The sequence below is a fragment of the Streptopelia decaocto genome (genome assembly GCF_964273445.1).
Source record: "Streptopelia decaocto genome assembly, chromosome: 1".
Classification (NCBI taxonomy): Eukaryota; Metazoa; Chordata; class Aves; order Columbiformes; family Columbidae; genus Streptopelia; species Streptopelia decaocto.
Genome location: NC_138663.1, coordinates 92,412,831 through 92,484,919, shown reverse-complemented (window position 1 = coordinate 92,484,919; position 72,089 = coordinate 92,412,831). Strand labels below are relative to the sequence as shown.

General features: G+C 41.9%; 1 protein-coding gene and 1 long non-coding RNA gene across 10 annotated transcripts; one reads left to right on the top strand and one right to left on the bottom strand.

The window, feature by feature from the left end:
* Nucleotides 1-21,630: 21,630 nt before the first annotated feature.
* LOC309442896 (SH2 domain-containing protein 1B-like) lies at nt 21,631-56,378 on the bottom strand. 8 transcript variants are annotated; one of them, XM_082059222.1, is made up of 10 exons: nt 56,368-56,378; nt 56,042-56,152; nt 52,368-52,484; nt 38,419-38,816; nt 32,919-32,982; nt 30,835-31,003; nt 27,004-27,125; nt 23,921-24,068; nt 22,584-22,659; nt 21,631-21,825 (listed from the first exon to the last, which is right to left on the bottom strand). In XM_082059222.1, the coding sequence occupies exons 4-10, from the start codon at nt 38,550-38,552 to the stop codon at nt 21,780-21,782; spliced, it is 759 nt and encodes a 252-aa protein (XP_081915348.1). In that variant the 5' UTR covers nt 38,553-38,816; nt 52,368-52,484; nt 56,042-56,152; nt 56,368-56,378; the 3' UTR covers nt 21,631-21,779. The 8 variants fall into 8 exon arrangements, with proteins under 8 accessions (XP_081915348.1, XP_081915354.1, XP_081915351.1 ...); XM_082059228.1 differs by having other exon boundaries at nt 22,584-22,671; nt 23,994-24,068; XM_082059225.1 differs by lacking the exon at nt 22,584-22,659.
* Nucleotides 38,851-52,340, top strand: LOC309442942. 2 transcript variants are annotated; one of them, XR_014184706.1, is made up of 5 exons: nt 38,851-38,909; nt 39,254-39,429; nt 40,408-40,543; nt 41,873-41,972; nt 52,204-52,340. It is a non-coding gene; the product is annotated as an uncharacterized lncRNA (long non-coding RNA). The 2 variants fall into 2 exon arrangements; XR_014184707.1 differs by lacking the exon at nt 52,204-52,340 and adding an exon at nt 46,401-47,363.
* Nucleotides 56,379-72,089: the final 15,711 nt, after the last annotated feature.

Sequence of the window (72,089 nt, the reverse complement as noted above, 5' to 3'; positions counted from 1 at the left end):
TACGCAAACCCTGAAGCAGCAGATAAAAGATTATTACAAATACAGCTACTTTTAATAATCTTATTTCCTTATTCTCCCACCCCCTGCCACAGAGTTCATTTTATTTCATTTGTGAGTCTGGCAGCTCTCTGCACATGGTCCACTTCTCTGGCTCATTCATGGTGCAGGTTGTCCCTGGGCTTCACTAGAGGCAAGAAACAGTGACATCAAGAAGAAAAGGAGAGAGAAGAAAGGTCATGGCAATAAAGCCTCAACACACTCGAAAAGCCATCTGAACATCAAAACAGGAGCAGAAAAGCTCCTTCCTCTTTTTAAATACACCTTTTGTTTCCATGCGATACTATGCTCAGAGTATTTTTTTAAATAGTGTGTTCTAAAATAATTTGGGCATGGTCTTGCCACTAAATATTTTATGATTTGATAATCCTACAGCAGAGCAAACTACTTTCTTAATCTGGTATACATTCTTAAATTCTACACTGCCTTTAAGAAAATGGGGCTTAAGTACATTTTATTTCTCCAATGACATATAAGCCCAGGGAAAAGTCATTTTTTCACTGTTTTAGTTGGTTTTGAACATTGTATGTAAACAGTTTACACCTTCACTTTTAGAGCTACACGAAATCAGCATTGATTTATGCAGCACACAATATCTTTATTTCTTGATTATCTTTCCTTCAGGATTTCACTGGAAGCCAGTGATTTTTTTTAAGAAATAACAATGTGTTTGTATTAATTTCTTTCATCATATTCAGTTTCTTGTCACTTTGGCAGGTGGTATAACTTTTAGGTCCTGTGAGTGTGAGAGCAAAAGGATGAATAGCTTGTGACTGAAGTTAACCCCACATACCAGAGGCAGGTTCCAGCTGCACAATGAACCTTGGTTCTGACAATTCAAGTTTGTGCTTTGACTCAGCAAAGTAAATAACGCTCTTTTCAAGCAGTCTGCACAAAGCTGTCAGGGCGTTCTCGTTTAACACACGGCACGTTATCAGACATTACGCATCCAACACAATTAATTAAAACATTTAAAAACTGAAGTGTTTTCCCCTGGTATTTGACAATCTGCTTTTCCTGAGCAAAGTGGCTGATAGTGTAATATGAAATGCCAGGAAGAGTAGTTAAAATTTGAAGTTCATTTTTATTAAGAAGCTTTTCATGTAAGTAATCCACCTGCATTCACCTGTCGCAGCAGCTCTCTCTCACCTACACTAGGCAAATGGCTTTTGTTTCCTTACCCTAACCTGTTACAGCAGATATTGTCTCCAGATCAATGTACAGATCTGTTGTGGAATACAATATTGTAATGAAACTGCAGCTAACTCTTGGGCTGAGCTAAGACGAGCTCTCAGCTTTAGTCCAAATTTGATAACAAAGTAAACAGTGTTAGGATGATGCTGAGTGCTACTGTAAATTCCAGCCTAAAGGCTTTATATTATGAAGATACAACTGACAAAACGTAGTGTGGTACGAAAAACAATGAAACACTTTTTAGTGGAATTTGCAAGTTTGTTTTGTGGAGATGGAGCCAGGAAGCCCCTGCTGGAGGCTCCTACCATCATCATTCATCATTCACAGATCCAGAGTCCCCATGAGTCCAACAGGAATGTTCATACTGAGATGTACCTATTTGCACACATGAGCCTCTTTTATAACCCAAACTATTGTTGTGATTGAGCTACAGCTTGTGGCTTTCATTCAGAATAAGACTGTGAAGCAGCTGCGCTGGTTATTAAACCAGATAGTTGAAGTAATGTGAATAAAAATTACAGAATTAGACTTAAAGGTTAGAGTCTAATTTCCAGTAAACCCATTGATTTATTTTGCTTTAACTAAGAAACTTGCTACATCAGATTCACTGCAAGAGTTGCTGAGAAAATTTTTGCAAAGTTTCAGGAAAGCCAACTGAAAATCTTTTGTGTACATGACAAACAATTTACAGTGCTCTCTGCTCACAGAGTCATTTGGCATCAGATTCACAGGGCCAGCTTTTACTGGAAAATCCTCTCACCATGAGAAAGATTGTGGCAACAATCTCTTTACTCTAGAGCAGATAGCATTTTCTTAAAGCTCTCCACCGGAGTCCAAATATAAACCCTGATATGCTTGTGCTAACAGTGCCGAGTTACACAAGAGATGGTAATCAGCTGAAAGAGCATAATTTTGTCAAAACAGCAGGTCAGACAGCATTATCCTTCCATATACTGCAGACTTACTGCAAATGTCACAGAGGAGCCAGACCGTTTACTTGGTTCAGATATCTCTGAAATGGACCAACCCTCAGTCCCATAAATACTTTGAACTTTGCCTGTTCAAGGGTTGAAGCCCACTTGGGGATCCTGGAATATCAGATATACAATATTAAATTATTATGCATCCATTATTTCAACTTGTTTCTATGAAAGAATTATCTTCCACCATTAAATTTCAGAGTAAAAAACAACTGGGGAAATAAATAACCCAAGTTATCGTTCTGATTTAAGCATTACTGAAGCAATGGCTGTAATTCAGAGTAAGTGTAAAATGCAACAGAGCTTCTTTATTCAAGAAGATCATGAAAACCACAGAACCATCATCTATAGATGCATGGCAAGTCCAAAGAAGCAACTGATACTATGGGCCGAAGGAGATGTCCCTTAAGATTGCTATCACAAATGCAGATGTTTGTATGGCAGAGATATTTCTGTAGGAAAGAAAGAAAAGAAGAAGAAACTCTGTAGAAAAAACAATACAAGAAAGGCAGCAGAAAGCCTAAGAGAGAGACAGAATAGTCATTGGGAAACCTTCCCTGAAAAGGCCTAATAACAGAGCAACACTGGTGCAACAAAGTCAGGAGCAATGCTCCAAAAAGTCTCTCTCCTTTTGGTTGAATTCTAATTCATCCATGGAATCAAAGTTGGTTGTTTTTTGTTTTTATCAGGATTAGATGTGGCTTCATCACCAGAAATTAACATTAGCTAAAGCTTATTAAAAATTGCCTGCTTTTGACCTAAGCTTTGACAGCCTGAACTCAAATGAATCCAAGGTCTCAGCCCCAATTCTAACTTTGCAGCTGTTCCACATTCTGCCCTGCCCAAGTATTTGTACACGCTACTCTGTGTTCTCAAACACCTGCACAAAAGTGGAAGAAGCAGCAGATCCACTCTCAGGTGAGTTTTGTTGATTTCTTTCGCAGCTGTGGTCAGAATTATTAATGGAAAACCTGTCAGGAGAAGCTGCTGAGCCTGTTCAACCAAGAGGCCACAGAGAGGAGGACAACTATTGCACCCCACGGACCAGTGGGACCCAACACTCGCAGAAGCTGTGCTAGAAGGTTCCCTCTCCCATGCTGAGCTCCGTCAGCCTTTCACAGGAGCCAGTAACACTCCTCACTATATTCTGCAGCCCAGCTTACCTGACGTTACCTTCACACCATCACAGCACTCCTTTGGACACGTGGACACGGTGTGCACCTGTGAAATTTTGCCCAGCAGATAGAAAAGCAGATTTCCTGAAGTCCCTTAGGCTTCTCAGCTGATTGCAGTACGTGCCACAGCTTCCCAAAACTAATGAGTTGTTTCGGAGAAACATGAAACTTATGAGGAGAACGTGTCAATTCATTCACAATATATGCTCCTTTACAAATGCCTAACACAGATTGGAACTGACATTTAAGATGACCCACACCCTATATAAGTCTCGCAAAAACTGCCTAGTTATTCACTTTTCCAGCTTGGCAAACTAAGCCTCCATACTCAGTGTCATGCTAAAACATTTGTTAAAATAATTTTTGGCTTCCTTCCACTCCAAACGAATTCATCAGGCAGATATTTCAACTCATTTTTGACTTAAGCAAGCAGAAGTAGGGAGGTAGAAAAGTAAAGGTATAAAAGCCTTCATTAGTTAGAATATTATTTATTTTTTTTTACATTTTTTTCTTCCACATAAGGATAGTGGAAGGTTTCGGCTATTTTTGAGGTCACTGTCTCCAATTAAGAGTAATGCATGAGCTTTAAACAAATCAGACAACCGTGGAACAATTTTAATCCCTGAATGAATAAATCCCTTGAGGGACCTGGCTGCAGAGAAATCAATGGGCAATTCTATTAAGCCTTAACGGCAAATAAGGCACAATCTGGCTTCTACAATAAACCTCAAAGCCACAGATTCTGTCATAAGAATTCGTCAGATTTGTGTGATCAGTCATCAGTGTGCAGAGCCCGATTATACGCAGAATGTCTTCTGCTTACAGCAGCTGTTGGAACAGCGTTGCACTGGATCATCTTTGGGTTAGGGGCTACAGTTTTACATGAAAAAATAAGACAGTAATAAGCCTTAACTGAGTGAATATTCATTTGTTCCGGGGAACTCCCACCCTTATCAACACCCTGCTGCTCCCTGACCTTACCTCCAGCTCAGAAGTGTTAACAGAACTGTCAGCTGTGACTGCAAGCAGCTCAGCGTTTGCTCCCACAGCCTTTCACAGCAACATCTAAATGACCTCTCCTGACCTACAGACTGGAAGTGCTCTCTCTAACTGTAGGATCAAACACAAATCATTCATACCAAGTTATAAAAATACACCACGGGCTGGCACAGAAAATAGAACTGTGCTTAAAAAAAATCAAAACAGAAGAGGCAACTTCCCCTCCCCTTCAATATACCTAAACCCTTACCTACTGACATCTCTCAGGGTAAGGACACAATCACATCGCTTGGTATGGTTGACACAGCCTAGCCCATATCTGGGGGTCTCTGCAGCGTGCCTCAGGCTGCGTCTGTCTGGTAAACAAGATGCTCCCAGAACAGTTTTGTTGCACCAGAGCCAATGGCTTGAAACCACACTGCTGAACTTGGTTGGTCCTCAGAAGAGGCCAACTACATCCATGCTGCTTTTTGAAAACCATCAGCAGCCCATCTAAGCATGGCCATGAGCGAGGCTGTTCTGACAACCCCAGGGATCAGAGAGGTGATCAGTGACAGCCTGACCCAGGAAGATTCCCTGCACTGTTCAGTGGTACAAGTGCATCTTCTCTGCCCGGCTACCCAAACTGTTCAGATCTGGGGCACGTCCAAGGTGTGTGACAGCTGCCTCCTGGCTTACAGAACCCAATTGCCTTTCCTTGAAACCAAGACATGTGAACAAGAGGAGAGGGTAAAATAAGACACACAGAGCTACCACCCAGACAGAGCTATGATATGGACATGGCACACACGGTGCTCAGAAGTTCGGAAGTACTTGCTCCGAGCATCCACTCTTTAGATGTATAGTTCTAGAGGGCCAAGTTTTGAGAACAATTAAATGCATAAAAATAGAGATGGGAGCCATCACCTCTTGCAATGAATAGGAATCATGAGCTGGTAAGATGTACAGCGGGATTTTCAGGTTAGGTGCCTCAATCCTATTGCAGTTGACTGGAATTATATCCCTGAAGGTGGTAAAAGCCTCTGTGTAAGAGAGATGCCATTGTTATCCCTTGGCACCCAAGCACAATGTCTCTAATCCATTTAGCTGGCTTATGAAAGTAAGAAATATGGAAGCAATACTACAAGCAAGTGTTTTCTTCCTTCTCCAGGGTAAATAAAAAAATATCACCTGCATATTTCAGTTTTGAGATCTTGCTTCAAGTCTATCTCTGAGCAAATAAATGGAAGTCCCATGGAAGCTTCTGAGGTAAATTCCAACACTGTCTGGTAGCATGAGACACAACACAGGCAGAAAAAGTTAAGTAGTTCAATTCACGCTGGTTTGGCATTCTGTTAAAGGGGTTTTGTGCAAGTAATTAAAAAGGGGAACCTGAAGTCATTAGAAAGAACAAATAATTTTCAAAGTGACATGTTACTTTTCCCCAGCATCCTTTTACTGATACATGCTACCCAGAACTCTGCAGTTTGCACAATCAATTTAAAACATCAATATAGAGCTATCACAACACTTTAAAAAACTAAACTTGTAAAGAACCACGGAACTCTCCATCAGTCTGTTCAGCAGCAATTAGATAAGCTGGCTTTACAGTCTGTACCATACTTTCTTCCTGCTTTGATCACACTTATAGAAAGATGTGGAAAAGAACTAGGCTGTAAGATTTAAAAAAAAAAAGAAAAAAAAATCACACAAAATCACACACATTGTCTACCATAGCTCCCATTATTTTGAATCAAATAACCTTTGAATTAAGTACATATTCGAATGAACCAGACAGTATCTTCTTATGAAGCAGGTTGATGAGGAACAAGAAACCCATGGACCAGATACAGTCTATGACTTTACCTTGATAATTTGGGGCTGAGTGATTTGGTGGGGATGCATCTGGACAAGGAAGAAAGTGAATCTGTGCCCTGTCAAATGGGTCTGACAGTTCTCCCTGGGCTGTGGAAAAAAATATTCTCACTTCTGCTCTAAAGCAATTAGCACACTAGGAGAAAATGAAGGCACACTGACACAAGGTAATACACCACATTAACTATCGCCATAAACATTAACAGTAAGTAGGAGGGACAGAAATAAAAAATGTTACACTCCTTACTGTAACAAGGGCTGTCTTTTTCAAAAATAAGTTGGATGCATTCATGCTCAGAAGCTAAATTTAAGATATCTGAAATAGGCTCAATTTTCATAAACTGTTGAGCACTCCTCTCTGAGAAAAAAAAATAAAAAACATCAGAGCCCATCTACCTTCAGTCTCCCAAAGACACCAGTCCCTTGGGATAATTCAGAATACTTAACACACTACCTTGTCTTTCTTTAAAATCTCCCTTTCAAAATCCTGGGAAAACACTGATGACGAGGATGGCATTTACTTTTTCATGCTTGGATTACATGCCAGTGTAGCAAAATGCAGCTACCACTGCTGGCCTGAATGGACCACGCAAGACACCAATCAGGAGGATCTGTCTCTGCATGTCTGCATGTTCATTAATGCTTACAAAACTGAGGACACACAGATCTAAGAGACTGACCTATTTTAACTGCTTGCTTAACCGGTGACCAACCCAAACAAGTTTCTCACCTGCTCTTTTTGATTCATGCTCTCTTGTATACTTGTTCAGGGCATGCTGTTGAAGGAACTAAGGACTAATCTCTGGTTAAAGACATCAAGTAAACTCTATTTTATTATGATGCTGCCACCTATAGACTTTCTGAATAACACACCACCCCTGCACAGTTTTGATTTTTATTTACATTTCTAAACATTACATTGTTTATCCTTGGATAAAACCCTCAACACCCCCCCCCCCCAAAGATAAATGTAAATAAAAGGTTTGGGTGAACATTGTTTTTCTCACCTTTCCACCGCGATTCCCCTCCCATTTTTTTCCTGGTTTTGCCTGTTCTGATGTGCCCTGATGAAGACTTTGCCGTCAACAGCTCGAGAGGAGCAGACAATTCCAAGGTGAACGCTTACCCAATTAGCACCAGCGGTTCCTTCCGAACAACAGAGAGCATGCTGGAGCACACCACACAACCTGCCTGCAGGGCAGAAGACAGGGATGGAAACCAAATCTAAAGTTCCTCTGAGGCCAAACAGAGAATTCTCACATGCTATTCCTATGTATACTTCATTCGTGCTCTACGCAAAGTTGTGTAAATTTGGAATTGCCCTGTTTTGGAGCTTTAAGAGCAGAGACCTGAGCCATGTGGATATTTTGCACAGCATTCTAAGCCACGAAACTGTCAACTAAGTGGTGATGATGCCACATGATACAGCTTGTAGCTACAGAAATGAGCAGTTCATTCTTCTTCCAGGAGTGGAAGTGGTTAGAAGGACAGACAACATGTTTGTCCATCCTTAACCTCTAATTTGTCCAGGCACCTTTGTCTCTCTAGCACATTTCCATGGTCAGCTGAAGCAGTGCAGCCCTTGCTTCTGCTCAGACCCCTCATACCTTGCAAAAACCTTAGCGATGCTGATTCCAGTATTAAGGAAAGAATGTCACAACTGTAAGATTTCAGGAGTTACTAATTTTGATGGCACACAGTGCCCTTTTATCTACACATCTGAGTTTTCTTTAAGCTCCATGTTACACTGTATTTATAGGTTCTATCTTTAGTTCTGCAATATTTTCCATTTTAGGAAGGAAAGACATTTAACCAAGTGTAGAACCAAACAAATCCCATAATTCTAAAATACAGGCAGCTGATAGCATTGTATTAGACAATGAGCTAGAAGATGAAGCTGTTCCTTTGTTATTCTATTTTTCTTTAAATAGCAGAGTTGCCAAAGCTGATGTGACAAAAGAAGAATGACATGGAGAAAGAGAAACTGAATAATCTTCTCATCTCACTTATCACTTTCAGATACAAGGAGGTAAAACTGCAACTTGTCTCTCCTGCCCAGTATCTTCATGTGCTACAGACAAAGAAACATAGTACACTGAGTTTTTAGCTTTTCTGGGATGCAACATGAAACAATGCCATCCAAAATAAATTGACTTAAAAAAGTAAATAAAAAGAAAACAAAAAAAACCAAACAAACACTTCTGCTGTTTAAAAAATCAGAGGTATTGTGTCTTTTTATCCACAGAATATAATAAACCATTTATGGAGACTGAAGCTTAGCAGTGTGAACTGAAGTATTTTTTGTAACTCTGTGTACTCTCAAGAGTGTCTCCCTTGTAAATTCAGGCTTGCACTTCATACCTAAAATCATAAGTTTATCCATAAAAGAAAAAGCTGAACTTCAGTATAGTCAAGATATTGTCCTTGCAGGATTCTTTTTAAAGCTGCTTCTGTCTTAGCTTAGCAACAGACTTTGTCAGAAAACCAGCTGGTAGAGGGCGCCCCCAAAACTACGTACCACCTTGTACGCACGTGGGTTTCCCATATGCCTGGCACTGACTGACGAAATCTGCTCTGAAGCAGCTGAGAGCACAGAGAGACATGGGCCTAAGAATTCTGAGAAACGAAACGTACTGGAAGAAATGCCAAAGAAATCAGTGTCCTGTTTTATCTCATTCTCTTTGAACATCAACACACAGGTTAAAAACTGGTTGCTCGAAGTACTCTGGTAATTACACTTCACTCGACTCTTTCAAGGTCATGGAAAGTCAATGGTGACAAACTGCTAAAAATTCCCACTTTCTCTCTTATGCCTGTTTTGATGCTTATTTCTTTGAGTCATCAAGTTAATTTTCCTCTTGAATTATTACAAAATTTGTCAGAATTTAAGGAACCACCAATGCATATGGTGAAACTTGCTCCCATTTCAAACATGCTCGTTCTACAAAGGCAGATACACCATCTGCTGTTTAAAGGGCTCTAACACAGTTTTCTGCTAGCTAAATTCCCACAAACACTACCCGATAAGCTACTACTGCCAAGAGGAACTTTGTTGGCTTCAGCTTAGGCTACACAGAGTATGGCCACCAGGAGCACTGGGACTTGCAAGAGGTATGAACACAATAAAACGTTACCCTTGAAATACAGACAATGATTATTTAAGTCTCAGCTTCATTGAAAACATCACTGCTGATTGTTTTTGCAGAAACCTTACTGACATATTTATGCCATACACCCAGACTGCTGTCAGCATTTTCTCGAGCGCTGACAGACCCAATTGCTTCCTTTTGAACTGCCAAAATTTTTAGTTTCACCTTGTTAAAACGCATAAAACAGATGTAGGTATTTTACACTCAAAATTCTACAACACAAAATGTTTCAGACTTTATAGACATCAAAAATTAAAGTACTCCAGAATTACCATACTGATTCCATCATTCATTTTTATATTTAATGTTAAAACCTTTTATTTTAAATGTATTTCACAGCAGCCAAAGGCCCCCTTGCCTCTTACATTGCACTTTGGGAAGAATCCACATCATCTACCTGTAAAATGTTAACCTGACACTGAATTACAAAGATCTTTCCATTAACAGCTTGATGAGATCACACGCATTTCACGAGCATACCTTAGCTTAGCTGTCTTCACATGGGGTAATGGAGTGAGCAAGATTGCAGCACTACCCTGAGAAGGCTCTGGGGAGTACAAGGAGGGACTTGTGCCAGTATTGGCTGACTCAAAACCATAAACTTAGACGACCTGACCTTATCAAACTTGCAGCTGAAGGATGAAGAAACACAATTTTGAGGGAGTTCTGCGGACTTTGGGATGAATAGTAGTCCACTTAAATGCTTCGGTACAGATAAAGCCATCTTCCTTAAGGGACAATTTTGTCCATTAATGGATATTTCATTATAAAAAAATGGGTAACTAAATGGTGTCCTACCTTGACCTTTTTGCATAGTCTCTTTTTTCACTTTTACAATACAGAACCATAAATCTCTCAGTAAGAGAAGACTGCATATTTAATACCTTGGACATATTACATTTTAGTGGTATATGACTGAATTTCCATCTCTCCTGTGGTTCTTAACTCTCAGAGTACGCAAAGCTGGGAAACGAAGTAGATTTTCTACATGAGTGTTAAATGTTACAATCCTGGTATGTACAGCCTTAGTTCTGCTGTCTCCCAACAAAGACTTCCATGTCAAATGGATGCCCTTTAGTATTTTGGACTGATACAAACCAGACACATTCAGTTCATCAACACCCACAGTCCCAGAAAGGCACTTCTAGGTATCTGAAATCATAAAGATAAATGAATTGTGCATAGCTGTATATATACTACATTTAATGAGCCAAAGCCAGTGCTTGCTATTAAGAAGCGAGACTTCAGAGGACGAGATAACTGATGCGCTCCAGTTGTTCAGGGCACTGGACAAGAGATTTGTGACACTAGTAAAAACAGACTTAGGAGACACCCTCACTTTGTGCACAGCAAGTGCTGCAGAGGGTCCCTCTCCACAGCATGGTTTGGTTACAGTGTCCCAGTCAGAGACTGGTTGTGTTGGCAACATGCACCTGAAACCAGGTGTGAATGGCTGGATGCTCTACGAGGTGATGGCTATTTATCAAATCTTCACACAAACACAGGGAGAACTTGTCTCTGTGTCATTAGACATCAGTGATTTCACTTCAGTCCTGCTGAACCTGAAATGTAGCTTTGCCACTGCAATAAATATTTGTCAGAGACATTTCCATAATTTAATCATATTTTCAGGTCCTCGGTAACAGTCCAGTGCCAGTCCCTGCTATTAATATTACAGAGATCTTTCTTTTCTCCTCTTTGGTACTCTTCCATCATGATTATAAATACTGAATCTGCCAGCCAGGTGACTTACAGCTGCAAATGTCCTGCACAAAGGGACAGCAGAGGATGTCAGTACCGCTCCAGGCCACATGTGAGCAGAGCCCTTTTCTCCGCAGAGCTCAGCGGCAGGCAGAAGGCACTCCTGTTCCTACCCACTACCTTAGAAGCAACACCGCCGCAGCCACTACTGCACAGGTTACATTTGTTTTTTTTCAAGAAAAGAATCAGACTTTACATATCCATGAGTATACTTGACGCTAAAGAAAACATTTTTAATTAAAACCACATTAGAAGTAAAGTTCACAAGGTCATGGTGAAAGCAAAGAAACAAGATCATCTGCTGTCTGTAAACTCTGACATCTGTAAATAAACAAATTAATTACCTGTCACTACAACCACAGAAGTCCCCACTTCATCACTGGATCAAGCTAAATGCACCTGCTCCCTTTCCTTTAATGACAAGCCAACTCCTACCATGAAACTGCCTTCTTTCAATGATTAAAGAGCTACAAGGCAAGCACCAGTAATAATGTTACATTTTTCCCTTCTGTAATCTAATCTTTGCCCTGTAGAAACTGCTGATGAGAGCTCACTTCCACTTAAAATTTACATAAAAACAACCCATATCATGTTACATGGAAAAGGACTGGTGCCTCGGTGTTTATTGGCACAGTGATAGGAGGAATGAGAAATTATTCCGATGCAAAAATTATATACAGCCTGTACTGGTATCAAACAGGCTTTGATGCACCGTTACTATTTTGGGTGGCTAATGATATGTGAGTGATAAAGCAAATGAACTTTTTAATGATGATAAATACAGGAGAATATACAGCACTCAGTAGAGAACATCACGTCCAACTGAAGAAAGATTTATGGGAGCTAATTACGGTATGTTAGATTTACAATGGAAAAAATAGGAGAAGAAGAAAAACTGCTAGAAGATCTTATGTGTGTCAACCCAGAATAACAATTTACTTTCAGGCAAAGGATGTAATGTATAGTCCACTGCACACTTCTAGCTGATATTTATATTGCTTTAGTATATATATGTATAGAAAGCCAAAGACATGTGTGATTATATGCAAATTAAACACAATTAAACTACATATAGAAAAAAAGTAGGTTTTTAACTAGCATGAAAATATGCAAATAGTTAGTGCTTGTATTGATATTAAATATATGGGGGGTTCAGTTAATTGTATTGCAAAACTGATAGGATGATGTCTTCACAACTAAAATAAATTTCATTGCACCCTTAAAGCTTTCTCAGTTGAAGAGATTCCCACACAGTGACCTCAGACCTATCAGTGGCAATTAAAATTCAATACACTATCTATACAATGGACAGTAAAGTTTGTCAATAGAAGTTAATATAATAAAGAGAAAAACTGACTTGTGATATTTCATGTCTTGTGTCCAAAAATATATGAAAGAGGGGAAGAAGTCACAGCGCTTAAGTACAGTTTCAGGCCATGGGATCAGTCATTGTTTTAGGAGATGTTTGAGGAACCAGGGAGAGAAGCAGGGAGTGGAGCACCTCCCTTATGAAGAAAGGCTGAGGGAGCTGGGTCTCTTTAGCTTGGAGAAGAGGAGACTAAGGGGGGACGTTATTAATGTTTATAAATATATAAAGGGTGAGTGCCATGAGGATGGAGCCAGGCTCTTCTCGGTGGCAAACAATGATAGGACAAGGGGTAATGGGATCAAGCTGGAACACAAGAGGTTCCACTTAAATTTGAGAAAAAACTTCTTCTCAGTGAGGGTGACAGAGCACTGGAACAGGCTGCCCAGGGGGGTTGTGGAGTCTCCTTCTCTGGAGACATTCAAAACCCGCCTGGACATGTTCCTGTGCGACCTCACCTAGGCGTTCCTGCTCCAGCAGGGGGATTGGACTAGATGATCTTTTGAGGTCCCTTCCAATCCCAAACATACTGTGATACTGTGAATGGCACGGCCTTTCGAGGCAAGAAAACACACCCGCGAGCTGCACTCGGCCTTCCTGAGGGGCACTGAGCTGGTGGGAGCACAACCCTGTTCACCTCCAGCGGAGGTGTACATAGAAACCAGCGCCGGTGTCTTCCCTCTCTGTGCCTTCGACCCCTCAACGAAACGCCTCTTTTGACTCAGATTAAGTGCCTCCCTTCACTACACCCTTTGAAACACAGGTTCGGGAGCACACAACGGGAAACATAGCATTTCCCCGCCGGCTTGGCAGGCGGGCACGGTGCCGGGGGCCGCCTTCCCGTCCCCGACGGCTGCGCCCCGACGTCGCCGATCGGCAAGAAGGGGTCGGCGTGCGGGGCTGCCCTCGCCCCTCTGCGCCGCCCCCGGCGGGCTGAGGAGGGCCGCGAAACCCCGGTGGATGCGGCTGAGGGGAAGGGGGCTCCCGGCGGCCGGGCTGCGGCGGGGAGCAGGCTGAAGGGCGAGCCCCGCGGCTCTGCCTCCTCACGCTTCCACCAGCGACCCAGCCGGCAGCAAGGCTGCCCCCGCAGCGTCCATCTTTGGGCACCTGCCGCCGCTTCCTGGCAGGTTTCCTCGCCCGCTGCCGGTAGGACGGGGAGTGTTAACTCCGCGGAGAGTTACTTACAGGCTGCCGGCGGCGGGCCTCCGCGCTGCCGTCACTCACCTGGGGCCCGTAGGAGCAGCAAGGCGGCAGCCCTCCGGTGAGCCCTCCCTGCCGGCGGCACCCGGGAGGCGACGGGGAGTGAGTCAAGCGGGCACCGGCCCATCCGAGCGCACGGCACCAGAGCCGCTGACCTGCAGGCACCTGCCCGCGGCTCTGCCTCACTCCTCCCCGCCCGGCCCGGCAGCCACCTGCGGCGTAAGACCCGCCCGCAGCCTCGGGGCCAAGGGCGAGGCGAGGCCGCAGCGCTGCCCGCGGGGTGCGGAGCTGAGGGAAAGGGCAGGACGGGCAGGGCAGCCCAGGCTGCCACCTCGGGTCCGCCTTGGAAGGATGTTCGACTGCAGCTGGTCCCTGAGGGACATGGGGCTGAGGAGAAGAGAGCAGACCAGATATTATAAAACAGCTGTTTCCCTGCTAGCGGCGTCTGCCTTTGGCTTTTCTTTGCACTTTGTGTACTCTTAGTGGTTTAAGGCAGCAACCGGCCTTCTCCGGGTTTTGTCTCAAGCGAGTTAGACTGTTGGAGTTGGTGGGGCAATTGTAGTGTGTAGCTACAGCCAGTAGGTACACCTGCTAAAAGCAGACCAGACCCAGATTACAAATCAGTCAAGATCCTTACAGTGGTATCAGAGTGAAAGGCTCTAGTTGAAGTTGCTTGCAGCTGTGAATAGTAGTACATTTGGATATTCAAATACTATATTTGAAGCTTAGTTTTCAAGCAAGAGGAGAGAAAGGAAGGCTAGAAGAATTGCCTGGAAGAGCTTACAAAAATAGAATCAATGGAGTAGTTCCCCACTTCTTCATCTATTTCAATAAATCTGTCTCAAGCTTGTGAGTTCTAGTTTCAGCATTAGCCAATTTTTGTCTCTACAGAGTCTCTGTGGTGGAGGATAGCAGTTTTGCACAGAAAATACAGGTGTTGCCTGAAAAAAAAGAACAGGCACCACGCTACATTGCCTCACAGTCCCAGTTAAAACTGTTAGAATGAAAAATGCTGTGGAGCTTGCTTGTTTCATAGGAAAGCAGTAAGGGGAACAGAAATGAAAACAGAAAACTAGTGCACACTCATTCAGTCTTTAAATGAGAAATCATTTCAATATAACTTCTAGAGTAGCCACTATGAGTAAAAAAAAAGAAACAAAACAAAAAAACAAAACCAAACAAACAGGTTTTATTTCTGTTAAGTATTATTGTTGTTCAAATGTATATGCTATTCTGGCAACAGTAATTTTATAAAATATTACTGTGTACAGGAAAGACATACTCTGTGTAAAGCAAATTTGAGAAGCACATTGTTCACCTGGCAGGTTGCACTGCAGCTCTGACAACAAAAAAATTTTCTGCTTTGTGTACTCTGTATAATTGCTTGGGTGTAGGCTGCATTAAAGATAAAAAAAATGTTTGTTCTTCTCCCACCTCAGGAAATAAAACAACTGAAAATACAATGTAGATGCGAAACACAAGATAGGAAACTCAAAACTAAGCTTAGACACTTGCATCTGCTGAAATAAATGGTTAAACTGCTTAGTGTATTTTAATAAAAGTAAAATGTAGGACATCCTAGAGAAAAATCGAATTGCAATATATTAGGGGGTCAGGTCAAACAAATCCATTGGGTGAAAACATCATTTCAGGCCATGTCTTATACATAATGTTTTCATTATTAGCAAACCCTGTTTTTTCAAAGTTTGTTAATAAAAAATCTGATCCTTGTAATGAAATACGGATATATGTTCTGATATTGGCAATCCAAGTCAAGTCACAAGAAAATTTTATCCATGTTATCAAGCTATTTTTCTTCTGTGTGGAAAGTGTTCAAAACATAAAGCTAACTGTGAAATATCTTTCCACATGTTCAGATAACTGTTAATACGACAAAGCTATGTATGATTCACTCATTTCACATACTCCCTCTGCTGGAAATTAATGTGAAGGTTCAGTAGACCAAAGATCATTAAGAGTACAAGACACATTTAAAAACCATCTTGCTTCTTTTATTAAAAGATCACATTTCATTACAGACACTCCAGTCTGTATCAGTAAAACCACTGTATTCCTGGTTGCAAGGCTATTCATATTGAAATCACCAAGATGAGGAAGGAGGAGCTAATGCAAATTAACTAGTTAAATATTTCATGTATACTAACCTTATATGGATTCTGTTATATCATTTAAGATCTGCTAATACTGAAGTCAGATTAAATACATATACAAAAGCAAGCGAGAAACAACTGCTAAAGTATGAATATATCTGACGCTGACAGCCACATGGCTCTCTAATACTTGGCAGTCTGCATGATGCCAATGAGATTAGTTGCCCTCAGAAGAAAGAAGGGGGTAAAAAATAGCTCTAGTACTACAAAGGGTACCTTGCACCATGAGTGTTCATCCTGGTCAAAGAGTAAAACCACTTGCTTTAACACTGACAGCAGAATCTTAACTCTGATGACACATTGCTAAAGTTCAAGCTTTATTAGCAACTGAAATGAAAAAAAAAAAAGCACGTTTTCTTTGAGTGGAAACAGCAGGATAAATCACACAGATTCATGGTTCCAAATGCTGCTGAAAGGTTGCTTGCATAGATTTTACAAAAAGCAGTGAAATACTTTTAGCCAGCAACACACAATGAAGTCTTCCTCCTTGGTGGGACTATTATACAGGTAATGGAGATACTGTTCCATATACATAGTAGCTCCTGTTTCTTCTAGTGTGAAGAAAGAGAGACTGAATAGAGAGGATACCAGAGGCACTGAATTATTTCTTCTACAAATCCTTTAAACCAGTTATGCTTGAGTAAAATACCTTCTACTGATTAAAAGTGACAGTTTCCATTGCCATAGGTAAGCAAACTCAGTTGGAGACAACTCCATAACCAGTGGCTAGAAATTAGAAAAATGTTGCTCCAGGAGAGCATGGATACTTTTTCAAATACTATAGGATTCTTTGTTATGAAGATAATTTTAGATTATCACAAAGTAGCTGAGTGCAAGTTTAGCATGCTCTTATTTCATATAAACCCACAAACTGTATTTTCAGGTTTGCCTATATAAAAATATTGTGGTAAAAGGCAATTTTAAAAATGTATAAAAATCAAGTATAGCATTGTTCACAGTTGCAAAGAAGTGTCACAAATGCAAACAAATGATAAACAGATTTTTGGTGCATGTTTCTTTCCAACCAAAACAATATAATAAAGCAACACCAAGAAAATCACTCTGAGTGCCATGAGTAACCCACATTATGAGGAAATAGATCCTGTCACAAAATGTGTAACACATTTCTGTTTGTGCATGTTCAATAGTGCTTCCTGTTTTTTGAAAAAATCAAGGTGTTAAAGATTAGAGAGGTTGCGACAGTAAAGAACTGTAAATACCCTGTTTGAGCTTATTTCTATCTTTACTTAAGGATGAAGTAAAGTTTCATATTCAGCAATGGTCTGAAGGTTTTTATAATGTACTATTGGAGCAGTACATACAATTCCCAAACAACAAACACTGTTCAAGTTCTCTTGGGCTATTACTGCAGACAGTGACAACAAGCAGCTTTTTTGTTAAACTGAACAAGGCCAGAAAGGCATGGTGGTGGAGTTGCTTTTTACGTGAGGGAGCAACTACAACGTATTGAGTACTGTTCAGGGCGGATGAGGGGCGAGTTGAGAGTCTGTGGTTGAGAATTAAGGGGCAGGCTGGCAAGGGTGATACTGTTGTGGGTGTCTATTATAGACCACCAGATCAGGGTGAGGAAATTGATGAGGCCTTCTACAGGCAGCTGAGAGCAGCCTCACAGTCACAGGCCCTGGCTGTAGTGGGGGATTTTAACTACCCTGATGTTTGCTAGAAGGGCTAGTCAGCCAGCCACCCACAGTCCAGGAGGTTCCTCCAGTGCATTGAAAATAACTTTCTGATGCAAATGGTGGAGGAGCCAACTAGGAGAGGAGCACTGCTGGATCTCATCCTCACTAACAAGGAGGGTCTGGTTGAAGCGATAAAGGCTGAGGGCTGCCTTGGCTGCAGTGACCATGAGATGGTGGAGGTCAGGATCTTGTGTGGCAGGAACAGAATAGCAAGCAGAATCGCAACCCTGGACTTCAGTAGGGCCAAATTTGGCCTTTTCAAGCAATTGGTAGGGGAAGTCCTATGGGAAAGAGTACTTGAAGGTAACAGGGCCCAAGACAGTTGGTTAGCATTCAGGGTCTGCTTCTTCCCAGCTCAAGATCAGAGCATCCCGACACGTAGGAAGTCAAGGAAGGGAGCCAGGAGACCTGCGTGGTTAAACAGGGAACTGCTGGGTAAGCTCAAGTGGAAGAGGAGAGTTTACAGATCACAGAAGGAGGGGCTGGCCACTTGGGAAGAATATAAGGATGTTGTCAGAGGGTGTAGGGAGACAACCAATAAAGCTAAGGCCTCCTTAGAATTAAACCTTGCAAGAGGGAACAAGGACAACAGAAAGTGCTTTTTCAAATACGTGGCAGATAAAACTAGCACCAGAGGAAATGCAGGCCCACTGATGAATGAGGTAGGTGCCCTGGTGACAGAAGATACAGAGAAGACAGAGTTACTGAATGCCTTCTTTGTCTCTGTCTACTCTGCCAGAAGCTGTCCTGAGGAGCCCCGTACCGCTGAGGCCCCAGAGGAAGGCAGGACAATGGAGGAGTTTTCCTTGGTCAAGGATGACTGGGTTAGGGAGCAATTAAGCAATCTAGATACCCATAAATCCATGGATCCAGATGGGATGCACCCACGGGTGCTGAGGGAGCTGCCTGAGGTCATTGCTGGACCACTCTCCATCATCTTTGCCAAGTCTTGGGACATGGGAGAGGTGCCTGAGGACTGGAGGAAAACAAATGTCACTCCAGTGTTCAAAAAGGGCAAGAAGAAGGACCCAGGTAACTATAGACCGGTCAGCCTCACCTCCATCCCTGGAAAGGTGATGGAACAACTTATCCTTGGTGCCATCTCAAGGCATATCAAGGATAAGAGGGTCATTAGGGGTAGTCAACATGGCTTCACCAAGGGTAAGTCATGCTTGACCAACCTCATAGCCTTTTATGAGGACATAACCAGGTGGAGAGATGATAGCAAAACAGTGGATGTGGTCTCCCTTGACTTCAGTATAGCATTTGACACAGTCTCCCACAGCACCCTCACAGCTAAACTGAGAAAGTGTGGTCTGGACAATGAGGTAGTGAGGTGGACTGTGAGCTGGCTGAGGAAAGAAGCCAGAGACTTGTGGTCAATGGGATAGAGTCTAGTTGAAGGCCTGTATCTAGTGGAGTGCCTCAAGAGTCAGTACTGGGACCAGTACTATTCAATATATTCATCAACAACTTGGAGGAGGGAAGAGAGTGCACTGTCAGCAAGTTTGCTGATGACACCAAACTAGGAGGAGTGGCTCACAAGCCAGAAGGCTGTGCTGCCATCCAGTGAGACCTGGACAGGCTGGAGAATTAGGCGGGGAAAAATTTAATGAAATATAACAAGGGCAAGTGTAGAGTCTTGCATCTGGGCAGGAACAACCCCAGGTTCCAGTATAAGTTTGGGAATGACCTGTTAGAGAGCAGCGTAGGGGAAAGGGACCTGGGGGTCCTGGTGGACAGCAAGATGACCATGAGCCAGCACTGTGCCCTTGTGGTCAGGAAGGCCAATGGCATCCTGGGGTGTATTAGAAGGGGGGTGGTTAGTAGATCAAGAGAGGTTCTCCTCCCCCTCTACTCTGCCCTGGTGAGACCATATCTGGAATATTGTGTCCAGTTCTGGGCCCCTCAGTTCCAGAAGGACAGGGAACTGCTGGAGAGAGTCCAGCGCAGGGCAACAAAGTCGGTTAAGGGAGTGGAGCATCTCCCTTATGAGGAAAGGCTGAGGGAGCTGGGTCTCTTTAGCTTGGAGGAGACTGAGGGGTGACCTCATTAATGTTTACAAATATATAAAGGGTGAGTGTCAGGAGGATGGAGCCAGGCTCTTCTCAGTGACAACCAATGATAAGACAAAGGGCAATGGGTGCAAACTGGAATACAAGAGGTTCCACTTAAATTTGAGAAGAAAATTCTTCACAGTGAGGGTGCCAGAGCACTGGAAGAGGCTGCCCAGGGGATTGTGGAGTCTCCTTCTCTGGGGACATTCAAAGCCCACCTGGACACATTCCTGTGTAGGTGTTCCTGCTCCGTCAGGGGGATTGGACTAGATGATCCTTCGAGGTCCCTTCCAATCCCTAAGATCCTGTGATTCATAACGTGATGTCACCCCACGCTGGGCTCAGGTGCCAAATCAGTTGCAAAAACAACATTCCTCTTTCAGTGATTCGTTACTGGGCTCAGGGGAAGGCAAGCGAGCAAGACAAGTGCATGGGGCGGGCTTTGGCGGTGGGAGAACCGGGGACCGAACCCGGTACGTTCCGGACCCCCCTCCGGCAACCTGGCCGCTCCTCCAGCGAGAGCCTACGGCCGGAGAACGCACGGCGCCCCCTACAGGCCTCGCACCGCCCTGCGCGCCCGCCCGGCTCGGGGGGTACCCACCGACTCGCTGCCTCCCACCACCACACCACGCCGACACCGCCCGCCTCACAGCCCCAAACGCTCTTCCCACACACACACAACAGCCTTAAGCCCCCCTTTTTCTTCCCTTGCTCCCCCTATAGACACCACCTTCAGCCCCGCTACAACCCCACCTGCCCCACCCCGGCAAAACACACACACAGACACACACCCCCACGACCCCGAGCCTTCCTCCCTGCTCCTCTGCCCGATGCTCCCCCTCCCTCCCTCCCTGTGCCCAACTCTACCCCCCCCTGCCAGAGCTCAAGACCTCGGGCTAGCACTCTGAGGTTGTTCCAGCACCTCAGTGTCTTGTAGTGCAGGTCCTTGATTCCTCAAGTGCTCTGTACACTACTAACACATGAATCCTTTAGTTTTAGGTACAGCAGTTGTAATCAACTAGTTACATTCAAAAAGCATCTAGAGAATTTTTTCCAGTGTTTGGTTCACAATACAAACAGCATGCAGTGAAGGAACTGAACAAGAGCTTACGAAAAATACTCTGCACTTTAAGAAAGTAAAGCCATACCTAGTAAGATAATCTGCAACTTTGGGGTTCTTCAGAAGGTCCATGTGTAGATCAACAGAGTATTTTCTTGTTAGAGTACCATCTCCATTTACAACAATATTGAATATTAACTGAAATGTCTGATGGATATTTCGAGCATGAAAGAGCTAAAAGGGAGAGGAAAGTTACATACAGGCACATACTTACTTTGCTGGGTCTCCTGCTTATTAAAACTACCTGGCATTAGAATTTCATTTTGCCTGTGTGACCACTAGTTTTATCTACAACTTAAAAATAGAACAGACTTCAAAATATCACTTTTTCTCCTACTTCATTTAAAGTGAGGCTTGATAAAACTGAAAGTGCAAACATGACCATATTCAAACTACTATGGGCCAGGAAACTTATTAAGGTGCGATAGAAACTCCTCACATTATTCTAAAGCAAAAAGGAGAAACATAGGCATTACAATTTTTATACTGTTCTATAAAACACAAACCTTACAGATTTTACATATGTATAAATAAGCCATACAGCTCATGAATAACAAGATTAGAAATATATTTGAACTATAACTGTTCTCTAGGAAATTTATTTGGATCTATTTGGTTATTGGTCCCACAAAAACAAGCATAAGAAATACTAAGGTAATTCCCCAGAGTCCAGTAACTCTCTTTTGCCCTCAAGCCAGAGAATCGTGCCACAAAAAAAACCCTCTTACCAAAGATTTTATCTTAATTTGAAGAGGAAAGTTGTGACAACAGAGATTTGCCAGGAGTCCTAAACATGGTATCGTCACCTCATCCTCTGTGAATTGACTTAAAAGAATAATCCAGAAAGTCAAACAAAGACTTTTTATTAAAGCATCCAGAAATTAGTTACAAGAAATTGCAGGCTGAGGTGGTTGGGGGACATTTTGTTTTGTTTTGGTGTGTGGGTGTTTTGTTTTTTTTTTTAACTAGACACCATTCTGCCAAGCCAAGCAAAATTCAGATTGCAATCCCCATAGTGTGGGCAGTTTCTAACTGAGCACATCTGTAAAAAAAAAAAAACAAAACAAAAAACAGTATCAGAAACCAGTAACTATCCAATGTCCTTTATTGCAGGTGCTTTTAATAGTCACTAGATCTCTTACAAGGACCCTTGCACAAAAGTAATTTTAAGCTAACATAAGCCTGTTCCTAATGACAAGCATGAATTTTCCCCTGGTTCTTCTCTTTGACAGCTCCCTGGGGCATGGGGGTGGGCTAGGAGGCCACTTAATATCCAGCCACTGAAAGTCCCACAACCACTGCATTTGACAGGCTGTAACAACATGGTTTTCAAAGAAAAACCACTCTTTACTTCAGAGCAAAAATGCGACAGCTCACTCTGGAGACCAGGTTAGTGGTTTAGAAACTCAGCCAGGTATTTCCTATAAGACAAGACAACTGAGTACACACACATGATGCACTAGAGATGAAATTAATTCATCGATGTTAGCACCAGCACAAAACACGGGAACATTGTAGGTTAGCCTCTGCAGCAACTGAATGCTCTGAGGAAATAAAAAGCTGTTCACATGTATCTTTCCTACAGCATCTCACTGAAGAATGTTACAAATTACAAAAGCTGGAACTGAAAGGACAAATAACAAGACACCACAACTGAATTCATTTTCAGACCCTGTGATGTTAACCTAACAATTACACAAGCTGCTGTGAGCCCACTGGGTCATGTCCTGCCACAATGATGTACTTATTAAAAGCCCAAACAAACAGATGCATAAGGTTCTATTTTGACAGAGCCATTACCTTTTTAGACCATCCAATTTTCCACTTTGCCTCGTCAACAAGGTCTCCACTCTGTCAGGGACAAAGGGGCTTTGTCCTGTTGAAAGATCTACGAGTTTCACCAAAATGCAAAAAGAGCTTTGCAACCTCACGCAGAAATTATGCTTAGAGGAAAACAAGTTTGCTGTGAAGACTGCCAGCAGATCTAACGGTAGTCAAGTCCTTCATACAGCATCCTTTCAGTACATAATTGAATTAATACGAAATTAATATACGTAAGTATGACAAAAATCACAGCGTAGCGTATCAGCTGAAACCAAATATCTCATAAATACCTGATATAAGAACTTAAAGGTCTTGCTTCACACTAGGGTGGGCAAGTAGATTAAAACTGATTCCTTGATAGAGTTATCTAGCAAGAGCTAAATTAAAGAAGCCAGTTCTGCTTAGGCAGTCCTGGAAAAGATGTAGCAAACAAGGATGACAGGCAAAGCAACAGATCAGTTGGAGAGGGACTAATTCTTAAAATTTTCCAGACCCAGCAGGTTGGAGAAGGTAGTTAAAAACCCCAGCAACCCATATAATCTTACAGTAACTGTTTCAAAAATCTAAAAGGAAGCTCAAAGAGGCTAAAAAATAGAGGAAGCAGAGGAGATAAACAAGACATCATTATAAAGAACTCACATCTTCAATAACTACTCATACATGCTGACAAACTAAGCAGGGAAGGGATTTGGGTTTTTTCTCTGTACAGGTAACCTACATATGTAGGTTATGGTGGGCACAGAGCTCCCTGAACAATGAAGTCCCAATTCTGTGAAAAGGGGAAATAATACATCTCAAGAAACAAGTTAGAGGCAGGAGAACCTGTTTTGTAATTGGGAAACTTGATGCACACAGGCCCAGCCCACTGGAGAGCCCAAACTGCTGCTCAGCGAACACTCCAATGGCAGAGGTAACTGAGTGACGACAGTTGCTGATGTAATGTGGATTATCCCAATCTTTGCATCTCCTAGGCATGTTTATCCACTTCATTAAAAAGGTAGTCCCTTCAAGCTCCAAAAATCAAGGAAAAGAGAATAATTTCTCATCCTACCCAGCGAGGAAGCAAATTCTGACAAGCATGATCATTGCCATTTCACAGAGGTGACTTCAGATCTGCTTCTCAGGGTGACTCAACATCTTACCTGGCCTAGTACACGCTGTCAGTTGGCTCAGCCACGCACTGCACTACAAACACTTCATCTGTCTCACCTTATGCTTTTTCCAAGAGGTTCATCACCCATGACACAGAATCAGCACCTGTCTTGTCTGCCCTTTCCCAGACCCAAGAAAAAAAGTTCAGATGCAAACTTTACCCAGCTGTGATAGCAAAGTAACCACAGACAAGGTGAGAGGTGGGTTTGTATTGGCATCCTCAAGGAGTTCTACCAGGCAACTGAGACATTCATTTGGTAGAATCTGGTTTGAAGCAAATAAACATGTAAGCTTCTGTCCAGAGATAACCTGGAGATTAAGGGAGAAAAACAACCTTAATTACTCAACTGCAACAAAGCATTTAACAAAAACATCAAAGCTCAGAGTCGTATTAAATAGATTTTGCCCTGTTTGACAAACTGAGGATGTTAAGGACCACTCTAAAAGGACATTCACTAAAAAAAAAAAAAAAAAAAAAAAAAATCTGGCTTTCATTCCCATGGATGTATTTCCCTTTCTCTTGGAAAGTACCAAGTTTACATTGTGATCATTTATAACATATTGGAGCTGCCTTTGCTTGCTTGCTGACAGCATCCGTAGTAAAAGCATTCTTCTTGATCTCATAGTTCTAGCAGAGGCACACTTTGTATTTCTTCACACACTGAACAGAATATCAGGTGACTCTTCCTACATGAAGTATAGTTAGGGGATAGGATTTGTTTATTTTGAAAGAACAACCAAATAGATTTCTCAACACAAACATTTCATAATCAGCCTTCAGCTCCACCCAACAGCCTGCTTTCCACAGGCATGGACAGGAACCCAAAGGTGCAGGAAGGACAGGCTGTAACAGGAGTTTTTGGAGCACTCTGTGCTTGAGACAAGAAAATACAACCCAAGTTCAGGGAAGCTTCTATAAGAAGATGCTGAAAATGATACACCTGCCCGTCAGTACAGGCAGAGCACGAGTTCCACTTGCATAACAAAGCAACATAACGTTGGTTTTCAATTTCCCTGTTTATCTCTTCACAATGGACACAGGAGAAAGCTCAAGTGAACACTAACTCTTATACTGATGTTTGAGCAATTAAAAAGTAAATCTGTATTTGAACAAGGTACCTGCCAGATTAAGCAATTCAGTCAACATGTCCATCTCTCACCACACCATGGTACCCAGGCCAAGTAACAGACAAGGCTCTACCTGGAGCTCAGACACCCCTCAGCAGCAAACACCTTTTGTTACATGTTGCATGAAACTGGTGAACACCCCACACAAGACCAGCTCATCAGTCAAGCTCCATTTTTAAAGATGTGAAAGGAAATTACCCTTATAGCTCAGAATTTCCAGGAATATGAAGAAAGTCCCCAAAAGGGCACACTATGTGCTTCACCTACATCCATGTAAACATGTTGTACACCTCCGTGTGCACAAACACCGTAAGCCACTATAATATAGTACACAGTGATTCTTCGGGGATGTGGCTGAACACCGACAGGCCCACCAGCTCTCCTGCCGGCCGGCACCGGGCGAGTGTCCCCATCTCCAGGCGCTGAGCCCCAGAAGAGGCCGCGGGCCAGGCCAGGCTCGCACCTCCGGGCGCCTGCAGCCAGCGGCGGGGCGGAGAGAAGCCAGCCGAGGCCGGGGCCCGAACAAAACCACCCGTGCCCACAGGCCCGAGGGGACACCACGGCCACCCGCACAGGCCCGGCCGCGCCGCCCCGCTGCGGCCCGGGAACCCCGACACGGCGCCGCTCGCACCTCCAGGCCGTGCTGCAGCAGCGCCGCGTTGGGCGAGTCGTGGCCGCCCGGGGCTGTGTGGCAGCGAGCAGCAGGGACTTCATGCAGCCCGGGACAGCCATAGCGCCTCAGCTCCGCTCTCAGACCGCGCAGCCACAAACTCCGCCCAGATTCCCCGCCTCCGCCCTTTTGACGGGAGCAGCCACTGAGAGGCAGCGGCCGGAACCCGCGGGGCCTGACGGGAGAGGCCGCGGCGCTGCAGGGGGCGGAGCCCGGCGGGTGTCGCTCGGCAACCGGTAACGCGCGTCGGGGCTGCGGAGCAGGAGGAGCTGCTGCTTTACCACGTAAAAAATCCAGGATTTGCATCCACTTGCGTGGTGACTGCGGCTAAAGGGCTCAGGTGGGGCCGAGGCAATGCTGGAAATTCGGTTGTGAAATCTTCTTCCAGCCCCATCTATGGCAATAACTTGAGGAGTGAAGATGGTTTGGGATTCCACCTGCTCCCCCAGGCGTGGTGTTCCTTGCTGCTGCCTTTGTGGTGCAGGTTAGCCTTTGCTAGTGATACCTTTGGGGGGCGGGGGGGAGGTGAGGGCGATGGGAAAACCGGAGATCGAACCAGGCACCCTCCAGACCGGGGGTCCGGCGACCCGGCCGCTCCTCCAGCGAGATCCCACGGCCGGAGAACGCACGGCGCCCCCTACAAAGCTCCGTGATTCTGTGATTCATAGTCTGATGTCTCTCAGTCGTTCCCCCGCGCTGGGCTCAGGTGCCAAATCAGTTGCAAAAACAGCATTCCTCCTTCAGTGATTCCTTACAGGGCTCAGGCGACGGCGAGAGAGCGAGGCAGGTGTGGGGGGTGCTGAGAAAACCGTGGATCGAGCCAGGTACGTTCCGGACCACTCTCCGGCGACCTGGCCGCTCCTCCAGCGAGATCCCACGGCCGTGGGACGCACGGCGCCCCCTACAGGCCTCACAGCGCCCTGCGCGCCCGCCTGCCCGGCCCGGGCTGCTGTGCTGGGGCTGGGGGTGTGCAAGAGGTTGGGAGTTGGACAGCAGGACAGGCGGGCGGTGGGTGGGCACGAAAAGGCCGAGGTGGGAATGGAACTGGGTCCCCTGCGGACCAGCGTCCTGCGACCCCGCCGCTCCTCTACCGCGATCCCCACCGCCGGGGGACGCCACAGCGCCCCCTACAAACCTCGCACCGCTCGCTAAACCCGGCCCGGGGGGCACCCACCGACTCGCTGCCTCCCACCGCCACGTCGACACCGCCCGCTTCACAGCCTCAGATGCTCCTCTCACACACAAACAGCAGCCTCGAGCCCCCCTTTTCCCTCCCTTGCTCCCCTTCTGCACAGAACTTCCAGCCTCGCTACAACCCCACCTGCCCCCCCCACCAAAACACACACCCCGCGACCCGCCACCACCAGGGCCCTGAGCCTTCCTCCCCGCTCCCCTGCCCGCTGCTCCTTCTCCATCCCTCCCTCCCTGCACCAAACTCTGCCTCGCCTGCCAGAGCCCCAGACCTTCCGCTGCACAACTGAGGTTGTTCCAGCACCTCGGTGTCTTGTAATGCGGGTCCTCGATTCCTCGAGTGCTCTCTGCTTCTGCTGACTCCCTCGGGGTAACGCCTGAAAAGTGGCACAAATCTGGCCATGGATGCACGCTTGTTCCCAGATTCAGAATCCGAAGCTGCAGCCTCTGCTGGGCTGTAAATCCCAGTGGAAAGCATGTCTGCCTGCTGTGTAGCACATCCACCAGAATCTCTGCCAGCTAAAAAGCACCACAGCCCAGCCCCTGGTCCTGGCCTTTCCTAAGACTGAACATCAGTCTGAGTGGCTGAGCATGTGGGGACTGCTGAGACTCTATTCAGAAAACCCATAGCATTCTGTGCTGTTACAGACCAGGCTGCTGGAGCTGGGATGTCTCAGCACAGCAGCTGCTCAGGGTGACATGTGTAACAACGAAGTACCAGGCAAGCTTCTGAATTTGTGGGTCAAGAGACACATCAGTGTATGCGCTTCTACGGAGCAAGAGAGGCTTTTTGTTGTGGTTGAGACGGACAAACGACATAGACCAAATTCTTACAGGATGAAAGTAGTAGATGCCATTTATTGCCACAAGTGCATTTTTATACAGTTTTACCAATTAATGTGTCTCTTCATTATTGGTTACAAGTTACAGCAGTAACATCTCATTGGCTAATTCTGCTATCATCAATGTTACTCTTCTACTCCCTTCTCTCTCATGGGTACATCCTTAACATCTCCAGATATTCCTTTACTCCCATCTTCCTCACGGGTAAGCCTTCATATCTTCAAGGCTAATTTCTGTTCCCATGCCCTCCGTAAGGGAATCCACGGACCCACCGTAGTCCCCCACAGCTTTTTTCTCTCCAATAGTACCATTTTTTGTGGAGAAATAATTTGTTTTCAATGCATTATTTTTGACACACATGCTGGTATTTCTGGCAATGCCAGAATTAATTTATACTCTTATGTTTTACCTCCTTCATGCTACAAGTACCAGTTCAGCCTGGCACCAAAAACTGTTAGTGCTGTTAAACTTATAATGAAGTCCAAAGCACTAAAAAAACCCCTTTTACAAATAGTGGTGTGAAAGATACATAATAAGAAAGAAATCAAACTAGTATTACCCATAAAAATACATAAATGTGTGAAAGATCACACAACCGAGACAAATGTCTTCCTCAAGATCACAAACTGGGAGGGAGTTGGCACTAGTGACTGGGAGAATCAGGACATATGTTTCAGTTCTGGCTCAGGCTGCTAGTTGCAGGCACCTTCGGAACAAAAGTGTATATTAAATACTTAAATTTAGAGGTAAGAATAAAGTAAATTCTTACATTAGGAAAAATCCCCCAACATGCACATTACAATACAGAGCTAATGGCCATGGCAAATGAAATATAGTAAGCAGTCTCATTTGTACCGTATCTATTAAAAAAAAAGGATGTGTTAATACCAACATGCATCTAGAACTTGCACTCCTCTTGTAATCTGCCAGAACCATTTATCAATATTAAAAGTATTTCAAACCATTTTCATGTTGTTGATTAATTCTTTATGACGAGGATCAAACACAGCCTTTTTGTTTTAATTCCAAACTACAGTATAATCCTAGTATTCCTTGACAAAACTGAAATACTATCCACTATCCAACAATGAGCTAATATGAATTGTGCACAAAGTAACAGAGCTGAGAGGCTTAACAGAGCTTAGAGGTTTTTAAGCATCATATGATTCCAGGAGAATTTTTGTCTTCTATGTTTTTTATCAACATCTATTGGTTCTGCCATAAACTACTGCTTTATGCACATTCATTTATCATATTTATACTGCTTCCTTCTAACAGATTATTCGTTTTAGGAGTAGACTTCCTGGACAGTTTGCTGACTGAAAAAACAAAATACACATACATGCACACTGATACCCTTCCCCCACCCATATATATGTACAGAGATGTGCATGTATGCATGCATCTATTATAAAAATTATTTTCTTGCTGAACAGAAATACACAGTAGCTGGTCCTGGAGCCACTGGGAGAAAATAGAGCTGCTCTCACAGTCTGCAAAAGGCACTAATGCCAGTGGTCCAGATCCAGAGTGGAGAACACTCAGTGCACAGCTCTCCCCAGCCCATCTGCTGTGTGGTGGCACAGCCTGAAACAGCAGCTTCCTAAGTCCTCACGTTGTCGATCATTCAGGGCAAGACAGTGACATAATCACTATCGTCAATATCTGTAAAGAAATCAATTAAAAACAATGATGTTGCAATGCAAGTGGCAAAGCCTATGTTGCCTTTTCTGAGCCATCAATTGCTGCTATTAAACATTTGCATTCAGGTGAGACCCCTCCTCCTGAGGAATAACCACATGTTGGAAATAATCCATACTTAATTATTGCAGCTATTTATCTGATTTACTATGACTATAGTATAACACACCCTTTCTTCTCTAGATAAATACCCAACAGGAAAGCTCTCCTCCCAACTAAGGGAGGAGAGCCTGGAAAAAAACACTGTGGAAACTGACTGTCTCTTCAAGCAACCACCCTCAGATGCACTGTTCCTGGGCTAGAAAACAATGCTCAAAATGTGTCCAACCACCAGTATCGTGACCCCAGTCCTGGGCTTTGTTGCACTGGAGCATGGGGTCCTGCACGTGCCACAGAGCCAGCTGCTGGTGGGTGCCACAGGAGGGATGGGGCCAGAAAAGCGTGGTGTGCACTTTAGGAAGCACTGGGGTGTTTTACATGGTGCCCGCATTTCAGAGAGACATCCACCCTGGCATTAACCCAAACTCCCCCTGTGAGCAAAAGCAGTCTGAGGGGCAACTTGGGATTGTCATATAAGTGAAATTTAAATTAAAATTCAACAGCCACAATTCCAAACTCATTTGATTATTTCTCAAAGCCTCCGTTTTTATGACAACCACAAACATTTTGATAGTGAAATGAAAGGTTTCGTTTTCCTCCCTGTGAGCCCAGACCAAACCATTGTGCATCCTCTGGAAAAGTCCATGTTGCAGGACAAGACAAGAAAATGTGTATGACACCTGATTTCTACTAAAAATATACCCAGGCTACTGCAGTATTTTCATCTCCCTGGAGCAGCCATGACAAGTTACCATAAAAACCTTTTTTTAGAGCAAATGTGGCACATGTGCCTTAGTGATACAAATGATAATGTGATGTTGTGGACACTGGATACGCCTCTGCTGCTGTTTCCCTCAGCAAGGGTATTGCTGCACCAGCCCTTGAAAATGCAGCTCAGTGCGTGAAGTGGTGGGGAGAGCTCCCCGCTTTCTGTCCTGTCTGCTTGACACAGGAGCTGTTGCACTGCTGTTATGTGCAAAAAACCAGCATCTGTCACACAGACAGGAGGTGTGACGGCAGCACAGAGCAGCTGGCCCTCCTGACCCCATTGATCCAGCATTTCTCATGAGGTATAAATCACACAGAAGACTAGATACACCTAGAATCTTTTTCCTGTATGATAACTGCACTTATAGAAAGGTTTTCTCTTGCTCATTACCCTTGGTCTTCTAGTCAAAGGACCCAGAAAAGTTTCCAGGTTATTTTGCTGCCTCTGACCTGGTGGATACTGAAGCTGAGCATTGTACAGCACTGATATGAAAAGTGGCTTGAAAAGTGTGTGAGGGATGCTGGCAAGTTATCAACAGTATCTCTGTTCATCCTCCCCAAAGCAAGGACGTAAGGATGACAGGGGACTATAAAACATACTCTACCACACCTGTCAATGCAGTCATTTTAAAAAAGAAACCACCAAAACCACTAAGGCAGAACTGTATTTCTCACCATCATAGATGGCATCTTTTTCTGACTTGAACCTCTGGTTTCTTTGTGGGGCCTTCGGTTTCATTACTGGATAGCGGAGGTTTGTTATCAGTCCTTGATTTGGCTTTTCGTAACTATATATTAGATCCTTCAGTGTTCTGAAGACTCTTGCTGGAATACCTTCAGAGGTCTGCAATGAAAGGAAAAAAAGTTTATTTGGAACTACTCTTCAGATAGATTCCCCTAAAAGAAAGGAATTATAGGTTGCTTCTTGTTTCCCAAGGAGCTGTTCTGGAACCAGACTGGGTGACAGAGTCTGGTACTAGACTTTGGCCACTGGGGACACCTGCTTGGTGATGTGCTCTACATCCTAAGTGTCACCTCCCTCACTCAATTTTTTTTTTTTTTTATTTTTTTTAAAGGAGTGGTTTAAAATATGAGCTCAGGTGTGTTGCAGAGGGACAGCATTACAGACTTCCCCCTGGTGACAGAGCACAAGCTTAGGGCCAATGTGTTTTGTTCTCACTTAAAAGGTTTTATTTTAATGCTTGGGTGACAAACAGAAGCCAAATGTGTTGTCCAATGTCTGCATTGTCAAGCAAAGGACATCTGCAGATGCAGCAGACATGTCTGAGGATCCGCAGGGAAGTCCCTGCCCCCAACTTTCTCTTTTAGGTGAGAATGTATTATTTGTCTCAGGTTTGTGACTTTCACCAGATAATCCTGAGCCAAGCAGGGGTCAGGGCAGGACAGCAGACCTGAACTGACCAAAGGGCTGTCCTCTGCCATAGGAAACTGTGCTCAGCAATAAAAGGTCAGGGAAAGTGGGGATGTGTGTGGTTATGGCATTTGTCTTCTCAAGTAACCATTACACGTGCTGAGGTCATGCTTTCCAGAAGGTGGCTAAACATTTGCCTCCCAATGGAAAGTAGTGACTAAACCTCTTATTTGCTTTGCTATGCTTGTGTGTACAACTTTGCTTCACCTGTTAGGCTGTCTTTTAGCTTGATCCAGGAGTTTCCTCACTTTTGCTCTTCATGTTCCCTTCCCACACCCCATCCTGCTAAGGTGGGGAGGGAACAAGCAGCTGTGTGGGTGCTTAGCTGCTGGTTGGGGTCAACCTACCATACTCTAGAAAGTTCATGGTGGAGTCTGGCCCTTAAAAAAACCCAATCTCCCCTCCATCATGAATATATTATTTAAGTCAATTATTTTAGTGAGCCAAACCAATCTGACTTAAAAATGTGAAGAACAGAACTCTTCTTTCACATTCTTGGCAAAATCTTGTAAGGAAAACTGGGTTTGAAACAACTAAGTGCTTGAGTTATTATCTGCTGATAGGCATGACAGCAAACCCCACTAGAGTGGCTGTAGCCCAAAATAGATTACTTTTTGTCAACAAACCATTGTTCTTAATGGGAAATGATGTCTTTTGTACTCAGTCCAAACCACTAATAAGCAAGATATTACCTGCATATGAGAGCTTGGTGTGCCCTTTATGGACCAAGTTCCTTATTCCACTGAAATGCTACTTAATTGTCAGCTGTCCTACTACAAGCAGAGAAGCAAGCCGTCTTTTAAAGTGTCCTTTCACCCTGGCTAGGGATTTGATTGATGCAGTCTGCTCTTATGCTTATGTAAGCAGCATTATCTGAGGCCATCACTTCAGGTACCTCAGGATTGCACAGAATTATAGATAGGCCACTTTAAACTGAAAAGATCATTGCAGTATTCCAAAGCCCTACAAGGTGCTGGGTTCAATGGCAGAGCTTTCAAGTAGAAAAAGATAATTAGGAACAGGAGCAAGTAATGGAAGCGATAGATTTTTCTTCAATGCTATCAAAAATAAATTATCAAATCAGAAAGCAGCTGGTCAACAAATAACAGATCCACTTAGGTTATAAGGGAATTCTACAAAGATAATAGCTACTTCTGATATCATATGCAATAATAAGTATAACATTAAAAAGTCAAGAACTGAGTAGAGAAGAAAGCAAATTTGGAAATATTTTCTAAGGTAATGTGTTCATTTATATATATATTTTTTTTTAATCAAGACAAGGATCTTTAGTGTGATCTTTACAGATGAAATGAGAGTTACTCACCTCTACTCTAAAATATCCTTGGTGTTCTCTGAAGATACGGTAAGTGTAGACGAATTCTTCAAAGCTGTGAAAAACATTATTGTATAATAATATATGCTTTTTATCAACAGTCAGACCACTGCAACTTATTTAGAGTGCTACAGCTGATCTTGACAGTCAGCTTTTGCTTTTGTTTGCTTTCTTGTATCTTAAACTGCAATACGATGAAAGACTAAAAAGAAAGAAACAAATATAAAGGGATGCCTGATGCTAAATAGCATCAATTATATGTATATGTGTATATATATATGTGCATTTACTTTTCCATTTGATTAATATACCGGAGCTTTCAAAATACTTGAAATTCTCTAAGTAATATGTTTAATAGACCATTACCCAAAATTAGTTATGCATGTTGTTTTCCTAAGCTTCAGAAACCCAAATATTGCTTTATCATGCCTTGCCAATTCATATCTAACCCCCATACATCACTATGTAGATTTGTTTGATTTTGGACCAAATTTATGGCACTCTTTTTGCCTGACCGAGTTAGGCCACGTATGGTAAACATAACTAAGAGTGCTGTGTTCAATCTGCGGTCACCGCACTTTGCTTAGAAAAGATCCTGATCAAGCATGTCTAACTAGCTCATCTCCACATCAGCTGACTGCCTGAGCTTTCCTCCAGCTTCTTAAGAATGGATCCTATTCTGTGGTTTGTACTACTACAGCTCCAATAAAATAGACCTGATAGGTGAAAGCAATGAAAATGCTTCAGGTTTATACATTCAGAAAGGGCTGGCTGCCACTGAGAATTTGTATTACTTGTTCCAAGGCAGTAAAATGCAAAATAGAGCCTGGAACTCTGCTGCAGGTGCCATGCAAGAGAAGAGCCTTTTCTTCCATAGGACGCCATAGGACACCATAGGACTTCCATAGTCCTTGCTGCTCACCAGCAGAATCGCTTCACAGCACTGGAAACTAGTTTGGGCAAATGTCAACATACAAAAAAAAACTGCAGGCAAAGGGCTGTCATGGGTGTCACTGAGAACTACAGTGAGGAGAAGGGAAGTCGTGACCCACTTGACTCTCAGACTTTACACCATCTTGGACAACCTTTTCACAATGGAAATACAGTGCTAACATGTACCTCTCCTTCAAAAATGGAGCTGTAAGGAAGACCTAAATAGCTACAAAGACAAAAGTGAAGTGTCTGTCTTTCCCTGAAGCCATACTCTAGGGGAAAAATGGGCTGGCTTCCAACTAATTGCTACATCCATAAGAGAAGCAGTCACCTTTCAAAAGACTGATCTACAGCTGAGAACAAGGATGAGAAATTCACATGGGATATGACACAAGACTGCAGTGCTGCATGGAAACAAGCACATTGACATGGAGTGATGCTCTGAAAGATGGTCTTTGTAAAGGTCTAACATACTGGTAGAAGTTCGGAAGGATGTGAGGGGAGAGAGAAAGAAAATCATATTAATCTAAGCAGTGGTAAAGAGTGATTCTGTATTAAACTTGCAGTTCACCTTTCACGTGAGATCTACCGGCATTCCTCTGAAGAAGAGAACAGGTGAGGAGGTTGCTATGGCATACACAGGAGTGTGAAGTTGCAGAATGTTTTTCATGTAATCTACTTTCCATGTGGGAGCTCTCAAGTAATTGCAGCATCACAAATCCATATTCATATTCCTCCCACACTGCCCCACACAGTGACCTCTTGAGCTGTCTGTACCTTCATATATTCCACATGTGATCATGTACCAGGCTACTTCAACCTGGAATATGTTTGATTTGACCAGAATATAGCTGGAGATACATATGATAAGAGCATCTGTGATATTAGGGACATAACAGTGGGCTGAGTCTCTGATCCCACTGACAAGAGTGGTGGAAGTTACACCATATTTTTAACAAAGTGTGAGCCTGAAAATGTCTGCAAACAGCAGGTAGTATTGAAGACATAAGAGGTTGTGAGGTAAAATTGAATGAGACAGAGATAGAAAAGCAAAACAAAAGGGAGCCTAGAGTTCGCAAAATGAGATGTTTAATATCTTGAAGTACACGGTTATTCTAAAAAGTGTTTTCAAAGAACTTATTAACTAAATCTAACACAGGCCTTTATATAAGAGTAACTTGTTTCCACAGGCATCCCATCCTGTCAACTGTCTTCTTATCCTCCTCATGTGTGATACCTCCCTAATCTTCATTTTGCAGTTACACTAAAAGAAGGCTGTTGAATTCTTGGAGAGATGTTAGCAGAAAATGGCCTCCACTCACCAGCACTCAAAAAATGACTGCACAGGTCCTACTTCTAAGAAAATTATTATTCCTTTGCATTTCTCAGGGTTGTTGTTGTTATTATTATTATTATTATTATTATTAATAATAATAATAATAATAATAATAATAATATGCAGGTATTTGAACATTTGGGCTACTGATGGCATTGGATATATTTTGTCAACAGAAATAAAAGCTTTATTAAATTCTGAAACGACAGTTATTCAGAAGATGCACTGGAGATCATGACCATGGTCAAAAAAGGCAGTAAAGCTGCAAAGATATGTAAACCACAAACAGCGGTGGGAGGGTGTGGGTGAGGAAGCAGTATTTGAAAACAAGGCTTTTTAACTGGTACTCATGTTCATTGGAAGGATTTCAGCTGTAGCTACGTGAATTGAGCTGTCATGAGATGGAGAATCTTAAGGTGAAAACCCATCTCCGGGGACTTGCAAGTAAACGAATAGTTACTCTGGAAATAAGCTACTTTGTTCTGCAAAAAAGATACTTTGGACTGCAATAAGAATAAGACTTCCAGTCAGAATCAGTTTGATTCAGCGTCGCATCACATGGATACAACTGGTTTCTTCCTCCTTGATATACCCATGGAAATTCACATGTTCCTGGCTTAAGACTATATTATAAATGTGAGTGTTTATTCTTCAAACATAGACATAGAAGTGAAAAAAAGCCTACCAGAAACTGGTTATTTTTGAAACTTGTTGTTTACCTAGCATCTAAATTTTGAAAGGTTAGTGCCTGGATATTATTTGGCTACTGTAATTTTTATTGAATAAACATGATACTACCATTAAAATGAAAACTTCTATTTCTACATTAACTACTAAATGCATACCGGCAGCTGCATATGGTACAAATTAATAAAGTGCCTGGTCTGGGCACAGGGATATCCAGTGGCAGAAAAGCAGGGTGAGAGGAACTTTCTTTGGTAGAATGGCGTGTTGAGCCATAAGGAGAACAGTAGCAAGTAGGTCTGATCTGAGGCATTGTCAGAGACCCGGGACAGCTTTGGATGAAAGCGGCAGTGGGAGGTGGAGGAAGATGTATCAGCAGAGCTGTGCACCATGTCTAATTAGAGAAGAGATGCTTTTGAAGTGGTCTCACCATTCTGACCCCTAGATCCTCCATGGGAGTGCTTGCTCCCATGTCCCAACCAGTAGAAGACAAAGAAAAGTTGGTTGTTTTCTGTAGCAAGTGGGTCAGTATCTCTGCCCATGGATCAGCTAATTTGAGAAGTGTGCGTCAGTTTGTGCATCAACCATGTTAGGTGCTAAGCAATGTTTTAATATCCAATTCTAATCCAAAAGTTGTCTTGAAGCAGTATGGAGAGTTTCAGTGTTGATTGCCTCCAGTTTTAGGACAGCTCTCCCCTGCCTAGTCAACTACTGACAGACAGTCCAGATTGTGAGGCAATTCTGAGCCAGCACACTATTACCATCCCATTCGCTATCTGAAGACAATCTTTGTTTTCACCTCTGCAAGCCAGTATCTGTTATACCATTGCTGTGACCTCTACAGATTAACCATTACGATTGTTAATGCATGAGTTTTTAACACTAAAAACCCACAGAGGATATCTGGAAGTCACATGCTTTGCCCAGAAGACTGTTGCCAGACAAAAGCAGGTGTGCAAGCTATCACAAGGCAGACCTGCTTTGCCCTTAGGAAAAACAATAATTACAAAACAAACAAAAAAAACCCCAACAACAACAACAACAACAACAACAACAAAAAAAAAACAAAAAAAAAAAAAAAAAGAAGAAAGGGAAAGAAACTGTGTTAGTGTGGCAGCAAGTTTAACCTTTATGTCAGCTTGCATCTGCCCACGATGTACTCTGGAGACATGCCTTCTGTTATATCCAGGAGTTCAAACTCACTGCACACACCTAACTAGCCCTTCACTTTCTCATCTACCTCTACTGCATGAGATCTCAATGGCCATCTTATGTCAGGGACTAACATTGTCATTCTTCCTGTGCCAGAATCTCCATTTGTCCCTTCTTACAGGGTATGTGTGCTCTTTCCCTCCCACGCTCCCTGCCCTCCTGCACCCGCTACATTCATAGCATCATAGAATAACAGGTTGGAAGGGACCACAAAGATCATCTAGTACAATCTTTCTTGGCAAAAGCACAGTCTAGACAAGATGGCCCAGCACCCTGTCCAGCTGAATCTTAAATGTTGTCTCCTTCCACACCCTACTGAAGGCAGGTTACTGCAGCTCCCTCCCCGAGGGCTCAGTTTGTCCCCCACTTGCCATTTCTCTTCTCCTTGCCCTGTCATTTCACGGACCTCCATTTTCTACCCACCAGTCCCATAGCACTCCATTTCCCTCTCCCTTTTTCTCCTTTCTCCTTGATTTATTTCAAAAGAAATATATTTTTGATTATTGATTAAGTTTTTTTGATATTTTGTAATGAATTAGATGAAGTGGTAAAATTTTTTCATGTCACACTCAAACACAGTTCTCAAAGAGAACATAAAACACAGGGTCAAACAAAGGCTCAGAGTTACTAATTTATAAACTTTGAACACATTAGGAACAGATCAATTATATACGAAAAACGTAAACTAGGCTTCTTGAAAGGAAAATAAACATGCTATTCCCTATAGGAAAAGAAAATTTTAGTTGTGGTAATTAAAGTTAAGGACTAGAAGTAGCAATTTTCTATGTCCATCTTGTTCATGGACTTGTCATATGAATTCGAACTGGGCATTGTAGCTTTTGTCTCAGCTTATGTTATTACATCAAATAAAATTCCTTTGAAGCACCAGGTTAAGCTTTCATCAGATAGAAAGCATGTGAAGACGAAAATGTTTTGTAACCTACTATGAGACTTTTCAGTGTCTCAACAGTGCTAAAATGCTATTTACTCATCATTACAGAGTCAGTAACTTTGAGTAAGGTTCTTGCTATGTTTTGGCAGGCAAAGCTATTTTATCTGGGTTCCTTGTCTGCAGAGAGACCAGCATCAGCAGGTTACAGTTCAGCTATCCTCTGTTGAATAAAATGTTGCAAAAATGTTGCAAATGCCACCCTCTCACCACTCCCTGTACAGGAAGCCTAAGGCAACCAGCATTGCTTTAATACATATACACACTCCCTTGGAGTCTGTTAATATTAGGGAAGAACTATTAATATTAGAGACGATGAACATTTGTCTTGGGATATATTTGAAAACGCATAAAAAGTTTAGTACGGCAATACTTACAGAACACAGAGACATAAAGCTCCTTCCACATTTTCACTCTCTCGTATTAGGTAGCTACCATTCTTTCCATTCTTGCTCAGCAATTCTTCACAGGTTCTTCTGGTTATCTTCCCATGAAAAAATGGCAACTCCATGGATAAAAGGAAACAGTGTCTCTCACCTTTCAAGCCAGTTCCAGAAAAACTCGGAAGTCTGGCATTAAAAGAAGACTTATTCCAAATGCAGCTGTCTGCAGACAACTGAAACCAGAGGTGCTAAGTATGTTCACGCGTTCATAGGTGTTGTCATTGCTGATCTGTCCGTAGCAAAGCCGGCTGTCAGCCTGTGCTTACAGCCCATGAATGCAGTGAATGCAGGAAATGGGAAATGGTTTGTCTACACCGTTACACAGTCCACATCTGAAGGGAAGAACATTTCGTCACATTAAATGGACAGACATTTGAGTTGTGTATCACACTTCTAAGCTATGCAATAGCTGAGCTGACATGCAAGTATAGTTATATTTTTAAGTTAACTCTTAGGTTTAAAGTTGTTCAAAGCCCTGCAAATACAGTTCTTGCTCATAGTTTTGAAAACTTCTGCTTGGCTTGATTCCTTCCATTTCCAGACTTGCTTTCTAACACAGTTGTTTGGTTTTTGCTGTCCTTTTGTTTGTTTGTTTGTTTACTTGAACTGTCAAGTTTACTGAAAGTTGGTCAGCAATATTTGAGAATGAGATTTTTCAAAATAGATCACTCTTCCTCCCTTGCCCCCCCCCCCCCAACTTCCCCACTTGTTCCTTCTAAAGTATAGCTATTTTATCAAGAAGTTCTGCTGTCTCTGTGCCATGATTTAGGAAACATGGCAGAAAGGAGGAGATCAGTCATCCCTTCATGCAGAGGTTTAAACAGAATCCAGCAAAATAAGCTGTAGAACTACACAAGGATTTTAATAGAGAAACAAAGTGTGAGATACAGTGACCACTGGCATCTTGACTGCAGAGTTGGAAAAACATCCTGCATTAAAAACAAGGTAAATACTGACTGAACACCCGTAAACAGGGACAGCTATGTTGCACACGCAGGTGTTACTTTCATGTTCCTTACTCTGATAACTTTATACACACAAAGATTTTATATAAAAATTAGTGATTTTAACTACAAGTTAATAATGCATGACACTAAAAGCATTTCCAGATGGCATCTTAGTTAATTCAATACTCCAAATAGGAAAAGCTTTTAGAGAAAATTAAACAAGGACAGCAAAAGGGTTAGAAATGGGAGAAGGACTTGGCCTAAGTAAAAGGGGTTGGGATAGATAGCAAAGATTTGGTAATAAAGAACTGAAAGTAATGAAAGATACTATCAGCCGTGATCACTGAGAAGTGTAACCTCCTTCCTTATTTCAAGGTCCGGGCAATTACTGAGCTCATATAGTATCAGAGCAAAGGTGCTAATGCTGGTGAAAATGACAAATTTTGAGCTTGGTACTCAACTCTGGTTACTACTGTTAACGATATTTGCCTCAGTCTTCTCAGTTTCTACATATGAAAACCACTGAACTGAATAATCTCTAAAATTCTCTGAGAGACTGGTTTTGGGCTCCTAAAAGAGTGCCTAGTGGCATAGTAGACGTCCTAAGACATCTGAGAATAGGGCTGGCAGGTGTGACACTGGACTGGTGTGGGCAGACCCATGACCTTTTGGAGGGGCAGATGGAGGTCAGTCAGAATAACTACAGCAACTCAAGCAGCACTAGATGGTGATTAATTTCTCCTGTTGTGTCTAAGGAAGCCAACTCCTTTACCTGTTCCTTAAAGAATTTGTTTCTTCTCTGGGCAGAGAAAAAATGAAGGTGAAACAACTAACTTCTTTTCAATAGAAAGCACGATGGGCTCCATAGCTTTCTTTTCTGAGGAAGGTTTGCTTTCCTCACTATATTTGTGTGCCTACTACAGAAATAAGTATTGTCTCAATTCCTCTTAACAAATACTTCTATTGTGCTTTCCAGGAGAAAACCCCTCCTCAAGGTGCTTCTGCTTCTGTCCCATGAACCACAGGAATGAGTCAGAACGTGTTTGTTTTATGCAGCCATGTGGCCAGCTTTGTTAAACTTCAGCAACAACTCAAATTCTCCAGCCATCATGGTAAGTTCCTGTTAGCAAGGGAAGAAATTTACTGTGTCACTAGTCAGGAGGTCTTCTTTGTGCCACACACTCCATTTGTTCACAAGCATGGTTACACACTCAATATATTTCTGTTGGCTGGAGGCAGGGCCAACAATATGTTCGATTTGGCAAGATTAGAGTTTTGCTCTGGTTAATCTAAAGTAATTGTTTTAGAAATCTCTTCCCTTGAAAAACATCATGAGATGAAGAGGAAGAAGTTGTGCAAAGGTGGATTTCTAGTTCCTTTTAGGGTTTCCTGTTCTTTATTCAAACAAAGAAGTAATATTCCCAGGCAGAAGTTCCAAATGTTAAATAGAAACCTCAGACACAGAAAACCTTCCTGTAGTTTGCCTTGCACTGTGCACAATCCAAGCACACCTCTGGCAGAGTTGAGAATTTAAAGTGTATGTCAAAGCAGTACAGTTTCCACAGCTTCATGACAGTGTTCAATAGAAGAGGACACTCAGGAATTAATGTGATCCTTTTACCTTACCTATCTGTAGTATTTAAGTGGAGCTGAGAATGGGAGCTTGGTTTAAAAGCAGAAATCATAGAAATATACTGAAAAAAGAGGTCTAGGAGGGAGACAGAAGAAAGAGACCGTAAATACAGTCTGGTCTGTCACTAAACCACAAAAATTATACAGTGGCCAGGTGCAGGAATTCCTCATTGGCTCTTGTATGCACACATATACATGTTTGCTGTGCTCTGGCACCGGTGGCTAGTTCAGAGCAAAAAGGCAAGGCTTTGGCAAAGACAAAACAGGGCTTGCAGATCACAGCCTGGGATACCTGTTGATGGATGCCGTATAAACAACTGGAAAGTGGTGGGAGATGTCCTTGTCAGCCACCACAGAGCTGTGCCATGAGCCCCACCATGACTTGTACTGCACAGCAAGGAATCTTTACCAGATATTTTGGGATCATTTAACCATATATCCCTGTGGGCCCAACTTAGCTTTAAACTTTGAACAAGCGTTTCCTAACAAGTATTTTTGGCTTAACAAATTTAGCAAGTATTTTTGGCTTAAACAAACCTGCATACCCAGGCTGTGGTCTCAGCTGAGTATAAGCTGTGGTCAGAAATATGAGCTGATGGAATTAACTGTGATGAAGTCTATGTATATTTTAGTTTATGGGCTAGGGGGATGCAAAGAGAGAGCAACACCTGCGTTTTTTCACCACTGTTCACTGATAGAAAATTCTAGACTGCTTGATGCATGAGAAACCTTGGCTCAAATAGATGAGGAAGGAGGGTGTTGCCTACGTGACAGAAGCGGAGTCTTTCTCAGTGAATTCAATATCGCAGAACAATTTTCTTGCATCCAGAGTGAAACTGGGGCTTCCGGTCAGTGCAGAGGAGATTTCCTGCAAGTTGCTGTGACCCTGCCTGGTGAAAACCACAGCGGGTGAGCCTGGTTTCATTTCTCACCTGCAGTTTGTTCTCAGGTTGTCTGTGCTTGTAGAAATGACAGGATTTGAAGCCATTCTAATTCATGCTGTGGACAGTTTGTGGCAGTAGAGGCTATTCATTTCAGAGGAGAAAAAGACCAAAAACTGCTCCAAGTTCTGTGTAGTTTGTGATGAGAGGCCTGGGAAGGTGAAATGGCAGTGATGCCTCAAAGCAACAGGGCTTGTGTGGTTGAGGCAGTCACATCAGGTTGAGCCTCTGGGAATTATCACTCAAATCCTACCTACACCAAAACAAGCTGCAGTTGTTGTGAATCATCTCTTAAAATAATTTTATTGAACTCCAGAACAGGATTAGAGTGTTTTTGAAGCCTCATCCCCTGAAGGAGATTTCACAGTTCCTAGGATATCAGCCTGAAACTAGTATTTCAGATGTTACAGAAAGCTGAAAAAAGCAAAACTCTTTTTTTCCCAAGAGACAACCTCTTGGCCTGCTTCTACCCCTACCTGAAAAAAAATAATCTAGATTATCACTTCTTAAAAATCATCTATACATAGAATCATAGAATCATTGTGGTTGGAAGAGACCCTCAAGATCATCAAATTAAACCATTAACTTAGCTCAGGGACTAAAACATGTCACTAAGAACCTCATCTATGTATCTTTTAAATACCTCCAGGCATGGTGACTCAACTACCTTCCTGAGCAGGCTTCACAACCCTTTTTATGAATATATTTTTTCCTAATATCCAATCTAAACCTCTCTTGGTGCAACTTGAGGCCATTTCCTCTCATCCAATACTTTTGACTTGGGAGAAGAGACCAACACCCTCCATGCTACAACCTCCTTTCAGGCAGTTGTAGACAGTTATAAGGTGTCCCCTCAGCCTCCTCAGAACATTTACATCCTTTAGTTAGTATTTTCTTTTCTAAATGCAACCACTTCCTTCAGTCTTTCCCCACAAACCACACTTTTTTGCAATTGTTCTCTTTGCTTTTCTCTGATGCCACTTTGGCTAGTACTTCTATAAAATTTCATACTTATAAGTGAAGATATATTTTGATTAGAAGAGCAAGGATAGTTAGCTACTCTTCCTGACACAGAACAGCTATTACAGAAACAAGACAAAGGTTTTTGCAGCAGTGCCAAGTCCTGGGGGACTGTAACTCTGATTTGTTTTCTGCCATATTACAGCCTTTACCCATCTTCAGTTTTTCCTTTCTGTTGCTTTAAAACTCAGTGGGGCCTTTTTACAGTGATGTCTCATATTATCGAGCACATTTGGAGCTCTGGTTTTACCACCTCTTCTGGCTGTTTCTCTAACACAGCAAAACTCTTGATGGTGCTTCTTGTAAGAATAGGAAATCTGAGGAAGAGCTGGGTTGCTTGAAAACATTGAGAGTTAAGTGTTCAGTGAATAATTGGGAAGGGAGATCAGGGTTAGATGGAAAGCTGTGGTCAAAAGCAACTAAAAGCAAAGACAGTGTGTTTGACAGCTGGTGTGAATAAAGCAGGAACCAGATGGGTCATATGCTGTTTGACCAGACAGCAAAAAACACAAGATAAGAAAACAGAAAGAAAGCTGAGTTCTAAATAAGTCTCTTGAAAATGTGACTTCTCATTGAGCTATGTCACTAGGCAGTCACAATACTGTGGCTTATTGCACAAACTGAACCGATAAAGGTTTTTGCAAGAAGTACTGTCACAGTAACAACTTACATTTAGTTTTACAAAACTCACATGAAATTATCTAGAATTCTGTTTAAAATATTACTTGCAAGATAGAGTCACAAAATAACATTTTCCTTCTCACTGGCAACTCTGTTGTCAGGGTTCTCAGTGATCCATATTCAATTACTCCCTGAGCTTACAATATTACCAATTTTTTAAATTTAAGTTAATATACCTCTTGAAAAAAAAAAATCAGAAGAACTGATAGGTGAAAAAAAAAAAAAGAGGTTTCCATTGGCATAAAAGTTTTCAGTATCTTTCAGCTGAAGAAACTGGTGGCATAAAATAGCCCTCAAAGAGACCCTGGCGACTTCTGAAAGACTTTGGCCACCAAGGGGGAAAACAGATGCTTGAGGGATGTGGAATCCCACTGGCACAGGAGCATTTCAGATGAAGTGCAAATGCAGAGGAACAACTCAGTCTGACTGGAAACACATTCCAGGTGCTAGATGCCACCCAAATTCCTCTGTAGGCTGCAGTGAAACACCAGTTCCACCCAGAAAGTGATTTACCTGAAGTTCATTCAAACCATCCTAAATGGCACAAATCTTTATAAGAAGTACACATAGACTTTCTTGTAACAAATCTACACTACTATGACAACATGGTCTTCGAGACCTAGAAAGCACATTCTTCAGTTTTGTTTTCACAAAAGCATCTCCCTCCCCAAGTCTGACAGTCCTGATTCATGTTAACTGTGATACACCCTGAAAATTCAGCTCCTAAGACATCACTGATCTCAAATATCACGTAGAGCCATTCATGAAATGTGGTAAGAAGTCAGTTCACACCACAATATCTCCAAAGCACCACATTCCTGTTAAGAAATGTGCAAATAAAGCTGTAGGAGATGACAAAAGCCACCTATGTTTAAACAGATTTCTATACTTCTGCTGCATACTACATACAATATAACTTCACTATAAAACATACCTCTCCGTTTGCTCCCACTAATAGAGCTTTTTACCCTTACTAATATTTTCTTAGTCACTAAGTTCCTGCTGTACTGTCCACAGTGCTGTGTACCTGGCAACTACAGCTTGTCACTTTGGAAGAGTGGCTTGTCATATTGCTGCTGGTTTATTATCTTTGCACAACCTTGAAAACAACATTTTTTCTGTAGTAATTAGGCACTGCGTACTGTAAAGAAAAACAAACAGGATGACAACATGCAAACTTCATGCATAGTTTTCTGAACCACTCTGATGTCAGCATTTAATTATTATCCTTCAACTACTAAATTTCCTTCACATATTCATTTTCCTTTACTCATTGTCTCGGCAACACTACAGAGAGGTGATCAGAGAAGTAGGCTCTCCAAGGACATGATGCAGGTAATGCACAGGACAAAATGATGGTCTGAATTCTCAAGAGTTTATAAGACAAGTTCACACAGAGCCTGGGCTTGAATTCATCTCTTCAAGCAAGGCAGACAAACACGAATCCCCATACAGAGGTTTATACTTGAGAATATCAGCCAGGCTAAAACTCAGATGGGAGTTTAAGTCATAGAAATAATGAGGTCAAAAGAATAGACTAGAACACTTCAAAGCAGAATTTGTGGAGCATATGAAAAGTAAAGAAAGCATTGAAACTGCCCACCTGGTTTGAACGAAAAGCCACTTTTATATCCCACCTCCAACAACAGTCACTAACAGATACATAGAGAAAGGAAGTGAGTACCGTTTTTGTACAAGAGAGGATAAATTCTGTGGAAGGACAGATAGTATAAGAACCCTATCTGTGAAGATGAGTAGGAAAGGACATGCCCTGGGGCTGGCAGACAGAGTCTGCAAAGTTCAGATGAAGACTGCACATGGGAGCCTAGAGATGCCCCACTGAAGGTGACATTCAACTTTATGTCCATTTTTTTGTGCTTCATGGTGGAGAAGATAAGGGGAGGAACTGTTGTAAGGAAGGCTGGCTTGACAGCCAGAGATTCCAGAGAATGCATCAGTTAACTTAGAAAGGGTCTGTCAGTGAGCTGTTAACCACTTGTGGATGCAATTGTGACTGCAGCAAAAGGAAGCAGGAGAAATGTCTCAGTCAGAATCTGCTGGGATTCCTCGAAGAAAAGCCAGAAAGAGGCAAAGGGAATCCTTTGAGGATCCCAAACAGAGCAAATCACAGGGTAGAAGAGACACAGTTAGATAAAAGGGGCATGCAATGAGCAGGATGCAATAGGAAAAATATGTGACATCTGGGAGGAGTCCTTCAAGTGGGAGACACCATTAGTAAAAACATGGGAAGAGCAACAGATGCCTCAGTTACAATCATGCAGCAGGCCAGTGGATGACATAAGCCACTGGTGAAGGGCAAGCCACCAGAGGAAGGGAAGGAGGGGAACTTGGAAAAAAAAGGTGGGTGAGTGACACAAAATCCATTTTTCCTTAGAAACAATCAAAGACTGAAGATAATATAATAAATGGGAAAATATCTAAATACCATTTCACCTTTTTTTTTGTTATTGTTGTTCAAAGACATATGAGCAAACATTGATCATTGAAGTGATTCATAAGAGCGGTATGAAGTGTTAGAACTATGACTTTCATGTAAACATAACCCACGAACCACACTGCAATATGGTTTTCCTGCACCGTTATAGCTTCTCTGTTCAAATTCACGTGACTAATTTTTATTTTTTACAGCACAACTGTATTTGAGCAGGGGAACTTTTCTGTTTTTCAAGGACAGTTTCTAAAAGTGACCTGAGTGGAACCCATGTGAGGATTCCCACTTCTGTGGATTTCAGAACCTGAGAGCATCATATTGGCAGCTTAGTATTTTCCTGTGAAAGCACCTTCCTGTCTCAGTGAGAATCATTTTCACTAACCAGTCTTCTACTAGCTTGCATTATTTTGCAAAAAATCAGATTAAGATTTAGAAAGCTAGATCACAGTTTAGCTCTTCAGCTGAAATTAGCTCTTCTAGACCCCCAGGGTAGTCAGCAAGCTGGTTCTTTTTGATACAAATTAGTAGAGGCCAACATTTATCAAGGGCTTTACATTTTTACAGCATGCTTGGATTTGAACTGCTGAGCGAGGCAGGAACACTTTTTCTGTCACTTGATTTAGTGGGGAGGAAGAAAGCACTTGAAATCCGGCAGCACAGCTATAACTCGCTAACTCTTGCTGATGGACCTCTCAGTTCTGTTTCATTTTGAGTCCCTGTGGCAGATAAAGCTTCCTACTGCCATGGTTGCTACTATTAAATTCATATTCAAACCCAAACGTTCCATCTCACAGCATGAAATCTGCGTGAAATGATTCTCTGACTTGATGTCTCTGAAAATAACTCCTCTGCGCTGCTTAAGTTAATCATGAAGAAGGAAGTAAGAATGAAAATTAGTGACATAAACACCTCAATTTTTCCTTGGAACTCTAGGATTTTATCAACAAAGCTCACTTAACTTCTATAGAGGAGAGAAGAATAAGAGTATCCAATCACATAAAGAGTGTTATAAACTATGTACACAGATGTGCTCCATTAAAAAGCAGCCAAATAAACCTTGCTATGCAGTTTTCCCAGTGTCTCAGCTCTGCAACCTGACATGCTTCTGCTAGAAGCATGGCAAGTGCTCACCGTTTTGTTTTGTTTTTTTTAATTATTAAGTCTGTCCTACTTGCAGTTCACTGCCTTGCTTCTGTGATCTACAGAAGACACGTTTGGATATGAATTCACGAGGACCTTATATCTCACCTGCAACGTCAAAATTTGTTATGGGACACCACTCAAAATGTGTGCAACTCCCCCCCCAGATTCACAGCAATAGGATAAAGAGAAAGAAAATGCAGTGCAGAAGCTCTTTGGTTACAAACTGCAAGTGCCATGAGTGCAGCCCCCCATGGAGGCAGCTGCCATAGCTGGTGGTGGGGGGGGCCCTGGGTGCCCCCAAGGACCTGGGAGCTGCTTTCAGTCAAGGCCCATCAGGAAACCCTGGACCCAGCTGGACCTACTCAGCCCCAGCCATGGGTCCCAGCCCATCCCTGTCCACACAGAGAAAGCCCTGAACGTGACTGTAAAGCCACACAAGCAGAACATATAGGTTTACAGCAAAACCAGGTTTTATCTGTGGGCTTCCTTGCAAATTTGAAGATTATTAATCTCAAACTAAAACCTGATTTTTAACAGAGCTAATAGTGAACTATCAACTAAATTCTGTTTCTTATGCACTGTCTGAGAGAGCCCCATTAGAACACTCTGCTCCACAGCTCTTGCTATTTACTACATGTTGGGCATTTTGTTTCAGCTTAGAGTTATTTTTCGACTGCTGAAAAATATGGAAGGTCTGTCGTGCTGATTTGTCATGTTTAAGTGATTCAACGAATTTCCTTAACAAACTGAAAGGAGCTCTGTAGGTTTCCTCAACAACATTTGTAAAATAACATCTCACTTGGCCTGTCGAAGACAAATACACAATGGTTACATTTAATATTGGGCAAACAGCAAGTAGACTTTTGCCGTAGAAAGGTACTCAACTGTTAAACTTGAGACCCCAAAACATGCAAGAAATTCCTTTCATAGTGGGAAAGAAAATAGATTTCTGAGTAATGTTACAGGATTTGTCCAGTTCTTTATATTAAACTATGACTAAATTATGGATAGAAAACAAGAAGGAACCAACGAGGTAACTGGTAAAAAACAACAAAATAAAAACTTCTCTTGCCTGTATTACTGTATTCTAATTAAGCAATACACATCTATCTACATATCTATCTAAAGAGAGGCAGAAGAGGTTCATCTGCCATTCTAAGAGGGACAAGGGAATGGCATCTGTAATCTAGACATAGATCAACAGACTTCCTCCGGGCTCCCTTGCCTAAATATATTTAATTTGGACATGCTGTCATTTTATTTCCCCTTTTCACATTTCACACAGCTGAGTTAATGAAAAAAAGGAAGGTTCTTCCTTCCTAATCATGGCAAAAAAGTCAAGTGCCTTGTGTCCAGTGGTGACTGATAACCCCAAATACATTGCAGCCTTTCGCTTTGACTTTGCTCCCTGGATTGAAGACTGCAGGAGGGTGCTGAGGCCAGTCCCCAGATTTGAATATGTCCCATTTTCATGGACCCATTCCACTGCTATATGAGAAGAAAAAAAAAAAAAAGATGTGTTGAAGAACAGGAACAGAAGGCAGCGAGAGTTTTGCACACCCATCTCAGCACAGGGCTTCCATGGCTTCAGAGCCATCACCATGATGGTGCAGGAGACTCAGGGCTGCCCCATGAGCTGCACAGCAACTGCATGAACAAAAAGCAGTGGTGTGCTCTTTCTCAAGGACTTCCTTTTGCTCCAAAATCCTAGGTGCCCCCAACACAGGCACTCTGTGAGCTGTCTCAAGAAGGGTTGAAACTTACTCTGCGAAGTGATCACCTAGCAGAGCCTGGATGTGGATATTCACAATTGTTCTTCCTGCACATAGGTAATGCAGTCATCAAGCTTCTCTCACTGTTTTGTCTTCATTACCAGAAGAGAAAAAATTCTTCTGTGAGACAAAACCAACATGGTGATATCTGGGTATGATAGCAAAACACCCTCACATGCTCATTCCTTGGAGCAACAAAAAGCAGGGTCTCCCTCTGCCATACGAAGAAGAATTTCTTCAAGAAGATGTAGAGACGTACTTTTGGGAGACTTGAAGGTCCAGATAGGCCCAGTGTTGCCTGCCAGTGATTTTTCTGCAACCCACACAATATTTTATTGTCATCATGCAGTTACTCAATCTCCATTTAAACTCTGCTTGAAAAAGTGTAGACTTGCATGGTATGCAAAGAAGACACATATTCCAGCACCTAGTGTAAAGTAACAAATTGGGAGGGGTGGGAGACAGCCAACATCTCAGCTTTGAAATAGCTGTACTGACACTGAGAAGGGCTGAGCATGGGATTGCCAGTACAGTGGAGCTGCTGGGCTTCCCTAAATGATCTATAAAACTCCAAGGCCTTCAAACCTTCCTTTCCCTTCTCTCCCTTCATATCCCAAGGACATGAAGTGTAAGCACAAATGGCAGCACCTCATTTGGTCCTGATTGCCCTTTTGAGGTTTACATGAAATGTTTTTATCTTCTCCACAGAGGCAAGAGATATAATCCAAATGGTTTTGGATGCCTGACTGAATTACACAAACTGTGGCCATGGAAGACCTACAGAGCCATGATGCCCAGCTCCTGACACTGGGTCTTCACCCTAGGGCCACCTGAATCCCAAAGTTTCAGTCACACCTTTGGGTGGTTATATTCAGGGGCAGATCTCAGCTTACGCTTCAGAAATGGGGAAAATTCAGAGTGGCTCCTTGTCATTACAGGACATTAATTAAATCTCTTGGGTTTAATATACATATATATATTTTTTGAAGTGTTACTTCTCTCCATTGTTCATCCCAGATTGTTTACTTTAGTCCTTCTGGTAAGTGGCTTTTGCCAAGTGTTTGTTCCCCATGGATTGTGGACTGGAGCAGAAGTAATGCTCCCCAGACACTTGCTGTGCCTGCAGCACCCACATCCCTGTAATAGCTGTGAAGCCATGTGCTTGAAAACAGCGTGTTTGCCAGCACTGAGCAGACTGGCTTCCCAACACAAGCCTTCCCAGGAAGGCTGTAAATGAAAAGTACTTCCTGTCAGAGCCTTTCCTCCCATCTCGGTAAATACAGCAAGGGAAAACAAACGCCACCTGCATTTGGAAGTTCACAAAGATTACCTTGCGAGTGCATAGTGCCTTCGGGTGTGTCTTGAAAGAGCTGCAGTTCAGGCTGCAAACGCTTCAGGGGTTGGGTTTGATTGTTAGGTTTCTTTGCATTTTCATATTTAAGATGAGGTTTCAAAGACCCCATGAAGGCACGTGATAGACCCATGCTCAAAACTGAATAATGATAACCACAAAGCAAGCCATTGTTTCAGTGAAAAGCACTGAGATACTTCTGAAAACTAAAGTATTAAATGTAAGCAGGCTAACAAAGACTTTTCTGTTCCTCTAAAATCACATCTGAAAGCTGTTCAGAAACTGTCTGTGGTCTCTAGATGGCACTGTGACTCTATATGATGATTAATCTAAAATGAACATCCCTGTTAAAAAAGTGTTTGCATTACCGAAGTCGGGTAAGAATTCACAGCTGCCAAGTGACTAGCTTCCAGCTCTTTACATATTAGGTGTGTAATAATAGCTGTATTTATCGTGCTTAATTACTTCTCGGGTCACAACACAAGCTTGTACTTCACAAGATATCCTCTTCAGTTTATTCACAGTTAACACAACGGATACAGCTAACTGGGTACTGTTATATGTTCTTTCCTAAGCAAAGTGAATTAGCTAATTAGGGACTCACTTGACTACGATTTGGTCCCTGTACTCTCAGGTTGTAGTGTCTATAGCCAGGTTGTTATATCTGATTAGAAACACTCAACTGAAGGGTTAATTGGCTGTTCACAATTACTGGGTATCTCTGTGATCCATAACTGTTCATGAATTCACTGCTAGTTATCATCTTATGAAAGGCATGGAGAGATATATTATCCAATGTCTTAAATTAGTAGAGATAATATTTTTTCTGCTTCCAGAGTGGATATGAACATATTTTAAAAGTGTTAAAATAGAAATCAACTTTCCAATTGACAATACTATTTGTAATTGCTCATTGCAGAAACACTAGTGTAGGTTGTGGGTGATGCACAAACGAAAAGCAGGTTCAAGGTCACAGGGATCTTCTATATTATCAGAAACACTGGTATTTAGTCACCTCCTGATTTATATTGATAAAAGCCTCTAACATTATTTCCTTAATGGAAAGCAGTGTGATGGCTGTCATGAACAATGACAATTATTCTGTATGTTTGAGCTACAGTTGGATAGCAGCTCTAAGAATGTCACAGCATTAGGATAAGAGAAAGAGTTTTCTACAAAACAGCTTAATCTGTTCCAACCTATTGAGAAGATCAGTGCATTATATAATCCTCTCTCATTTGTTATAAATATTTTAAGTAGTGGTATGTGAGCACACTATGTTTCAACAAGAGATATAGACAAATGCTATCATGAAGACACAACAGTAGGAATAAAGTCATCAAGTAAAAAAGACAAAATTATTTGTGGTCACATCCCAAAGAGTCCTAAGCTGTTCTGCCAGTCACTACTGGGCTGCAAGTCAAGTGTTTCTGATTTGCACAAAGATTTCATTGTCGTGAAACCAAGGTGAAGCCTAAGTCAAACCCATGGTGCTATACCTGAGACAGTCAGTTGATTTGCTTTCTGTCATTCAAAGAATAGATGCAGACTGTGTTCAGACTTGGTGATTGTGATTTCTTAGCACACTGATCAACCAAAATAAGAAGAGGACTGAGAGAAATAATAATCTCAACTGAATTCCATTGAAGTCCTAGAGAAATCTCTCCATGTAGCTGATTTCTTTACAAAACTCTAGATGGACCAGAGACACTTCTGATGTAAGGATAATCTGTACAAATATTGTAAATAAATACTGCCGACTCATAATTTTGTGTTTCAGATTTCAGTGGGAAAATGACACACACCAGCTCTAAGATATAATTAGTAAATTCTTCACTAGATCAAGAGAGATCATATAAGCAATAAAAACATTTTTAACAAGCAAGCCCCTAGACCTTAGCTGTCAGATGACACTGTGATATCTGCATTTGTGTACACACACACCTGCCCGCACTTCCTCAACAGTGATGGAACAGCCCAGCAAAGCTGGTAATTCTTCTGATATCCCTTTAAAATCTTCCTCCAAGATGCATCTTCTGTTTTGGACTCCTATAACGACAACTATCAGAGCAACAAGGATCTTTAGCAGATGTCTCCACACTGACAAAACCCAATCAGCACCCTGTCCTCACAAGTGTGTTTGAACGTTCCCTGGTGTGAACTCGTGTTACAGATTCCTGGTGCCAGTGCAAAGCAGGAGAGGGGCGATGGCCATTGACCATCCTGCGTGCCAGATGAAAATGATCAGACACCAGTTGATGCTGGTGCAGTGGGCACTTCTGGCTGGCTTGAGCTCTGGCCCAAAACAGCCTAGGGAAAAATGTTTTAGATCAATGAGAGTATTTTGTCATTGTGTGAATCTGCTGCTATACAAGCAATAACATGGTAGAATTACTTGTTACAACTGATAGAGATTTGAATATAAAACCCCCTTTCCAAAAACTTGGCATTAGGTGCAATTCAGCTGCCAGATGATTTATGGAAACAGATGGACCAAAACATGCATGGAGTTAGTTACAGCAAAAACTCAGTTTGTAACTGGCGCTTACCTCAGTGTCAAGACTGTATTCTGACTTATGCCTAACTAGAAATTTGAATTAAATGAGAATCTAATCTGAAGTAATCTAGTTAATATTTTGCAAAATAATTGCCACTTTTTTACTGTCCATGTCCAGAGAAAAGCAAAAGTGAATTAACTTTTTATTTATGGAACAGCAGTTGCAGCTTTTTGGTCCCAGGTCTCTTTTCCCACATATTCATTTGAAGACAAGAATAAAGAAGGTGACAGTGCACATGTAAAATAAAAAATGTAACTTCAGTAATTCTTCCTCTCATTTTTCAACTTAGACTGAGATCCTCAGAAATCTGAAGATTCATTCATTATATCACAACAAAAAGCTATGGCAAATGACTTGGCAGTAAGGTCTCTTATTTGTGGTCACATCCCAAAGAGTCCTAAGCTGTTCTGCCAGTCACTACTGGGCTGTTTCTTGTTCTTAAATGTCTTTTAGTTACAAATTTAATTTCAGTGTTATGGCTGAAATTTAACACTCCTTATTCCAGAACACAAATTCACATTTGGCTTGTTGCTACAGTACAGAAAATAAAACACAAGCTTGTTCTTTGCCAAGATAGAAAGTGTATTTTTTCTAGGAAAGAGAAGTAACATTCAAAGGGAATTCATAAACTTGGTTCACTTCAGTGATTCTGACTAAAAAAACCAAAACCAAAACAAAAAATCAGTGTAAATCACTTTGTTTCAGTTTGAAGATATCAAAACATTATTTTGTTTCAAGATTTGCAATTTGAATATTTCAGAACTTTGATCTGAGATGTCTTAGCCAGTGCCCTTCTTCACAGTAAAATATATCTACTTTTAGCCTTCTCCTGCTGTAAATTGCATTTTGCAAATGTCCAGATGTGTACTGGGATTTTTGTCCATTTGGTTAAATAAACTTTGCTTGAACTTGTTATTAAACAATTATTGAAAAACATTCTCCAGTTAAGTAAAGGGAAACTGATCTAAGTATTCTTCAGTTAAACAGATGATAAAATAAAAACTCCAGCATAAACAGACACCTTAGTTATGGTTACTCTGTAACTTTCCTGGAGAAATAGATGCAGGAATAATTAGAAAATCTAAGGAGGAGTTTAATGGGAAACTTGCATCGTAGAGAAGTTATGCCATGTTTTTGATTTTGCACGGGCTACAGTCAGGTTTTTTTTCAGGATCTTCAGGATTAATTCTGGGTCAGCTGGTTTAACTATGGTTCTAGCTGACAATTTTTGGTAGGCAGTCTGCTAAGAAGAGCTGCTTCTGGTTGTACCACCTGTACCAAATGGTACGCTGCCATCCTCAATAAAGCATGACAAACTGTGTTCCTTGCCTGTATGCTGAGGATCAGTGTGCAACAGCCTGGAGAAGCGATGAGCAGCTGCTTTGTTCTTACATTGTCAACCTATGGTTTATTGACAGACGTCATAGGGTCGAGGTGTCTTGGCACTCTGCTCCCAGAGCACCTGCCCCAACACACAACCCAGGCACGAAGATGAAGGAACAGTTCAATACTTCTTTTGGGAAGCTTCTCTGATATCTGCCCGACATTATAAATCATGCCTGTTTGCACTTTGACTGTACCGGAGAAGTTATGTTAGCTTTCTACATGCAAAATGAGTCGGGGGGGGTTTAAACAGAGAGCAGCCCTTGTGTACCAGTTGTGATCATTTAGACAGTGGTACAGTAATCCCTCATGCTGGCTGTGGAGAATTGGTAAGTTTGTTCCAGACACCTAATTAAGCACTCCCACACTTGTGAATGTGGGACCTGAATATTTTCCTCTCTTTTCTGAAAATTCAGATTCAAGTTGCGGAGATTTGTTACAACTGAACATTTGCTATAAATTAATTCAACTTCCTAATTTGTTTTTCCTAAGGGAAAAACTTTCATTTTATTCTATTTTGTCAGCACACTCGTCACAAGCCGAGTGTCGTTGCTGCTGCTGTGTAGAACTTCTAAAATCAAAAGACTCATTACAAGCTTTCAGCATTTTAACTCGGAACTTTCCCCGGGGCTTTCCCTGGCATTTACTTAAATTTCACTTTTCTTTTCTTTGCTTATGATGTGATAGGGTTAGTTGTGTGCAAGTAGCCACTGAAAGGCAACAGTTTCTTATAGTTCAACCTATTTACCATGGCCTGGGAGTCTCACCTGTTGTTCACGCTTCTTTTTCTGTCCATGTGTCTCCTTGTTTATCTGTAAGAGGTACTGTACTAATACAAATTTACGGACTCCTAATTTTGATTAGTGTTATTGAATCACTAATGTCTTTTGCTGGACCTCCTTCAGCAGCTGCTTCAGCTTCCTTGATGTTACTTGTGTGCTTCTGGTTCATTTTGTGCTTCATTTTACGGCAACCTTTTTTTTATCTCTTTTGCAGGTGTTCACAGAGGAAACAAGATTCATCTTTGCTTGTTTACTTTCTTAATATAAATATTATATTTATCCATTTGAAAACAAAACAAAACACGCAATCCATTAGCATAGTGAAGTTTCCTCCATCACAGCTTAAAAGGGGATGAGAATGTGCTTGTGCAAGTTGGGCTTTTCAAAACTGCAGTTCTGCTTTCTAGTAGTATTTGAAATTGTTGTGATAACTTTTTAATTATTATTTTTTTTTTAATTAGCTGGTTCCTGTTAGCTGTCTTAGTGCTGTCTGGCATTTTGTCCTTAAATGTACTTTTTAGTCTTGCTTTACAGCAAACTTGGTTGCATTTGATTTCAGTTCCTTTGCACTCTAGTATTACAAGCATGAACCTCAGTCTGCTGAAGGTCACATCCAGATCACATGCAGCTTACCAAAATTTGAGGTGGCTGTTCATTCCTGCACTGAATATGCATGCTCCCGAGTGGTTACTGGAGCCCTGCCTGCTTCCTGAGGCTGGCTAACACTAGCACATGCAGTAACTACACCCCAAGTGTAACCCCCAGGTAGGATATAGGAGTGATCCTTTCAACTTCAAGAGAAACTAGACTACAGTTCATTTTATCATGGCAGAGGTTTAATCAACAGTACTTATGTGGGATCTCAGTAATCAGTTTCCCAAGCAAGCAGTAGTACCTTAGATTAGATGACACATCTCTCATTGAATGACCAGAGCTTGTAAGAAGCCTCTCTTGCAGTTCTATCTTACTGTGGCTCAGTAAAATCCAGAGGTCTTCCCTTGCCTCTCTAAAAAGTAAAATAATAATAATAAACTATAAACTTCAATACACAGTTGGATGCATGCACAAATTGCCATCATCTTGCTTCTCACTTGTTTGTACAGTTAGCTTTTCTAACTTTGCATGTAAGGCATACACTGTGGCATCTAAACACCAAACTCCCAAATCGCCAAAAGAGAAATGCTATTCTACTCGAGACTGACAGAAAACAGCAATACTTACACTATTTCCCCTCTTCACAGTATCACAGTATCACAGTATGTTTGGGATTGGAAGGGACCTCAAAAGATCATCTAGTCCAATCCCCCTGCTGGAGCAGGAACACCTAGGTGAGGTCGCACAGGAACATGTCCAGGCGGGTTTTCAATGTCTCCAGAGAAGGAGACTCCACAACTTCCCTGGGCAGCCTGTTCCAGTGCTCTGTCACCCTTACTGAGAAGAAGTTTCTTCTCAAATTTAAGTGGAACCTCTTGTGTTCCAGCTTGATCCCATTACCCCTTGTCCTATCATTGTTTGCCACCGAGAAGAGCCTGGCTCCATCCTCATGGCACTCACCCTTTATATATTTATAAACATTAATAAGGTCCCCCCTTAGTCTCCTCTTCTCCAAACTAAAGAGACCCAGCTCCCTCAGCCTTTCTTCATAAGGGAGGTGCTCCACTCCCTTAATCATCTTCGTTGCCCTGCGCTGGACCCTCTCCAGCAGTTCCCTGTCCTTCTTGAACTGAGGGGCCCAGAACTGGACACAATATTCCAGATGTGGTCTCACCAGGGCAGAGTAGAGGGGAAGGAGGACCTCTCTCGATCTACTAACCACCCCCCTTCTAATACACCCCAGGATGCCGTTGGCCTTCCTGGCCACAAGGGCACAGTGCTGGCTCATGGTCGTCCTGTTGTCCACCAGGACCCCCAGGTCCCTTTCCCCTACACTGCTCTCTTGTATGCGCTTGATCTCTCTGCAGGCTGTTTCAGCCTTGGAGGTCCAATGATAACCTAGAGCAGTGAGACCCCGACTGGGGCCTCCTCAGGGCCAGCACTGGGGGAGAACTGGGTTCCCAGCCTGTTGACGCGGAAGTCACGGACTAGTCACACGATCAATATGATCAGACAGTAGTCACTTTATTAGCAGAATCATCAGGCTTATATACGCTATTTGCTCCCTCATTATGCGATAGCTAAAATCTGACTGGTTGCATGCACTGTTAATGAGCTGTTCGCGCGTCCTTAAATCATTTCTGCTCTCTCAGTCATTTTTATCTGTGAGCGCTAACTTCCCCCATGGCATCCTGCTTTTTCAGATGGCTTCGGCCATGTACACTCACCTTTCTTCCTCATTTTTCTGCTGCATAAGCTTGTATCAGCATTTCTTCAACCATGGTTAACTTTGCTGTATCTTTGAGGCCTGCATTTTACAGGCTAATCAAGTTCATATCTAAAGTGTCTGGATTGCTCACTACATGTCCTTGGTCTTCTAAAAACCCCACACCAGCCCAAGCACAAAACTTGCTCCCCCATCGCCTAGGCACACTGTGTGGGGTCTAGCAGCACCAAGGGCTTGAGGAGCAGGGTGACAAGGATGGGATGAGACAGCTGGGCAGCTCTGTGTGACTGAGACCACAGCCTGGTGTGCAGCCCCACCATCCCCAGGAGCCTGTGGTCAGTGTGAAGGGAGAAAAACATGCTCTTACCAAGGGAGTCATGAGAGAAGCAGTCCCCAGCTTGACTTGGGAAGGTGCGAGAGGAGATGAGTGATGTGGAAACAACATTTTGATGGTCTGCTGGAAGGCAGGAAGGGGACAAACAGGCTGAGGGTTGCAGTACCCTGCTCCTGCAGATGAGAGAGACTGGGAGGAGGCATGATGCTCCCGTGGGCTGGGGCGGTGGGAGCAGCCAGAGAAGGTCCCAGAACAAAAGCTATGTTTTCTCCACACCAAAGGCAGGCTAGCAGCTGAGGCACTGCTCTGGGACAAGGCAGGCATGACTGGAAAGGCAGGGAGACTGACAGCTGTCACCCAGCCTCCCACCTGCAGGGTAGAGAGCTCTGCATACAGTGCTTCCTACCTGCTTGCTTCTGCCTCCCTCTTCCCCACTCCCCAGACCCAGCCAGTATCTGAGGATGCCAAAGGGCCACAGTCTCCAAAAATTCCTTTCCTAGGGAGTGTTTGGATAGTAGTTTGGTTGTTGGAAACTTCATTGCAGGGATCCTGCAGGATGCCTGTTGTCCTGTTGGGCAATGCTGCATTGCCAAATTGTCTGAAAGGGGGCAATGGCCAACCTTGCTTTCCTGTGTAGTTATGAAACTGATACCACACCCGGTCATTGCTTTCTTCGCTGAGATTTCACCATCCTCAAGATGGACATTTGAGATCTCTGTAGGATACTCCCAGACTGTGGGAAATTGTAAATTTTTATTTTAACCTTCTGTTGTGGCTGACCTGCTACTTGCATGTAGTATTTTTCTTTCTGTTTTCAAAGCTTAGTTCAGAGCAATTATTTTGCACTCTGATATAGAAGTATGAAGGTGACGTGAGACACAGCTAAAACACACTTCCAAATACCTGTTTGTTTTCCTATTGAAAGGGCTTTTATCAGGTCCTGGCCTTTACTTCAAGACTTTGGAGATTTGCAGAAACACATGGGAATTCTATTTGATCAAATATCCTGTTCTTAAAGGGGGAACAGTCAGAATAAGTTTGTTCTGACTGTGTGCTCCTATGCAGAACACAATTAAAGTAACAGACAGGTACTGCTTGCTTCCTGGCCTGTTACTTCAATCACTTGCAGAGGAAATATGAAATTGAGTTGTATCAGTAAAGAGTAATTTAGGCATTACTGTAATTTAGGCATTAGATCTCTGCCAATACAAACATTGTCATAATGTTAGGCACAACTAAATAGAGAGAGGGATTCAATTTCCCTTTTATTCCACAAGTCAGGAGGTGATCTGGGGGATTAAAATAATGGTGCAAAACTGGCATAAATGAAGGGTCTCAGGCTCCAAAACATTTGATCTCAGCAATTTTCTGCAATAACAAGGTAATTATTATTTTACATTTAACATCTTTCATACTTTTAAGCCTGATATGGACAGCTACAAATGAGTGCCACCTATATGATAGTCCATCCCATACATTTTATGGTACTTAATTAGAACTCTTTATTTCTGGAGAATATTTACTGTGGAGTCAAATTGCAGAAACTGGAGAACAGTTTTGTTTCTAATTGCAGTTAGAACAAAAATCAAATGCTCTGTTTAAATGGGATGTTCAGTTTGAAGCATATCTATTTAGGGGACAAACCCAAAACTTCTGTTTCATAAGAAGTAGAAGTGCTTCTTTTAAGCAGTCACAGTATTTACTTAGAAAAGTGCAAACTTATGCAACAAACTGAAGATATTGGCTACCAAGTTGGACAATTATTCCGAAACGCCTTTAAGGGAAATATTTAGTGCTAGTTTTGTTTTGAAAACACAGAATTCAACAGCATGTGATTGAAAAGGAGAAGCTAAAACAGAGGCTCTTCCCCAATTTTTCAAGCTAGGCATTATTTCACGTTTTAAAGTGACTTTGTGATACGGTCAGTGGGTCTTTTCATAATGTCTTTGACCTCTATATCCCTATCCAGCCTTTTAAATATGTTCTTTGTACTTAGAGTTGCATTGCCATACATAACCTTGCTACTGTCATCAAGGTCAAAATAACTCCAGGTGTCAGTCTTGAATACTATAATTATACCATGATCATGTGCATTGAGACAACGCAAAAGTTTGCAGCCAGCCTTGCTGCTTGATAAATTCAGCCCTCACAGGTGTTACACAAGGGTCATCTTGCCATACACTGTACACGCAAAACAGTGACTGCAAAAGCAGGCACAGCTGCTTCATGAAGAATTTTCGGACATGCCTGGGGCACAAAACTGGTGCATTTCTAAAGATTTCTTCTTTCTATCAGTGTTTTAGCCTGACACTTTCCCAACAATCCTGTTCTGCCAGCTTCAAAAATATGTTCCCCACTGGTGTCCTAACCTTTCCTCAGCTACCCAGAATGACTTCATAGGCTGACTATGATTGTGTTCTCCAGATCAGTAAGGAAGTGATTTCTGGTCTCATATGCGTAATTTACTCTTCACGTAGCCTTTCAAGCTGCCCATTACAGATACATGTTGAACCCAGAAAGAAAATCCAGTTCAGACAAAGCGGAGCAATATGGCAGAAAACCTTTTGCTAAAAAGGACAAGCAACACATGTCCAAGCAAGGAGCTTGGAATTGTCCCATATTTTTGCTTTTTGGAATGGAAGTCTTAAGTCATCAATTTCCTGGGACCATTCAGAAGTAGACCTAAACTTTTGCTTATGCTTCATACATGTGATTTGGTTGAAGGAAGTGCCTGGTGACACAGAAGATATTGAGTAGCCCTTTACATCAGAAAGGTTTCCCTAACAGTTTTAACACTTAATTGTAACTACATCTTTCTCCTTAGGCACCCAGATACCACTGCAGCAGTTTGTATACCAGACTAATTGCTTGAGCCCAATTCAGCATAGAGAAGCCCAATATTAAAATATCCTCAATAAAGTCTCAAACCTCACCTGGTTTGAGACTCACTGTGACAACTATTACAATTATTGCCAAAACACAGAAGATTAAACCCCCCAGGACTCTGTCAGAAATCCTAAGTCAGCTCAGAGTTGTGCCACAGAAGTAAAACATCCCTCAACACTGCTCATGAGGAACACTTTTTACATGTCAGATTCTAAAACTTATTTTCCAAGGAGGAACAAGAGATCAAAGAGAGACAACATACAGCATTAATGTAATTTGAGATGGTATCTCTTACCTTCATTAAACACGTAGTTTTTGCTACCAATACACTGTAATTCCAAGCATTTCAGTTTTCAGAGGGAACTGCTTCCAACAAATAATCAATGTCTGGGATTAATGAGGGTTGGATGATTTACACTTGGAGTTGCAAAAGGTTTTGTATGATCCCTGAACTGGAGAACTTTCTGTATGTTTAACACACTAGTACAGGGTGTTTTCCCCTCCATACTTTCCTTTGGAACGGGCAGTATTCTTACTGCAGACATGCCGACAGTCCCATTGCAAGGGTGCTGCTTGCAGGTGACTCTCCTGGATTGCTAAAACCTGGAAACAAATAGGGGAAGCCCTGTTGGTTGACCCCTTGAATAAAAAACCACAAATAAACGGTCAGAGCATGGTATTTGGTTATACACCAGACCATCCAATCTTATTTTAACAGGAAGGACAAAATTGCTCAACAAGTTGTGATCAAGTCAGAGACGTTCAGAGACAACTAAAACCACAACCGTTATGTCGCTCAAGTATTTCCTTATCCCAAGAAGCATCAGATATAGCTCATTGAAGTTTATCACCCCAGTGAAAACATTTTAAACTCACACATTTTGATCTGTAATTTTCCTTGCCTACAGCCTGTAACAGAGCTCAACTTCAGGCAGGAATAAATGGTAATCCCTGAGAGATGGATTTCCTGAAGCAGCTAGCTCATTCAATTTCTAAATGAAACATGATCTCTCTAAGGCTAAAGGTTGTTTTAAAATTATTTACCTACAGACCGATGATATCCATGGGCTTATTTAATTACTCTGCTGTTGCTCCTTACAGTCCTCCCATCTCTGCCTTTCCTTACCAGCCTTTGTAAGAACAGTCAGGCTATATGTTTCCTCTATGGTTAACACTTTTTTTTTTTTTTTCACTAAAAAACCCTGCATAAGTGACTGAAAAACTCACATACCTTCTTGTTGTGGTTTAACCCCAGCTGGCAACCATACAACCTCTCACTCACTCCCCCTCGGTGAGATGGGAGAGAGAATCAGAAGAGTAAGAGTGAGATAACTTGTGTGTTGAGAAAAAGACAGTTTAACAAGCAAAGCAAAAGCCACATATGCCAGCAAAGTAAAACAAGGAATTAATTTACTTGTATCCATGAGCAAGCAGGTGTTCAGCCTTCTCTGTGAAAGAAGGGCTCCATCACATGTAATGGTGACTTAGAAAGACAAACACAATCACTAAACATCCCCCTTTTCCTTCTTCTTCCCCTCACTTTATATGTTGAGTGGGAAGTCACATGGAAAGGAATATCCCCTTGGCCAGGTTGGGTCATCTCTCCTGGCTATGCCCCCTCCCAGCTTCTTGTGTACCTGGCACAGTATGAGAAGTTGAAACATCCTTGGCTACTTAGCAACAACTAAAATATCAGTGTATTATCAATATTATTCTCATTCTAAATGCAAAACACAGCACCATACCAGCTACCAGGTAGAAAATGAACTCTATCCCAGCCCAAAGCAGGACATTTCTGGCTTACCAACACACCTGAGGAAAAAAGTGAAGTTCCTTTTGTATTTGTATGAGAAATTCCACTTGCCTAACTTGGCAGCTACAGTAAAGTAATGCATTCTCATGCTGTCTTTGCATTGTTTTACATTTTTGTAATTAAAACTTGTTGCAAGAACTTGCATGTCCAGTGTGAAGGTATGGTCCTGATATATTCTTTACAAACATATTTTTTTAGCTGTTGGCACTATCTGAACTTCTACTTTATCATTATTATGTTAATTCTAAAGAAGAACAAAGTATTAGTTTTTTTTTGTTTGTTTGTTTGTTTTTTTTTTTTTAATTACTAAAGGTCAAGGGCAAACCTAACTTGCATGCTTTTCTTCTTTAAGAACATTTAGGCATTTTCTTCAGTGCAAGGGGAGATTTTCAGGGTTCTTATAACACAAGTTTGCTTATTTGTTAGCAGGAGTCATTAGCCTAGTTCAGTGCTCCTGTCCAGTGTGGTATACTTGAACTTTAAGAATGACAGACTGAAAAGATGTGATTTCATGGGATTGATCATACAAAATAATTTCAAAGCTAAACAACATTTTGAAAGACAAAACCTAATACAGTAGTTGATAAAAAGTCTTGCCTAATGTTCTGGCTGAAACCTGTTTCCCCTTTCACTTTTTTGAAGAAGATAAAGATTTTAGAATGTAGGAAATATTTTGCTGTGAATTTCATGCAAGTCAAGAATAAAAGATCTAGAAACATACTGATTCACAAAAAAATGACAGGATGGGTTCTTAAGAGAAATGCAGTGATTAGCAGTGCCATGCTAACAGAAGAAAATCTGTCAAGATTTATGTGGGACAGGTTGCTGGTGGGCACATCTTCATTTTGGTAACAGTGATCTGTTAATCCAGCTTTCAAGGAACTTCTCCAAATCTGATAATACATCTGCATTTGTTTAGAATAATTCTCTCTGTTCTCAATACAAGGAGGATTTCAGTAGGTAGAGGTCTTTAATTTGAACTTAATCTTCACTGTAGCCACATCCAAGAGTGAGAAATAAGTAGTTAGTTGCATGGCACTGTTCTGTACATAAACCCTTCCTTGTCTTTTAAGTACATATTTATAGCCTGAGAGGAACAATTTTAACTGAACCGTAACTGTGGTTATATGTATGTAGTTATTTCCATGGTTTCTGAAGAGTAAAGCAGTGCTTTCCAGTGCAAGTGCAAAGTGTTTTTGTCTTGCAAAATCTGCTATGTTATTTGCAGTAAACAGCATCTTGACAGGTGAGAATTGCTCTGAATATAATTCAGCAGAGTACTCAAACGCAGCCTTACCTTTAACTACACAAATACCCCTGCTGAGTTCAATACATGTGCATAAGACAAAATATATGCTACTAAGTGCTTTGCTGAATCATGACCAGAATGCACAAAACCTGCAAGATTACCTCAGACAGGGTTTATTTCCATTGTCCTTAATACCTCTACTCATATTTATTGGAATAATACATCTACTCATATTTATTGGAATATCACTTTCAAGGCCACTACAGCCTGGAAGTATAACAATTTAGTCTAAGAAATTAGGCAATTTAAAATTTCAGTCTGTATATTGCATGTTTCGCTACTAGGGAACATATATAGATAAAGTGAGATTTTACATTTTAGAACAAGAATCCCAAACAGAAAATTGCTTTTACATGCAGCTGGATACTGTTCTTTCCAACCCAAACTTTTATTTTGTTTTTTGTTGGTGATCTCTACAGAAATAGCATAGTCAGAGATCTTTTAGTTGACAGAACAAATTATAGCCATTTGCTTGATAAGAACATCTATGGCAGGTTTGATACAGTTACAGAAATATAACAGAATTAATTTCACCGCTGAGTCAAGAGTAGATATACTCTTCCTTCTTGCAACACTCACAACTTTAAAACCATGTATAATGCCATAATGGACAGGAACCTGTCCAGCCTGCTTTAGACTCTTCCAGTGCAGTAGTGACAGAAACGGTCAGTCACCCAAAGAGAAAAGCATTTCAGTCTTCTGTCACAAGAGAGTCATAGGACTAAAGGCAAGAGCTTGATGTGGCCAGGCTTATGCTTCACCTTCTCTACAAGCAGAGCAAGCACATTCCCCACAATCTATCTCTGCATCTGTGAGATTCAATAAAAGGCAAATCAATCCCTGTGTCCACAGTCTAGGATGGGCCTTAATCTTAAATACTTTTCATGGCTCAGCTTGGAAGGCAAAAAGCATAATTACAACTCTGTCAGTGGTGTGAAGTGTTTTCACACGTACAACTATTTGCAGAGCCATTTCTATTGGCACAAACATTGCCTGTGGTCTTTTGTGTCTCAGTGGGAGCCAGGATATACATCTGTATTCAGGTGTAGGGTAACAACAGTCTTAAGAGATTCTGCATTTTAGTAAATAGGAGAGATTTGTTTGGGCTAGGACGTCCCTCAATTTTCCAATGCCTTTGCCTGCCCTCACATGATCTGAGGGTCTTTACTACTTACACAGAAACTTTTCCTTTTCTCTTCTCGGCTTTTGCAGGAGTATAAAAGAGAAATTAATCAGTTGGGGTGTGTGGGAAGAGACCGAGCAAGATTGTAGGCAGGAAAGAGTAGAGGTGCCATCAGAGGAGGGATAAAACAGACTCTTCATCCCTGCAACTTTTGCAGAGATACTCCAGAACACCTGCACAGCCCAGCCTACCCTGTTTTTAGAATGTCCTCCCAGCCAGAGGTAGCTTGACTGAATTGTGTCATTAACAAGGACGTCTGGCTCCACCTAAACAGGGCTGCCACAGAGACAGGTTCCTGTGCCAACTGAGGCGGGCAGCATGAGTGGAAAAATACATATATTGGATAAAAGGCTCTAAAGGTCTTCCAGTCTCTCAGCAAGACAAGCTAGGAAAAGATGGCCTTAGCAAAGAGAACACTTAACATTTCCATCCACAAGTACCTTGCACCTCCTGTTCTTCTCTTTGGTCTTCTTCCCTCAGTTAAGGGTGGTCTAGAGATTTTAACAAGAGAGAAATGAAACCGACGAATTAGCTTACCATGGAAACACTCAAAACTCCCATCTGCTCATTTACTGAAATACAATTAGGATTTCAGTGAATTCATTTGTCTTGCTTTTGCAATCACTTGTCACCTCAGCTGCCAGTTCTCTCTTTCATATTTTTCTGCTCACAAGAATGGTTTGCTAGTGAGAAAAAAGAAAAAAGCTAAAGCTCTTTGGTGAAGCAGTCTGAAGTTTCTTGGGGCTGGTGGTGAGAGATAGGAATTAAGATGTAATGAAGTGGTAAGATGCAACAGGATGCACACTGCTTAGTTCTAGGCAAGCTTTCTTTCAGCCAAGAAGTTCCTGCTAGCCAGAAAATGAATGCTTAAAAATCCTGCTGCTTCTAGGAGACAATCAACAAGGTGATACCTTGAAGCATTCATACTAGTTAAATTCTCCACTAACTAGAAAAAATGTACACAGTGGAGAAGAAGATTGCATACCACCTCGTTTAGACTGATACTTTTTCTCTCTGAAGCTGGAGAGAAATAAATAGGTAGGTATTTATTTCCCTTCACTACTCTATATTGGTGGACGGACCCAGCATAGGCTGTAGCACATAAAAGGCTTCAACACTGACCACTGAAGACTGGGTCCCCTATGCGTACCAAGATGAGACTAACCATGGTTATTTAGGCATTGCTCAATGGAGTCAGTAGTGTTTCGTTCTGGTGTCCTATGATAATATTAACACAGCAGTTGGACTCGATGGTCCTTTGTTGGCCCTTTCTGACTGAGGACATTCTATGATTAGCTCAAGCAACAGCCAACTAAACAGACAGCGGCTGGAGGAATCATGTGTTTAGTCTCAGGAGATGATAGCAGTGCTGATACAAAAATTACTGGCCATTTGCTTTGCTGGTAGGTGTGAATGCCAGATTAGAAGTGACAAATCAGATGACACTAAGCAAATAGTTTGCAGATGGGATCTAAGCCACATAAAGTGAGACCCTCTCTTCCCCACCCCATAAGCCTAACCAGTCTATAAAGAGGGAGGGAGATAAGATCAAGATCCAAGGCATTCAGGGTATAGTTTACCAAACATGAGGGCCCTCCAATTTAAAGAAATCGCTGTTCTTTAGGAAGCCAGAGAGGTCTGCCCCAAATCTCTGCAGTTCATTCTACAGCTCTGCCTGAAAGCCCCATTTGAAGGCTGTGACTCCTAAGGATTCCTTATGGAGGACACTACTGCAGCTTGCAGGAGCAGTTCTCCTTTTCCAGTGGAGCAGGAAATTCCACAGGATTTGCAACAGTTTGGCCTTTTTATTGAACTTTCTTTATTGCTGTTTTAGGCAGTCATGCTGTGTTTCTCTGGCCCAAAAGCAGGCCAGCATGACATGGCAGGTGAGATGCAGCAGGTGAGGTGAAGCATCCATCACCCAGATCACTGAGGCTGTAGTGCCATCACCTGCAAAAGTGCAAGACAGCTTCAGTGCCTCCAGCTCCTCATCTCCCACTTCTGTGAACTAGCTGATATGCTGCCTCACAGATTATGTTTACAAGCATCTCTCTGTCATTTTTAACTAACCAGGCTTTAGCTGGATTTAGTAGAAGTTATTATGCTCCATGGGAATGACAGCTGCCAGGACACACTTATTATGTCAAATCCTTGGAGGACTGCAGTAGAGGAACACACTATGTATCATGTATTTAGACACAAGAGTTACATTTGGTTAGTACTCTAATTCAAGACTGTAGTCCTCAAAAAATCCTTGTCTCTCACTGACCCTATTAAGATCTGAAATTTCTGCCATATTTCCTGAGAAATCTAAAATTAATCCCTCACCTGCTCACACAGAGGGCCTGCTATATGAGGTGCGAGGTAAAGCAAGGTTGAACTGGGGTTCCGAAGGCATTGGTTAGCAGTGGAGTGAGCAGAGAACTATTCTGCATTTCAATTTCTGTCTATAAAATAGAGAAGCTGGCTCTTCTCTGTATCATAAGAACACTGTATCCATATGTGCACTTTAATATCTGGATAATGCAGTGAAAACAGACCAATAGTCCTTGGTGTGTGTAAAACCATAGGGCTTGGGGGCTATCTGCTTCATGCATGGACTATTATAATCTGTCAATTTTACCCAGTCTGAACAGCAGCTCCTGACACAACTCTGAACCATCTTCTTCACTTTCAGATTTCAGGGACAGGCCCCATTTGTGGCCACTGAGTCATACTTTCATAGCAGTTCATATTAAAACACCATAGGCAAAGTATGAAGCACACAGGGCTTCTCCTGAGCAGCTTGTCTATCTACTGTAGGCAGGTGATGCTCAAAGACCATTCCAGCTTGCTCCTTTTTCATCTCCATTTAGTGAAACGTGGGATGCATTAGTCTTCAACCGATTATATTTCACTTGCTCCTACCTCCTCCTCCCTCTGCCCTGAATTGTCTTACTACTTGATATGCATACAAAATTACAGCAAATTGATCTCATCTGAATTTGAAATAATATCTGCATTAGCCTTGCTTTCTTAAAAAGCTTAGTTTTCAACAACACCTTTTATGACCTCAAACTTAGTCTGAGACTGAATTTCAGTCTTCAGGGAATCTTCACATTTTTCCTGTTGTACTGTTAGGAGTTTGCATTTTCTCCATTTCCAGACCTGAGACAAAAAATGAAAGAAAAGTTTTTGTTTATAATAAGAAAGACTAGATTTTCTTTATAAAAAACAGCTGCAATATTAATACATTTTATATTCTGAGGATGAGGCACACTTGAACTTCCAGAATTCTTGATAGGAACCTGCATTTGTTCCAGTTTTATGCAAAAAGCTCAGTTCCTGACCAGACATTCAGTTTTGTAAGAGAAATCTGAAATTTTGTAACCCTTCTATAGTTTCACATGCCAAAACAGGACTTCTTGTTGCCTTGGAGTCTATTTAGTTATAATCAGCTCAGCTTTTGGTCTGTCTGCCTCTGAAGTAGAAGAGATGCTTTTTAAAACTGATTTGTGGATAAGAGTGTCTCCTTCAGGTCACTGCTTCTAGATCTGCTTAGTGAACCTCCAGCTATTTCAGAAAACCTTAATGACTTCCAAGAATTTTGATCATTTCCATACACATTTTGCTACCCCTTCCCACCTGCCATTTACAGTTCTCTAATTCAGGAAACCATTGTTTTTCCATGTAGGACTAATGCAGTGCAATGAAGGATGCCAAATACAAGAAATAATCAAAGCAAAGGGTTTACATATTACCGATAGGATGCAGAGTCTTTCTCACCATCTAGGAAAATAAATGGTGGCATTTTTTTTAATAGGCTGTTTGCGACATCAGAGAACACCCACAGTTTTATGGGTCACAGGAAATGTTTATCAGCTCTTGGAGCATCAAATATTGGCTGTCTTCAGACATAGCACTTCAGTAATTAAAAAATTCATTTAGCAGTTCAAAGGCAGTATGACATCAGAAGCATCCTTGCTGCTATGACAGGCCATACATTTGCTAGGAAACCATTTTAGAGTCGGGGCAAATGAAGGCAGTTTACCTCTGAGGTTTTTGTCTCAAACCTTGTAAAAATTCCATGTACAGTTGTTTGGGGTTTTTTTGTTTTGTTTTGTTTGGTTGTAGTTTGTTTTTTTTTTTTTTTTTCCTAATACTGGTAATAAAACACATGCTGATTTAACCACAAGAGTCCAGGAACTGGGTGGGATTCCTGGGCTAAATCTGAAGTCCCTATACTTCAAGTCATTTCCTGGCAGCAAGGCAATTTCTATTAACTTCAAGTACTCGCTGAGTATATTGTTTCTAAGGCATCACTTCAGTTCTATCATAACAGCTAAAATTACAGTTACAAACTACTTTCCAAATTTCACGTTTCAGCTTTTAATTTATGCTGAATGCTTGCTCCATTTCACCAGCTTGTTTTTTTAGAAAAAGAAATAGAAGCAGAACCTTCTGCAACACTCCTCCTCACTCATCCACAAAATAATTTGCAGACATCCCTAACAAGGGAGCATGGAAACCAAAACCAATTAAATGAAAATAATTGAAAAGTCATTAAAGTGATTTGCAGAACCTTATAAATAAAAGGCAATTAAAAAAAAAGGAAGTATGACATTTGTAATTAAGTATTATATGATAAAAGTTTACATTTGTTATTTCATAAAGCTTTCAGATTAATTATTATGCCAAATTTTTTGAGAATTGTAGTGATTAAAAAGGGAAGAAGAAATAAATCTTGTTTTCCTCCTAGGAAATATACCCATCTTGATTACAAAGCAAGAATTTACCTTTAAACCTCAGTTCTCATGAGTTTGCTGGAATGCTCCATCTTTTCTCCACCTACTACTTCTTCAACGTCTCTTGCATAAGAATGCGGTCATTGTTCTGGCTATGAACATTAAAAGGGTAAATTGAATTACACCTGTTCTGCAGAAGTATTAATATGCTCTTAGGTCTGTTCTACATATAGGCAGATGCTTTCCATGGTCCTAATCTAAAAATCACCTTTTGCTCATTGCAGTGATTATTACAGATGAACTTGCGAAAAGAGTTATTTAAATTCCTTTCCTTGATTGTGTGTTCTCCCATGATACCTGAATTAGTCACGTCTCAGACAATTCTGTAGATTCTCAACTTTTGGCCAAGAAATCTTTAGTTATTTTTCACTAAAAATATGCAGAAAAGGCACAGTTTTGTTGAATCAAGAAACTGATGTAAATAAGACAGTTTATGGCTATAGTGTTTGAGCAGCTGAATCTGAATATAACATTTTAGAAATGCTCCAGAGCCTCAGAGCACAAAGGTGTGCTGACTTTTGAGGGTATTTTGCTGCTGTAAAGTACTTCACAGTTCATGCAGCACAAGCACTGCTTAGTATTTAGAAGTATACTTTACAGCTCCACATTAAACTAAGCTTACTGATAACTGAAATAATTAAGTATGAAACCTCTAAGCCCTTGAACAGCTTGGAAAAATGCAATACCTCTCTCACCATCTAAAGAAATCAAGAACTAGTTAAAGGACTTTCCCACAAAGATGTTCACATGGAGTTAGGTTCGTCCAGCGCTTTGACACGAATCAAAACTAAGCAGTGATTAGTAATTTCATTAGCTCAGTATGATTTGCACATGCCTAACATCCCTCTGAGGCGTGAGCACAAAGCAGGTACCTGCTGCTTTGCCCACAATGGTCAGTGCCAGTGGAACTGCTCCAGAAGACAATGAGTACCACTGCACTTGACTCTATAAAAAGGCAGACTATACAAACTTTCTCCAGTGGATGAAGCATAGGAAAGGACTGGTGTCATGGAGGCATCTGGAGGTTAGTTTAAGGGACAAGAGGGTCCAAAACAACTTTTATTAAACTGGTGAGAAACAGGGTTTTAGCACTCCAAAAATGACTTAAATACAGATTCTGATTAAGGGGCAGCAACTAATACAATAGGTGGTCCACAGAGTGCATGCATATGGCTCCACCCAAAACAATGCTGGAGCCGTCTCTGAGTCCGGGAAGAGTACACACTTGCCTGAACACGGTGCGGGATTATTTTAAAGGGATACACGTACTCCTATTGAGTACGGAAAGTGTACAGTCGCAATCCTGCGAGGGAAAATTTATAATACAATCCTGCGAGGAGAAATAAACGTGCAAAGGTGCACGGAATATTACACGTGCTTATGTGGAAGCACGGGAGGAAAATACACCCGCGATTATGCGAGGATTAATTTTACACATGCTCATATTGAGCACGGAAAGTATGCGTGGAAATGTGCACGGAAAGTAAATACACTCGCAATCCTGTGAGGAGAAATTTTACTCATACACATGGTGGCAAGGCAAGCGGGGTCTCCATCCCTGGGGGTGCTCTCGGTGGCAGCATCTCGCTCATGCTTCAAGAGACCTGCGACAATGGGCGGAGTCTCCACGAGAGTCCCGTTTTTTATAGGCTGATCAGATCTGACTGTGGGAATTCCAGAAGCTTCTCTGCACCCCCACCCTGGCTGTGGGGGTGCCCCTGAAGCCTCCAAACATCCCCCACACTGGCTGCAGGCGCCCAGCGGCTCACTGGCGCCTTGGCACTCCCTTATCCTAACGGCCCTGGCCAGGGTGCTCTGGGGCCAAACAAAAGATGCTGTTAACCTCAAGTAGCAGAGAGAGAGGGAGATGTGCCTACTCCTTCCATACTGAAGGAGGGAGGGGGAGAGAGGGGGGGTTTGCATTGTGCTACAACTGGGTATCCAGCTTTGGTGTTTAATCAATGCTAATTTAAGACCATTTTTAAATGTGAGAAGCTTAGTTTATGCAGGTTCCTCTCAAAAACTCTCTTTTTACAAAATAAATAATTTGTGTGAATTACATACTGAACAGGATTCTCCCACCTACCTCCACAAAATCAGTGATGTTAGACTATTTGTTGTAGGACAAGTGTGCGACTCTTTAGCTCCTACCAGCTCCAAGGCTGTATAAGAGGCAATTGCTACACGATATTAACAGTGCTGCTTCCATAATCCTAACAAGCAAATATTTTAAGCTTATAATAGAGGCTGTTTTATTGTACAATAAGACTAGTAAGTGTTTAACAAGGATGTGAATGATTCTTTAAGCTACTCT

What these genes read in the sequence shown, in the direction of transcription:
- LOC309442896 (XM_082059222.1), bottom strand. Translation starts at nt 38,552, where the DNA reads ATGGAGTTGCCATTTTTTCATGGGAAGATAACCAGAAGAACCTGTGAA. An exon ending in GCTTTATGTCTCTGTGTTCT is followed by an intron (nt 32,983 to 38,418) that starts GTAAGTATTGCC and finishes TGTTTTTCACAG; the next exon opens with CTTTGAAGAATTCGTCTACA. An exon ending in AAGGTCTGGGGCTCTGGCAG is followed by an intron (nt 24,069 to 27,003) that starts GCGAGGCAGAGT and finishes CTTAATCTCCAG; the next exon opens with GTTATCTCTGGACAGAAGCT.